The 72089-nt window shown below is 43.8% G+C and overlaps 2 protein-coding genes and 1 long non-coding RNA gene across 12 annotated transcripts in view; 1 reads left to right on the plus strand and 2 right to left on the minus strand.

The window, feature by feature from the left end:
• Positions 1-15154: 15154 nt before the first annotated feature.
• LOC143274148 (uncharacterized) lies at positions 15155-16886 on the plus strand. The gene is made up of 2 exons (XR_013052579.1): positions 15155-15465; positions 16121-16886. It is a non-coding gene; the product is annotated as an uncharacterized LOC143274148 (long non-coding RNA).
• Positions 16887-20499: 3613 nt separating this feature from the next.
• Il20rb (interleukin 20 receptor subunit beta) lies at positions 20500-47494 on the minus strand. Its single transcript, XM_006975134.4, has 7 exons — positions 46648-47494; positions 36104-36230; positions 34378-34568; positions 29542-29666; positions 27425-27575; positions 23383-23525; positions 20500-21933 (listed from the first exon to the last, which is right to left on the minus strand). Exons 1-7 carry the CDS (start codon positions 46685-46687, stop codon positions 21817-21819), a joined length of 894 nt encoding a protein of 297 aa, XP_006975196.1. The 5' UTR covers positions 46688-47494; the 3' UTR covers positions 20500-21816.
• Positions 47495-55005: 7511 nt separating this feature from the next.
• Nck1 (NCK adaptor protein 1) overlaps positions 55006-72089 on the minus strand; it is a 67101-nt gene continuing 50017 nt past the window's right edge. For 9 of the 10 annotated variants that reach the window (XM_015994047.3, XM_006975132.4, XM_076576911.1 and 6 more), the window contains 2 exons: positions 59071-59783; positions 55006-56527 (listed from right to left, as the gene is read on the minus strand). In XM_015994047.3, the coding sequence (XP_015849533.1) occupies positions 56333-56527; positions 59071-59783 (908 nt within the window). In that variant the 3' untranslated portion in view covers positions 55006-56332. Of the gene's footprint in view, positions 56528-59070; positions 59784-71923 lie in introns of all 10 variants that reach the window. The other variant, XM_006975133.4, reaches the window with a different exon arrangement.

Below are 72089 nucleotides of genomic sequence, written 5' to 3' on the forward strand. Positions count from 1 at the left end.
ACTTCCAGGCTGTCCTGAATGTGCTGCTTATGTAGCCTAGTAAGCCTCTGGCCACCAGAAAGGAACAGACTAGGTGGCATCCCATCAGCCTCACCCTGATTTCCCATCACTATTTAGCCCTATAAGAGAGAAAAGAATGGGGGCTGGAGAGATGGCTCAGAGGTTAAGAGCACTGCTTGTTCTTCCAAAGGTCCTGAGTTCAATTCCCAGCACCCACATGGTGGCTCACAACCACCTGTAATGAGATCTGGTGCCCTCTTCTGGCCTGCAGTCACATATGCTGTATAAATAAATAAATAAATAAATAAATCTTTAAAATTTAAAAAAAAAAGAGAGAGAGAGAGAGAGAGAGAGAGAGAAAAGAGTGGTCTTATGAAAGATATTTTGGCCGGGCAGCGGTGTCTCAGCACTTGGGAGGCAGGGGCAGGCAGATCTCTATGAGTTCGAGGCCAGCCTGGTCTATAGAGCGAGTTCCAGGACAGGCTCCAAAGCTACACAGAGAAACTCTGTCAAAAAAAAAAGAAAAAAAAAAAAAGCTATTTTGACTGGCTAAACCTAAGCGTGTATCTCCTTTTGCAAATGCATGTATCTATCCAGACTTGTCAATGGACACCAGCACAAAGCATGCTTCTCCCCTAAAGGAAACAAAGACATCACTGAAATTATCTTGGGTCTCATAGGTGAAATTTGTACAGCCAGACTGCTAAGTATCAGGTTCCAATTTGCAGTTAGGTTCTGTTGTGCTAAATAGAAAGCATCCCCTTGTCGTATCAATTAGGTAGGTGAGAGGTTCCCTGCCACAGGGCTGGCGCTAGACCTCCTGTGGGCCCAGGGCCACTTATTTACTTGTGTAGGCAAATTCTTTGCTTCCTTGGCTCTAGAGGAAAATGCATCTTACATAAGGTGCGGCTCTGCAGATAAGTCTGTTGTTAATGTGCTTCTGACTGCCTTTGCCACGGCCCTTGTCATGGCTACATGCAACATACATCGTTTTTATCGGGGTGCGTTGTACTTGTGGCAAAAAAAAAAAGTAGAAGAAAAAAGGGACCAGTGGATGCCGGTTGCTATTTACAGGGGGGCAAAAGAAAGCGAACTTGCTGCACTTTCAACCCATACCACGTATTTCTCCACTGTTTAAACTAAAACATCAGAACTGCAGTGCTCTGATGTGGGGGTGGGGTGGTTAGAATGGAGTTTTTCTATAGCTGAGTGTGACTCGGTGGTACCTCTAGGGTGCTGTACCTGAGCTGAATGAACTAGCTAAGTGTGTGGGTTGTGGCTGTGTCTGTCATCACTGTTTAAAATGTGTGAAGAAGGAGCGGAGCAGAGCGGGGAGGGGGGGAGGGAGTTGGGTAGGAGGGAATTGGTTGTGAGCTCTTTCAGCTGAGGTAACGGAAAAGTGAAGCTGATGTTCCTATCTCCTCTGGTCCATATTTTCTTTAATATCCAGGAACCAATGTTGAAACACTAAACAGACCAACCTAATATTTGCTCCAGTAGATGTCTACCATACAGTAGGGGAAGCCCCAAACCACACTGTTAGGGGAACAATCCTGTTCCTCTTCTGAGCATTTCTACATCTCTGGGAAGCTCGGAGTCACAGGAAATAGTTTTGGTGGTGCTTACCCTGCTCCATTTTGATGGACCCAGGAGCACTGAGACTTTAACAAACAGCATTGAATGCACCCAGGACAAGCAGGTCAGGCCCAGACAGTCTAAGGTGCAGATGCTGGGGTAAGGTCAGACTCCTTTCGGGGGCCTCAGTGTCCTTATCTGTGAGAGGTCTGATGTCGAATGACGGCTCGGCGGCCTCTCTCGTGCTCTGACCACCGTGTCCAGTCCCACAGAGGTGTCAAATCCACTCTAATCTTTCCTTTTAACACACTTCAGAGCTTCCCCTCATGGGGGCAGCCAAGGCACTGGCTAGGGACCACACTTCTCTGGATGAACCCTGAGACACGACAAGGGGTCTGACTAGCCTCCATACTGAGCAGGAGAGGTGTGATACCTGAAAGGGGCCAACTCAGGACGCTGGACATGCTAGTCTGAGTCCCTGGGAGATGCTGGAGACTAGAGATGTGACATGCACAGCAACCAACCCAAAGCCTCAATCAGGGAAGGCTTGTTTTAGCTCATTATCTGCCTCCTAGTTTCATTTCCAAACAATTGTAAAGGTGACAGTACACCGTGGGGACACTCTCTGGACTCAGCTCACATCCTCATGGGGCTCTCTCTCCCTATCTAGAGTCAGCAGGCTTTGGCCCCAATGGCCAGCATGTGCTCCACTTCTGCATGTTAAAGCTCTACAAGCAGAGGTCAGGTCGCCAGTCTTGGACCAGACTGGACACTAAGAAACAGTCTTGCTCACATTCCCAAGCTCCATCCAGGCCACCAAAACCCCCTTATCGTGCATTCCCAGCGCTCCTAAACCCTTCACCTCTACTGCCCCATTACCTGCCATATGTATGGTGTCTTCTACTTGACAAAAAGCATACAGTGGTTTATCAGATGTGCCCACATCACACTCTGTCCCTGATCCAAAATGCTCTGCCCTGTCCTCAGCCGGAGCTTGGGGGCATATTAAATGATGCTGCATAGTGCTGTGGTGCCCGTGTTAACTACAGATCTAAGAGAAGGACTCTTCCACCTTGGGGTTTTTAATCCCTTCCTGTTGTAGATTGCAGCAGCAATGATCACTAAGCAAACACAGCAAGGAACCCAACATGGAGACCCCAGGGACAGACCGGGTGAGCATGTTTAAAAAGGAGGAGGGGGGCTGCAGAGGTGGCTCAGTGGGAGACCCCAAGGACAGACTGGGTGAGCATGTTTAAAAGAAGGAACCAAGGAAGAAGAAGAAAAAAGAGGAATGGGGAGGACGAGGAGGGAAAGAAGAAAGAAAAGAGAAAGAGCTGTCACTTTCTGTTTCTGGGTGTGAAGGTTTTAAGATCAAGAGACCAGGTATAGCTCAGCTGATCCAGTGGTTTGCCTAGCATGCAAAAAAGCCATGGGTTCCATACTCAGTACTACATAAAATATAGCATGGTGGTTCACATCTGTAATCCCAAAACTTGGGAGATGGATGCAAGAAGATCATACATTCATGGTCATTCTTTGATACATAGCAAACTGGAGGCCAGTCTGAGCTACCTGAGTCTCTCTCTCTCTCTCTCTCTCTCTCTCTCTCTCTCTCTCTCTCTCTCTCTCTCTCTCTCTCTCTCTCTCTGGCATACACACACACACACACACACACACACACACACACACACACACACACGCATGCACACTGTGTTGTGTAAGATTTTTCTTGGGAAAACATCACACAAATATCTATTCACTCCAGACAGGAAACAGATGGCAGACCAAAATAATGATTCTAGCAGAAGTCCAACTTGGCGGACCAGTGAGTTTATTGAGGTTCCGTATAGGAGTGTAGGTGAGGAGTTATAGAGGGCCAGGGAGAGCTCCAAGGCAGCTGCACGGTGGAAAAGCCCGCTCCAGCGTGGGCGGCCCCTCACAAAGGCTGCACTCCTAGAGCAATCTGCACAGCCTGCCAGCACCGGCTCGCAAGCCGCCTTCTCCAGGCAACTGTTTACTGCGCTTACAACCTTGCGCTAGGGCTTCGTGGGTCTTATTTTCTGAGCTCCCTGACTCTTGTAAATGTTGCCAGCTTTCTAAGTCTTTTGAGTCTCCTTCCTCTCTCCAGGAGGGAATGTTTTTATTAGGAGGAAATAGCTAGTGACAGACACAAGCTGATGGTGCCATTTTAGCGTAACAGGAATTTTTAAGAAGCATAGCATTGCAGCCCAAACAGAGTGGAGAGAGGAAGAATTTGGGCAGAACTCTCTTTTAAAGAGATGAAAGATGCCTGGAGTCTGTCTGTAAACTCGGATGGCAACCCCTCTGCAGCCCCTGGAGGGCGCAGCCTTCTTCACGCAGCCTGGCTTTCGGGGAGGGGTGATGTTGAGCACACTCTGAGGGTGTCCCGCTCTCCCGTCCCACCCTGGTCCGGGCTGTACACTCGGCTCCCCCACTGGGTCCCCTCTCTGCAGCCCAAGCAGGACTCAGCCTGCTCAGAGAGCATCGCTTGGCCGTGTGCGTTACCTCTCCCTAATAATCTCATACATCAAAGCTGGAGAGCCTGGGCCTGCCTAGGAGCGACTGCGGTCAGCATTTGAATATCATTAGCAGGAGCCTCGCGCTCCTCGGTTTCATATGCAAACTCCTGGACTCCCTGGAGTACTTCCTGAAAAAAGTGCTCTGCATCGCAGACATTTGTTATTTTGCAGGAGAGGACGCAGAGGATCCGCAGAGACCCAACCAAATCAACATCAACTCTGAACCAACAACAACCAAGACCTCTATTGACACCTAGTGGCGGCATCTGGAATGACAGCTGGCTCTGGCTCACCCGCCAAAGCCACCTTGGAAACAGCCAAAAATAGCTAATCCAGGTGACTTGCAATTATCCAAAAAGAGGACAGGGAGAAGAAATTTTTTGTTCTCGCTATCTCTTTGAGGATCTATGAACCAGAGCGTCGTGGTTAAATATTTTAATTTGGCAAAGGGAAGGAGACTTGAAGTCTCTAACTATCTACCTCTGCACAAAGTTTGGTCACGAAGAAAAGGAAATGAGAAACAGAATCCAGAAGCAAATGAGAGCCAACTTTAAAATGCACATGCACCCATTCTATACATACATGTGTGGTCTTTGCAAGCCAAGCATAGTGACACATATCTGTAATCCCAGCACTTAGAAGACTGAGGCAGGAGGACTGCCATGAGTACCAGTCAAGGCTACAGAGAAAGTATCAATCTGGACTACAGAGAAAGACCTTGTCTCAAAGAAAAAAAAGTCAATAGAGGCCAGACACAGTGGTACACTCCTGTGATCCCAGTACCTGGAGAAACTGAAGTGGCAGGGTGATCATTTCAAAGCCAGCCTGGGCTACAGAAGAGGAAAGAGAGAGAAAGGTACAAAGAGAGATGGGAAGGGAGAAGAGTGGAGAAGAAGGAGAAGTTGAGAGAGAGAAGAGAAGAGCAGAGGGAAGAGGAGAGAAAGACAGAGACAGAGAATGTCATTGCAGCAGTATTTGGGATAGCAAAGCTTGGCATGCTGTATAAATCTAAATACACCTAAATAGAGACACACGTGTTTCAAGCAATAAGACTCGGGGCATACATGTTATTTCATGACTCGTATCCTCACAGGTTTACTTGGTGGGTTTTGCTCTTCTGTGTGTGTGTGTGCGTGTGTGTGCGTGTGTGTGTGTGTGTGTGTGTGTGTGTGTGTGCGCGCGCGCAAGCACAAGTTTACGTACATGCATATTCATGTCATTTCTCAGGAACTAGTCGTCTTTTTATTGAGAGAGGATCCCTTGCTGGCATGGAGTTCAGCAAGTAGACTAGGCTGGCTAGCTAGTGGGCTCCCCAGGACTCCACCTGACTCCACCACACCAGGCTTTTATTGTTGATGTTTAACTCGGGTTCTGGAGATCAAACTCAGGTCCTTGTGCTTGCTGATGGAGCTCTCCTCGGCTCTTGACTCATCATTCTTAGTACAAGGACTGTGAGTGTGTGTGAGGTGGACAGAGAGGAGAAAGGAAGGAGAGGGGAGGACAGGAGACGAGACAAGACTATCATTCACCCGAGTTTGGAGGTTGTTGCAGTGAGGAATTAGTGTGTGCTCACATCTTGGCCTTAATCAGATGGCTGCGGTCATTTCTCAGACACCACTGAGCTAGACAGGCAAGGCCTCTGGGCCAGACCCCAGCTATCACAGTCTTCCAACAGAATAGACAAGCCCATTTTCAGAAGGCATGGTTTTCAGGGTGGTAGGAGGAATGTGTGCTTGTGTGGTTTTAGCAGAAATCCATTTCTTCCTGTCCAGGCTGGCCTCTTTCCATGACACGATGCAGGGCAAATTGGTTCAGTGGCCTGAAAAACCTCACTACAGTGGGCCTCTCCATTCCCTCTTGTTGCAAAATACCTGAGAGTCTAGATGAAAGTTTCGGGTGCAAATAGTGAGGTCACACTGGCCAGTCTGTCCAAGGAGCTCAGAAACCCTTGCACCATGGGTGCGGCTCACCAACTCTTGTTCTCTCCTATAAGTGTCTTGTCAGCCCAGCCTGCTTAGCTGGCCAGTCTAAGCCTGAAGCCCCAATAGCCAAAGTGAAAGAAGTGAGGCTGTACAGATGGCTCAGTGGTTAAGACACTGGTTGCTCTTCCACAAGACCCAGGTTTAATTCATGGTGAACCTGGGTCCTGTGACTCACAAGCATCTGTAACATCACATGGTGGCTCACAACCATCTCTAACTACGGTTTCAGGGAATCTGATGCTATCTGACCTCCTCAGGCAGCATGCATACATGTAATACACAGACATATATGCAGCAAAGCACTCACATACATAAAATAAATGAAACGAATTCAAAATTAAAGGAGCAAGAAGGTGGCCTGGGCACTGCACCAGGAACTGTGCTGATTGGCAGAGGACCATGTCACCCTGACTGAAATCAGAACAGCTAGCCCATCTACAAAAGCTTCAACCAGCTAGGATCATTGAGTAGCGGCCATGCTCCGGCCACCACACACAATATCTCATTTACTTCTGCCATTCTGATATGGGAGCTATGATCAGTTCCATTCTTCAGATGAACCATTAAAGATAGGGGAGTTAAGTGAATTTCCCAAGGCCACAAAACTTTCAAATAGCTCAACCAGAACTCAGACTCAGGGAGCCTAACTGAGCCCAGATGCAGCACTGGTGCCTCTGCTCCACAGCCTCCGGCACCACGGCTCTCCAGGGTGCTGGGCTGCTCCACCCTAAGGGTGAGGCACGTGCGGTTCTGGCCCACACAATGGGCGATGGAGCAAGGTCTGCAGCATGGAAGGAAAAAGAGACCTCCATCCACCGAGTCAGAGCAGGAGGACCCTTCAAGGCAACTTATCCAATCTCCTTTGTCCCCAGGGCAGGACCTGAGCACAAGAAAGGGGGAAGTGATGTGTCCACAGTCACAGAGCAAAGAACTAGCTATTCTGGGACCTTGGCATTTGCCTTAAAACAGGAGCAGCCTCTTCTCTGCACAGCTCAGAGCTTGGTTCCCCCTAGTTCTTTTCCTTGTCTTTTGCTTCTGCTTCTTTCTTTCTTGTTTGTTTTTTGTGGGGGGGGGGGTGTTTTTGTTTTTGTTTTTGTTTTTTCTTTTTTGGTAGGTTACCGAATTCACCATCTTCAAGTGCTCTATGTGAGTCTGGAGAGTGTCCATTTTAGCACTTTTCCAGGTGACTCTGGCTACTCTATCCTTGATTTTCTTGCTCTACTTCTTTGCTTCCTGTGCCTATTTTGGGAAGAGCAAGCCACCACCCTCCACTCATCTCCACTCCAGCCTTTCCAAGCTCTGGGCAGTGAGACACTCTGCACCCACCATTGACATGACCCTAATAATCATCTCTGCCCCCCAGACACCTTACTCCTACTACCTGTGAGCCCAGCCCCTCAAAACCAATACATCCCCCACTCAGGCTCATCATCCCTGTCTCCAGGATGCCAGCCTCCATCTCCTTCACTGACTAGTACTTCAACCACAGACAGGACCAAACACACAACATGTAGAACCTCTTGAGCATAGCGGGGGGGGGGGGGGGGGGAATGCCACTACAGGCACACAGACAAGCTCTTTCATTTCTCTCATGACCTCTCTCTGGGATTCTCACCTTTAAGTAAAGATGATCCAAATGAGGGGGCAGTGGCCACGGAAAATTATCAGTACAAATTTTACTATTTGTCATTATATTGTATAATATTAATTTTAAATGCAAGTGTTAAAATATTTAGATTGTATGCAAAATCACCAAAATTATACATTTCAGTGTGTGTGTGTGTGTGTGTGTGTGTGTGTGTGTGTGTGTGTGTGACAGCACACTTGTAGAGATCAGAAGACAACTTGTGGAAGGTGATTCTCTCCTGCCATTTAGCTTCCAAGGATTGAACTCAGGTCATAGGGCTTGGTGATGTGCAGATAAACAGCTTGACCCACCGAGCCATTTTGCTGGCCCTACATCATACACTACTTCTGTCATGGTTTATCACAAAGGGAACTGGCTAGAAGAGACAAATACAAGCCAGAGTTAATAAATATGGAAGAGGAAAAGAGAATTCTCCCAGGCACAGAGGGGCTGGTGAGAGAGCTCTCCCACAGGCACCTGAGGGCCTGCCTTGTGACATAATGCATGTATGCCCTTCCTGGCTCCCAGCCACCTTACCTAACAAGGACAGTCTAAGAAAGTCAAGTCAGGCCGGGCGTTGGTGGCGCACGCCTTTAATCCCAGCACTCGGGAGGCGGAGGCAGGCGGATCTCTGTGAGTTCGAGGCCAGCCTGGGCTACCAAGTGAGCTCCAGGAAAGGCGCAAAGCTACACAGAGAAACCCTGTCTCGAAAAACCAAAAAAAAAAAAAAAAAAAAAAAAAAAAAAAAAAGAAAGTCAAGTCAGGCATTTTCCTGTCACATAGTCTACCACCTGCAACCCACAAAACATGGGTGATCCCCACAATCCCACAAACCTGCCTGTAGTGTGTACTCAGTACCTAGATACAAGACACAGACACGTCATGGTAATACAAGCCTGTGTTGGGGCCAATTACAGCCATGCTACGCTCTCACTGGGCCCCGCTGAGATGGTGAGCTGAGCTGCAAGGAGCCTGTGTGTCCCCACAGGGTGGGGAAGGGGACCCCATTTGGACGTGGGAGGTAGAGGACAGAGGAGTAGAGAGCTGAGAACTCAACCAGGAAGCACACAGTGAGGCGAAGGTAAAAGCCGGGTCTCCAGGCTCTGGCATGGGCTCTGTTGTGCCACCACACCTCACTTGGAACACACGGATTCAAAGGTGAAATTATTAGGGATTTTAGAACCGTAACCACAGAGCATCAAGCTCCAGCTAGAAGGAAGGCCCTCTGAATTCAATCACACTGGCCAGATACTTTGGAAGCTGGTCCTGACCAGATCTACCCACACTTCCTGTGGCTTCCCCTCACTCCCTCAGGCCACATCTCTAGTCTATGGTTCTATTGCCAGCTGCATCCTGAAAAAGCTCTGCTGCCGTGATCTGAGGCTTTATCTGACCAGGTCAGCCCAGTTCATCATCCCTAGGCTTCTGTCAGCCTCCTGTCTGGCTTGGGGGAGCCCCGAGAGAGAGCAACAGCAATACTCAAGATTTGGGGTGAAGCGATTGCAGAACATTCCCCTTAACACGGCCTTCACCTGAACCCAAAGGGTCTCAATGGACCCTGGATGAGGAACCTTGGCAATTCCACTCACCTGTGGACCCAGTCCCGTTGCCTGGGTTCCAGCACCGGGCTGTCTTCTGAGCCAAGTTACTTAACCCAGAACAGGCACCCAACTCAAGTGCTAGTTCAAGCAGATTCTCTTTTGACAGAATCTAAAACAGAGGACCCAAGCCGGGCGGTGGTGGCGCACGCCTTTAATCCCAGCACTCGGGAGGCAGAGCCAGGTGGATCTCTGTGAGTTCAAGGCCAGCCTGGTCTCCAAAGCGAGTTCCAGGAACGGCGCAAAACTGCACAGAGAAACTCTGTCTCGAAAAACCAAAAAAAAAAAAACAGAGGACCCAGCCCTAAGATGGTTACAAAGCTTGAGATCTAGAGTGGGCTAAAGTCAGTGAGGGCCTCACAAGCTGTGGAGAAAGAACAAAGAACCAATCCATTCAGGGAGAAAATGAGGTAGCCAAGGCGATCAAAGGCCACACAGGCAGAGAGAGGAACAGTGCTGTGCTGGGTACTGAAGACAAAGGTGGCCCAGCAAGGCCATCCAGGGCCTGGTCAGACCTGAGGCTTAAGCAAATGAGCACCAGCTTAGAAAAGAATCCAAACTCTGATTACAAAATTGGGACCAAAGTGAATATTTCGTTTGAAACCTGAAAGTGAATCACAATGGTACACGCTACTTGGTAAAGTGTGCATGTTGGTGACCTACAAGTCCTGTGTGCTTTTGGTTGCTTCGTGTGCTGACTCTGTAGTCATTATCTATGGTTTTTTTTTGTTTGTTTGTTTGTTTGTTTTTTGTTGTTGTTGTTGTTTTTTGAGACAGGGTTTCTCTGTGTAGTTTTGCGCCTTTCCTGGATCTCACTCTGTAGACCAGGCTGGCCTCGAACTCACAAAGATCCACCTGGCTCTGCCTCCCGAGTGCTGGGATTAAAGGCGTGTGCCACCACCGCCCGGCGTCATTATCTATGTTAAGATGTCACAAAAAGGCAATTAGTCCTTCTCCTAGCAGACGTGATCAAAATTCCCCTTCTTACTGATAGTTCCAAAGAGTCTCCACCATTCTCATAAATAGTGACCAATGTTATGTGCTCATATGGGACTGATGGTGAGTTTTTAACAAAATCTCTCTCACTGCTTTATTTGTCTATTTATCAAGTTGTGTGTGCATGTGTGCAAGTGTGGATGGGGGGTGCACATGCCTGCGGAGGTACAAGGTTGATGTTTAGAGTCTTCCTTGATCACTCCCCACTTTATTTATTGAGGCAAATATGGAGGGCCATCCCACCCCCACTTTCCCCCAGGATACTCTTGAGCAGGAGCAGCAGAAAATATTAGATAGAAATACAGCTAGAGAGAGAGACAGACAGAAACACAGGATAGCCTCAGGAGGGCCTGGATCCTTATCCGTCCGGCCTTGACTGTCTCGGCCAAAGGGCTTTTAAAGGAATGCCCAGGGGCGGAGCAAAAGACCTCCCCATTAGGCACTGCCAAATGCAGCCCCTTCCAACCACCTGGCGACCTTGCCCGTGGTCAAATCAACCCCTTATGCAGCCCCGCTGTGTCAGGCAAACTCGGATCTCACAAGGAAACTTCTGTGAGCTCCCACAGGCAAAGTCTCTCAGTCTGATCCAAAGCTCACCTATGCAGCTAGTCCAGCTAGCCAGCTAGCTTGATCCTCTGTCCCTGCCTCCTGAGGGATGGAATTGCAGGCAGGTGGGCGGGCCACCACACCCACTCAGCCTTTACACAAACTGGGGAGATCCCAACTCCAGTTCACACAACTGTGTGACAACTACTCTATCCACTGAGTCATCTCCCAGACAGGTTTGGAAAAAATCCAAGTTTGCAAGTTTTCAGAGCACTTCACAGTGTGTGTGTGTGTGTGTGTGTGTGTGTGTGTGTTCCATGACTAAAGCTGAACACTTCAGTATTCTTGAAACTGATGGCATTCACTAACCAGTTTGTCCCATTCAGGGCTTATTATGAGATATGCACTATTTCTTTGAGAATAACTTCTTTTGAATCAATATTGTGACAATGAGACAGAGATTCCAAACAATTTCATTTTCAACAGCACCTTTGCTGTGAACTTAAGAGCTGTGTGCAGAGAGAAAGAGGCCTTGCCACAAGCCAGAAGCCAGGGCCATCAAATCTCAGCTCCCATGCATCAGTTGTATGGCCCTGATCAAAGATATCCCAATACACTGAGGATCAAACCAAGGGCCTCACATACACCCATACATGGCCACTGAACTCCAGCCACATATTTCTATCGCAAAGTCACAACTGACAAAGTTGGTCCACTTGTGCTCTCCTTGAGTGACAAAGTTTCCTCCAGCTGACGTTGCCTCCTCTTCTGATTTGTCTACAGTCGAAGGGTGATAGCAGCGTGACCCCAACATGATAAACAGCTCCTTTCCTCCTTCTCTTCAGCAGTTGACACAGTCTCTATGCATGCACCATCTTAGACTCGTGACTTCCGTGTATATTGAACACTGACAGACACATCCCCTCAACACGGGCTGTCAGGACTCCTTTACAGTGACTCCTGCTTCCTTGGATTCCACTACTTCATGTGAGCCTCCACGATTTCCTGGCTTTTTTGTTCAGTGTACTTACATTTACTTTGAGCTTTTAGCTCAGGGTGGGTCTGCGGGGGGTGTTTGTTTGTTTGTTTGTTTGTCTCACAAGTAGGAAAGAATACACTGACCAAAAAGCAGTAGTCACATTGTGTTAAGGAACAAACAGGGCTGCTGGCCATTTCAGTAGACACAGAGACAAAAGGTGTTTGATGTTTGTTGTAAATAATATTTTAAGGTTTGTTACTTTTTAACAAGGTTGTTGCATTTGTTTAACTCTGTGAACCTGTGTTACTGTGCCTGGGTAAAACACCTGATTGTCTAATAGAGAACTGAACAGCCAGTAGTAAGGCAGGAGAAAGGATAGGCAGGGCTGGCAGGCAGAGCAAATCTATAGAAGGAGAAATGTGGGAGAAAAAGAAGAAGTAGCCAGAGAAGGAGGAGGACTCAGCAGGCAGCCACCCAGCTACACAGCAAGCCACAGAATTAGAAGTAAATGCATGGGAAAATCCCAGAGGCAAAAGGTAGACAAACTAATCTAAAGTTAAGGAAATCTGGCAAGAAACAAGCCAAGCTAAGACTGGACATTCATAATTAATACTAAGCCTCCATGTGTGATTTATTTGGGAGCTGGGTGGTGGGGTCCCCCAAAAAAGACTGAAACAACAACAGATGTTTGGTTGTAAGATGGAAGTTGTTTGCTTGGTGGGTTCTGATTGGTTCATTTTTTTGGTTGGGGTTTTTAAGGCGGGGTCTCATTGTAGCTCAGGCTGCCTCAAACTGGCTAGGTAACCAAGGATGGCTTTGATCTCCTGTTCCAACTACTTCTGTCTCCCAAGTTCTAGGGTTACAAGTGTAAGCCACCACACTCACCAAAAATATGCAATTTTAATTTACTGTTTTGTTCACTTAAAAGTATGAGTTTATATTGATGTTTCCTATCTGGTTCTAGGAATACATGCGCCTACTCAAATTCTTGATTTTCTAATTGGAGTTCTTCTTCTTACAACAATAAAATTAGATTCCCTACAAGTAAACATAATTCACTATCTCCATCATCTAATTATCTATCTAATAAACTATCCAGTTATCGAATAAAGCTCAATTTTTCTAATACTTTTGTTGCCTTGGCTTTAAACCACATTCCACTAAGGATTTGGAAATGTCTCTGCTCTAGAGTCACTCCTAGTCTCTCATTCTTTGGCTCCATGAATCTGCCTAGTATGGAAAGTTGGCTCACCTGTGTTACTTTATTTTCAGTTGGAGGGCCCTGACATCAGAACAGCGGGCCAACCAAAAGGCTTAGAAGGGGGAAGTTCTAACACAAGCGTACCTGCATGCAATCACAGAGAGAGAAAGAGAGACTGAAAGAGGGAGGAGGAGGAGAAGGAGGAGGAGGAGGAGGGGGAGGAGGAGGAGGAGGAGGAGGAGGAGGAGAAAGGCTGTCAGTCATCAAGAGAGAGAGCGGTTTTTCCTCTGTAAGAAAGTGAAGAAACCTCCATCAGCAAAGTGACCAACAAGTTACCCTACGATGGGAGCAGGACAATATCCCAACCGCATTCTAACCAACAAAAACCCCAATACAGTAATGGGTTATCTCTTTTTCAGTCATTAATCAGTGCTATTACTAAACATTGCTATTACTATTGCCCTGAGTTACCTTCTACAACTTCACAGTAAGACCCTATAGCTGTAGACACTACACACTCATAGAACATGGAGAAATCAAGCTGGTTCTGACCTGGAAGCTTCATACCTGCTGACTAGCTCTTATAGTGCTGGAAGATGCTATGCACGCTACTAGATGAGAAATCATCAGTCTCATCCAATAATGAATCCTGTAAGCTACAATAATGTCTGGTGTGGCAAGATATGCCCACTGGTGTGATAGTGTCACAAATGTTGCAGAGTAATCAACCACTTTCTGATTGGCTCTAAGGCTTGTCCCATGAGATGGAACCCATATATGTTAACAGAGCCAAGAACCTATGGAATAGAGGTCATAGGTCCTAAGGGAGAACCTAATACTATTATTCTGCTAAATGTATTTGAAGTGACTCCTGGTGACTTACTGCTACACTCACAGACTGTTTGGGGAGGACTGGGCTCATTTGGGGAGGAGACTCCAAAGTGGGTGGGTAAGGAAGTGAGGATGGAGAGGTGATGGTAGGAGTTAGAGGAGAGAGGGTAAATATGATCAAAGCACAGTCTCAAAGAAGTAATATAAATACTGCCTTTTTAAAAGTGGAAATTTCTTCACAGAACCCTACAGTTTCTGATCATGTGGCTCCTCATGAAAGATGATAGTATTTCTTCTAATCACAGTGGCATCAGATAGAGGCTCTGGCTGTATGCTGTTCCTAGAGAACCCCAAATCCTCCCCCTGAAATCAATTACAAAGAGCCCCAAAGCGCTGAGTCAGCATTCTCTCAGGCTTCCTCTATGATTTCAGAGCAAACATAAAATGTTGAACTTCAGGCAAATCGATGCATCATCTGGTTTTAGTCATCAAACTGTAATGCTCTCTCAAACATTTTAAATGGCACTTAGTTCAACAATCCCAACTTGAGAATAAACATTTGAGGTGTAAAAATAAGGCGTTGGACAAAGGGTCCCACTTCCTGCAGCACTGGCCAAAGGAGCTTTTTCGGCAACATGCTTAGAGCCACGCCTCACACCCAAGCTCTCGATTAACACTTCGGCTTGAGGCTTTCCTTGGCCTTCAGAGTTTAAAACTTTGATGAGTGGAAAATGAAGGAAGGGAGTGAGAGAGGAAAGGGAGAGGGAGGAAGGAAAGAAAGGGAGCCAGGAGGAGAAAGGAGTAACATGGAAGACGAGGGGAAGGGAAGGAGATGGTGGGGGGAGGGGGAGAGAGAAAAAGCAGAAAGGTAGTTGGAAAGGATGCTACTGACAAACCATTCCACAGAGTCTGTGTGTGTAAAGACCAACAGAGCATATTCAATAAAGACCAACAGAACAGATCCCGCGCATCTCTGACTCCTCACCCTTTACAGCCCCACTGTTTGTCCAGGGGCGCCCATCCAGCAGCTGACAGCCTAATGCCTCTGCATATTACTACTTGAAATTGGACAAATTTCAAACGTTTAGAGCCTTCCAATTTTTTTGTAAGTGGGAAAATCCTTTTATCTGAAAAAGAGTACCTCGTAAATTACTGACACTTCAGCGTCTTCTTGCTGTCGTCTACCAGAGGAAAACTCCTTAGTGAAGACACAGCAGTCTCCCATAATCTAGGCGGCGGCGTCCAAGAGGGGAACTGTTGAACGTTGTCTGGCTCCAAAGGCCCGACAGTTGAGACAGGGGAATCCAGTGAATGAAGCGGCTTCCCCCGGCTAAGGGCCGCAGGAGGGTGTCAACAGGCCTGACCTCTGCCCCTTCCGCCAGCCTACCCCAAGCCTTGTGCGTGCTCTGCAGTCTCGACCTTATAACGAGCTGAATGTGCGGTGGTGTCTGGAGCCAGGAACACCATGGTGGTGGAGAAATAGGCCTTGGGACTTACTTTTGCTGGCATTTTTCCTTAATAAAATGAGTGAGCCGACTGGTGCACGCCTTGCCGGCCATCCCTAGGCGATCTGGAAGCCTACAGCACGTGGTAGGTGAGCAGTTCAGGAGCAAGGTTGGAGCTACTTTGTGCTTTTTCAGGTCCCTGGAGGGCCCCTGCTTGGGTTCTCCTGGGTGTAGAAGGAGATTTCACAGCCTCTCCCAGAACTGGCCACTGCTCACTAAGGGATATAAGGAGCGGACGCTGGACGCTTTGTGAACCTCCAATTCTGGCAAGGGAACATGAGGGTCCCAGGAGCCAGAAAAATAAAACAAGATCTACAGTTTTAGTCAACTCTGATGTTGTTCCCAACTTCAGAGTGTACACATTGCTTTAGCATGATGGGACGGCAGTGGGATTCTCCATTACTGCTGACCCTTGACCTGAGGAGTACCTCTAGAAAGTCAGTCCGGTCCAGGGACAGGCTAAAAATAGAGTGTACAACAAAAAGAAGAGGGATAACTTGGTTTGGCTTAGGTTTTGTTCTTGCAGCCTCCTTCCTCCTTGAAGTCATCATCATCTCCATTGTCTTCCCCCCACCCTCCCTCCCTCCCTCCCTCCCTTCCTTCCTTCCTTCCTTCCTTCCTTCCTGCCTGCCTTCCTTCCTTCCTTCCTTCCTTCCTTCCTTCCTGCCTGCCTGCCTTCCTTCCTTCCTTCCTTCCTTCCTTCCTTCCTTCCTTCCTTCCTTCCTTCCTTTTTTCCAAAGGTTCTCTGTGCTGCACAGACTGACCTCGAACTCGAGTCCTCCTAGGGCTGAGATCCTTCAGAGTGCCTTCAGAGTCAGACAGAGGCAGAGAACCTAGAAAAGAGAGCCAGCCGCGGGGCACTCTCTCTGGTGCCAGAGATGGAGAGTGAGGACATGGTGGCTGCTAAACTCTGCAAGCGACAATGGAGCTGTGTTCCGGTCTAGGCCTGGAGACTTTCTCCAATTGACTCCTGGTTCCCGGAAAACCAGCCTGAGCTTTTCCCTTTCTCTGAGCGGGAAGCTCAGGGAACTTCATCTCCAGTGGGAACAGAATATTGCAGAATTCACCACAAGGTGGCACCAGACACCGGTGCACGCAACGAAGTCGCTCCCTCCGGGTGGGCGGTGAAATTGGGCTACCGGATCAGGTCAGGCCAGATTCAAAGGAAACGGATCGCATCCGCAGAAAAGTCACACCCGCCAAAAAAGAAAACAGGCCCACGGAAAACAAGAAAGGCGCCTATTTTAAAGATATATGGAGGCGTAGCACGGAGACCAGATATCATCTGCAATTCCTGTGTAAAAACGAAAAGTTTTTGACATTGCTAGGAGATAGCTAAGTGTGGGAGACAGGCGGTGGCGGCGAGCCCAGGGAGGCTGCTAGCGGCCTGCAGGTGGGCGCCCTTGGTGTCTGGAGCCAGGAACACCATGGTGGTGGAGAAATTGGCCTTGTGACTGACCTCCTTACCTTTGCTGGCATTTTTCCTTAATAAAATGAGTGAGCCGACGGGCAGTGGTGGCGCACACCTTTAATCCCAGCACTCAGGAGGCAGAGCCAGGCGAATCTCTCTGAGTTTGAGACCAACCTGGTCTAGAGAGCGAGATCCAGGACAGGAACCAAAACTACACAGAGAAACCCTGTCTCGGAAAACCTTAAAGTAAAAATAAAATAAAATGAGTGAGCCAAAGAGCCCAACACAAATGAATACCGTGAGGACACAGTTAAGGAAGCCACCGAAATGGCCGCCCCATGATTAGGGGAAGTTTGTTGTTGTGGATAGGGGAGAGAGAGAGAGAGAAGGAGGGAGAGGGAGAGGGAGAGGGAGAGAGAGAGACAGAGACAGAGACAGAGAGACAGAGAAAACATCCAGGGGTACCTGGAAGGGTCCAGAGCGGAGGGAACAAGAAGCAGCAGACTGGACATGGCCAGGGCTATCTCTTGGGAGCAGAGAGGAGCAGGGAAATGGCATAGAGAAGTACAGAGAATGGCCAGAATAGCACGGGTGGGCTGAGGTGGAGGCATTACGTAGAGAGCTAACCCGTGCCTGAAGGGAGAGCCTGGGAACTGCAGCAGCCTGGGGGCCAGCACAGGAGAGCAGGAGCGGGAAGGGCCTGGGCTTTGAGATGTAGGTAGGGACTGAGGGAGCCTGGAGGCCAGCATGGGCTTTGCTATGTAACCATGGGTATGTATCAATGGCGCGCCATATGTCCCCTCTGCCCGAGGCAAGGGAAATTATTCCTTTTGGCAAAGGGGAACCCATAACCCATTTCACAAGTTCCTAAGGAACGCTGGCTTTTATCTAACCACCGGAAATCTTTCTATAGCCCAGCTTGAGCTGAGCCAAGACTGTCATTTCTGGACATAGGCCCTTCCTGAGACCTCATAAGTTCCCAGTAGAAATACACACTGTTGCCTCTTTTCCATTTTGTGCTTATCGTGTATAGGTTGGAGTGTTTATGTATGCCACTTTGTGCATGTCAGGGGACAGCTGTGTGGTATCTGTTCTCTCCTCGTCCCTCTCTGTCCTCCCAGGGGTGGGTGGAACCCAGGTCTCCAGGTCTGCTCTGCCAGTGCCTTTAGCCTTTATCTGCTGAGCGGTCTCACTGGACTCAATTCATCCTGAGAATTAGGATGTCAGAACTTCTTTTTGGGTATCATTATAGATTGATGATTTCTGATAGATTGTATCAATTGATACTGATCTTTTCTCCTTTAGGTGCTCAACACTGTCCCACCTTTGGTCAGTAGGGACTCTTTAAACTGGTTATGTCAAGTTTTGACTGATCAAAGCTTTGTTTATCAAAAAGATAAACAACATTGGAAACCAAGATGTGGTCATCAGTGTGCATTGTGAAGGGTGGAAATTCTACCCTGCCATTTCAGCAGAAAAAAGCCAAGTACTTTTTTTTTTAAACACCAAATTATCTGCCTATGAGTTTCAAATAGTGTGACTTTCAATGTCGGGTGGCTCAAAATACTTAATGCATTTTATACATGCATGGCTTTATATTATTTTGTTTAATTTTGTCTTAGTTGAGATGTCTATTACTGTTATAAAACACCGTGACCAAAAGTAACTTGGGAAAGGGATTATTTGGCTTACACTTCCAGTCCGTCACAGAGGGAAGTCAGGGCAGGAACCTAGAGACAGTTACTGACACAGGGGCCATGGAGGCCAGGAGCCTGCTCCTCGTGGCTTGCTCAGCTAGCTTTTTTTATAGAACCCACGATGACCATCTGCCCAGGGATGACGCTGGCCATAGTGAGCTGGGCCCTCCTACATCCATCACTAATTAGTGAAATGCCTACAGCCCGATCTTTTTTTTTTTTTTTTTTTATATTTTCAAAAATTTTAATATACAAAGCAAGAGAAACTTGACCATATAATGGACAAATGATAGTCAAAATTCCATAAAACTTAGAAGTTTAAAGTAAAAACAGTGGACAAAGTTCAAAGGTGTGATGGGAGAGGGATGTGTGATTACATTTGAAATTCAGGAATTGAACACAGATAGCCTACAGCCCGATCTTATGAAGGCGTTTTCTCAATTGAGACTCCCTCCACTCAGGTGTCCCTAGCTCATGTTAAGCTGACATACCACTAGCCATCAAAGATTTGTTTATAACGACCCACTGTTCTTATGCAAATGTTGAGGTCTGCAATTAGCCCTCAAGTTCACTGATCCCAAAAGCCAGGCACCTATCAGAATAAACACTATGTGTTTGCTTTATCTGACAGCTCGGGGAAATAAGTTTTTAAGGAACTATCAATAGAAACGGTACAAACACTGAATACATTTTGTTTTAGACAGCACACCCCCGAGGATTTGTTGCCAAGTTACTGTGCTCTCGAGTCACACATAATCTCTCACACCATGTGGCTGCACAGGGACACATCTAACAGAAGTGTTTGCACTCATTTTCGTCTTGAGATGGCTGCAACCTGCCCTGGGCCTGTTTTGTCCTCTCCACCTTTTCATTTCCCCTAAGGTCTATCAGCTCTCAGTACACCAACAATTCACTTAATAATAATACTTTATCATTGTTTAACCATTTTCCCATTGCCCACTGAAATCTAAGCTCCACAGAGCAGGATTTTGTTTTTGGATGGTAATAAGTGTTCCCTGAAGGCAGGACTAGAAAACCTGGGTCTGTAGGAAGCTTCAAGGTGACCAAGGGTCACAAATATGACAGAAGCCACCGTGGGCTGCTCCCAGATGACTCACCCCAGTGACTCTGTGTCACTGTGTCCAGGGACTCTGACAGGCTCTGGAGAGGCGGCATTCATGCTGAGCTCGTCCCTAGGCTTGTAACTGAGTTTCCGGTCTGCCCATAAGAGTGCCAGCTACACTTACCGCCTTGTGATAATTGCTAAATACACTCCTGTCCCCATGTGAGGAGCTCTAGCTTAAAGGACCAGGGACAGGTTGTCCTGGTTTGGTTTCTGTCGCAGTGATGAACTGCTCTGATGAAAAGCAACTCAGGGGATAAAGGGTTCATTTTAGCTCACAGTTCATAGTAGGGAAGTCAAGGAGTCAGAAAGCGCCAGTGCACAGTCAAGAGTAGATAAGAATTAATGCATGCATGCTTCTAGTGCTTTCTCCACTCTCACACAGGCCAGGAATGAAGCCCAGGAATGGCACCACCTACAAGTGGGCTGGGCCTTCTCACACCAATTAACATAATTAAGACACCCCCGCCCCCCAGACATGACCACAGGCCAACCTGATCCAGACAGTCCTTCACTGAGACTTTTCCTAGTCTAGAAAGTGTCAAGTTGACTATTAAAACTGTTCATAGATAGAGGGGAGAAGGGGGCTTCCAGGAGAGACTGATAGGCTTGGAGGAGGCAGCTCCTCCCCCATCAGGAGCAAGCTTGATTTCTGACGCTCAGACGGGGTCCAATAAACACATGGTGGGGACATGGAAAGACAATAGAAAAATTGAGAGGGGTTTCTGTGTAGCTAAAGAGGCCAGCAAAGATGGACAGAATCCCATGAGAAACTAATAGAGGAGGGTCAAGGTTATTTCTTGATTCTAAGCCTAGACAGGAAACAGAGGGACAAGGCCCCTGGGGTGAAGGGGCAGGAAAAAGAGGGAGCAAAGACAAAGACCAATGTTGGGGTGCATTGTTTAATTTTGCACACAGCACATGTGTTTCCAGATCACTTGAAACATAAAATTAACACAGTTCCCAAAAGAGCCAAAGCAGAAGTATACAACACAGTTGAAAGGCAGAGAGAGTCTCAGTCCACATCCCTGCAGACAGCTGCCTGCCCTTTCTCCTGGAGACCCCTAGGTGGAGATAGGGCCGTTGACCTCTGCGTTGAAGACGGGAAACACCTGGTTGAAACGGTTAGCCTCTCTCCACCCCTGTCTGGCTGGAGAGGCCCAGGAAGTCGGGGCGGAGACAAGTCAGCTCCAGGTTCCAGAGCCGGGAGGGGGTGGTAAGCCTGACTCTGCAGGGCCTCTTCCCTCAAGAAGCTTCCTCTTTTCATCCATCTCCAATGCAGCTCTTTTCTTAGCCTATAGGTAGTAAGGAGTGGTACCACCTCAAGTCGGAGGCTCCTGATGAGCATCTGGGAGGGGCTGAGAACATAGTGAACTGTCCCTTAGGAAGAGGACTCATGGGATTTCCTGTGGACAAGGCCCTAGGATCTGACGGCATTTCATGAACCCACAGCAGCATCCACACGAGTCCCATCATGGATGGGGCTATGGCCTCTCTCCACATCACTCTCAGGGAGCCTGCTGACCTATCACTTCAGCCAGGATTTGGCTTGAAGTGAAATGGCCCTCCGAGTCTTCCTTCCCTCAAGGTTTCCTCTGGGGAAGTGGGAAGTCCAAACCAACAGTGGTTTGCTTTTGGTTTTGAGACAGGAGTTTTATTACTCTTTGATGTTTGGTGTTTATTTGGGACAGGGTTTCACTACGTAGTCCAGGCTGCCTCCAACTTGTGATTTTTCTTGTCCCCTCCTCCCAAGTACAGCGATCACAGGCATGCATCCAGATCCATGTATTCTTTTGACATCCTTAGTACACATGTATATCGCACAGTTCACAAGATCTGAATTCCCCATAGTGCACAGCGCCACTGGCCTTCCTGCCACACTGCAAGTGCTGGTGTGTACACACACAGAGACAGGGAGAGGGGTGTTTACATCGTGCCGTTAATCCCCACCACAGGTGACAGAGCTGGGGTCCAGCGGGATGAAGCCATTTTCCCCAGTGTCACTCAGCGAGTCGTGGTAACTGCAGGTCTGGGGTCACCTCTCCTCACCACTCGCTGGCCCCACCGCTTTGCCTCTGCTGGCTGTCACTGGACATGCACACAGCAGTCTCTCTGTACTTCTCTTGTCTTTTGTCCACAGAGGAAACCAGAAACACAACCCTCCCATCCTGGGTTCTGGGTCCTGCAGATCACATTGTGAATCCATCAAGTCTGTGAGATCCAGACCCCAAAAAGATGCTCCGAGGACAGCACAGCCACGGCACAGATGTCCACCTCTTCCTTTCTGCTGCTGATCAGCTTCTGGGATGAACTGGTTATTTTCTAAAAAATTCATTTTCACAAAAATCATCCATTAGGAATGTAGCAACAAAGAAGATCACAGAAATCCCATCTATTTAACTGTCTTGGGTGTGTGTGTGTGTGTGTGTTCTCATATGTGTAGGTGGGTTTATGTGCTCCTATGTGCAGGCCCTAGGTTGGCACTGGGAGTGACCCTTGACCCCTCACTCGGCATTTATGCAGCCTCTGGGGATTTGAACTCTGATCCTCATACTGGGTGCTTGTGCGGCGAGCACTTTAACCACTGAGCCATCTCCCCAGCTCTAGCTAACTTTCAAGCAACAACCTCCCACGACAACGCAACCCCCTCGGTCAGTGGCTCCCGGTCAGTGGCTCCCGGCATCTGCAGAGATCCTCTCCTAACCCTTTGTCTAGCAATTCCCACACGACCCTGCTGTGAGAACCAGTCCCACAAAACCTCAGCTTTGTGTGGTTGAGATCCAGGGGTGCCTCTGAAGAGTCACGGGTGGAACATGGGTGAGCTGCCGAGGCCTGCCCTCGCTCTTCCCCATCGACAGCACAGGCACACAGGGCCTATCCCCTCCCAGAGGCTCAGAGCCATGGTCCATTGTTTTCAAGAGTAAGATAAGCATCCTGGGCCTGGGGGGCACTGGAAGAAGAGCTTCCTGAGCAGTCACTGTGAAGGTCCATACTATTGCCCTTGCCTACTCCACGCCTATCCAAGGCAAAGCATATTCCACACCACGTGATCTTAAACCTGAGAGGCATGAGACTCTTGGCACAGACTGAGTATGTTGACTCAGAACCTGGTACTGGCTGTAGCTGCTGTTAGAACTGGGGGAGACGAGAGAACTCAGAAGGCACTTTGGAAGACTAAGCTGCATGACTTACCACTAAACCACCCTGAGCTGAGCAACACAGCCACCCTCTTGATAATGCCAGGTCCTGTGGGAAAGCAGAATGGCCCTGCCAGGGCCTCAGGGAGGTCACTCTACCCTGGAAAAGGGAGGACTCACCCAGACCTTCTGATCAGGGGTTACTGTGACCTGAGCATACCCCCCAAAACCACGTGTTAGAAACAAATCCCCAGTGTAAGGCCCCAGCTTTATGAATGTGGGCTATAAGGCCTTAAGGCTGGGTGTTTGATAACTCCGTCATCACTTAGGTGACACCTTTAGCCATGTTGTAAGAGCAAGAAGACCTTCACCCATAAGGCCCTTCAACCTCCATTCCACCACCACCACCACCACCCCAGCCTGCAGAAGCCAATGATCTTCTATTCTCTATAAATTGCCTAGTCTGTGATATTCTATTACAGCAGCACAAACAGACTAAGACAAGGAAAATCCCATTCGCACTTTCTCCTCTCTCTGCATATCTTCATAAACCATGAAAAATGTGTCCATGCCCAGCTAAGGCCCATGATGCATCTGGTCAGTGTCACAGTGAGAGGTAAAAGAATGCCCTTACCAAGGTGTCTGGAAGGACTACCGTGGGGCAGCAAGAGTACCGGAGCAGTTGGCCCATCTTCCAGATGGAGAGGAGTACGACCATGAGAACCAGCATGAAGCCAACAAATGTGAACAGAGCCAGCGCCAGCGGGAGAGCCTCTCCTGTGAAGAGAGCAGAGCAGAAGGCTTGGGAACACCAGGGAAGGGGAATCGCACCTCTGGGGGCTTCTTAGAGCTGCACTCAGGCCAAGACAGCAGGTGCCAGCACCGAGAGATCTGGGGTGTCCTCCAAATGGCTGCAGAGATAACCACCATTCTCCTAGAATCTCAATTAAAGTACGGTTTTTTCAGAAAGCCACAGAGAAGATTACCATCTCTACCTTGTGAAGGGGAGGGAGGGATGTAAGGCATTGCCCATGGTAGCATGTACCTGGCACTACTGCCAGAGGAAGGCAGGCTGCCAGGCCCCAGGCAGGATGAGGGGGAGGTGTTGGAGCAGAACAGTCCAGAACAGGGCTGGGCGGAAACCAAAAACAAAGTGTTTCACAATTTGCTCTTGGCATTGACTCCTAAGATGGAGGAAAATATTAAGTCCCAAAACATTCACATTAAACTGACAGAACAAGCCCCTGTTACATGTTAGGTCTACTTCCGTCTCGCAGCATTCTGCTAAGGTCTAGGCCTCTGCTCCTCACAGTGAGCATTTCACAGAAGAGGATGTTTCTTATGCTCAAGATGGGTTAATGACCTACCCTAGGACAAACAGCTAGAGCTGGTTCCAAAGCCCATGACGAGTTTGCTAGCAAGCACAGCAAGAAGCACCCAGTCTGAGCATGGAGAGATGCAGAGGAGGGGACAAGCTAGTGTCCCAGCTCTCTGTTCTGTCAACCTCAAGCAACCATTTATCACCTCCTGCCTAAACTGTTGGCTCATAATGGTAGGAGTGGCTCGGCCCATGTGGCTGTGGCATGTGGGGTGGGGCGTGTGCATTGTCTTACTTTTGGAAAGTATTTTGGCAGTAGACATCGAGAGATGAACAATGTTAATACCCTTACAATCCCTCCTGTGATGTCCGTTCCAGAAAATCAGGCCAAGGAAGGAAGGAAGCGTGTGCATCAGTCAGTCACTTCACAGGAATGTCCAGACAAGAGCCACAGGCTGTCGCCAATCACCTGCCCAGGGGTCCCCTGCCACTTGTGCATCTCTGTGTGCTGTGACTCTCCTCACAGCACACCCCACACACACTGGAAAGCACCTCATGAGCTCACTAGCTTGCTGTTTGTCTCCACAACTAGAAGTCAGGGCCTCCCTTCTCTGCCCCAGTGGAAAGGCCAGGACTTGGCATGTAGTCAGTGCTCGCAAATACTTATTTACTAGAAGAACAGCATCTTCGAGTGCAAACAGTCATGATTTAAATGCCAAACAAAAGGCATTAATGTGAGACATTATGGAACATTGACATGGTAGGTTAGCAACTCATCTGTTAAAAGGAGAAACAGAATAGACATATTACAGTTTGACCAATAATGGAGAAAGTACATAGTATTGCCATCAATAAGGATGTATTTACATACATTGGCTTACTGTGTGTCTTTAAAAAGTAAGACAAGCCAGGCATAGTGGCTCATGCCTTTAATCCCAGCACTTGGGAGGCAAAGGCAGGTGAGTCTCTGAGTTCAAGGCCAGCCTGCTCTATATAGTGAGTTTCAGGACAGCCAGGACTATATATTAAGACCATGCCTCAAAGGGAAAAAAAAAGTAAGGAAGACCCACACTGACACTAGGAGCTAGCTACAATGTGCTACAAAGTGTAGCTGAGCCAGGTAGAGACAGGGAACACTTGGGTCCCTGTGTTGAGGAAGCATTGGAAGCTACAGACAACGGTGGAAGAATAAATGAAGGATTTGCCGGCAGAAACGTATATGTGACTTTCCTTGGTGTTGTGATCAAATACCTGATGAGAAGCAACCAGAGGACAAGTTTATTTTCACTCATGCTCCAGGGATTCATTCTGTCCTGGCAGGGAAGTTGTGGCTGCAGGGACAGTTCTCAGTTGTGGCCACAGGAACAGGAAGCTGCAGTTTACATTCCCCATGGCTCAGGAAACAGGACAGGAAGTGGGGTTGAGACTTAAACCTCAAGGTCCACCTCCCTGAGACCCACTTTCTCCAGCTAGATCAAAGGTTCAACAACCTTCCAAACAGTGCCACGAGCCAGGGACCAACATTGTTCAAACACATGAGCCCATGGGAGACATTCTACATCCAAAGTGTAACAGCAACTCTCTTGAGCAGCATGGAGTAGGATAGAATATTTAACTCCTACTTTTTATAGTTCTGTATTATTTGGATTTTTCATAAGCTTGACATTTTTTACATACCAAGAAACATTACTCAGAAAGTGTGCATGGAAAAATGTTATGAATGTATTTGTGAAGAAAAAAAAGCAAATAAAACATGTATAACATGTATGTCATATAGGGCTACTATGTGTCTTCACATGAGTGACAGCTGAAGGGTCTTTGGAGGGCAACAATATCAAAGTTAAACGTGTGTCTTTTGACCAAGCTATTTTACTTCCAGGAATTTATCATTCAAACACACACACACACACACACACACACACACACACACACACATACACATACACACATACACATACAGACACACACACACACACACACACACACACACACACAGACACATACACATACACACACACACACACACACACACACACACATACTTGCTGATAAATGTGATCTATGCACAAGGAAATGAATGCACTGATTACAATAGCAAAGCATTTTGGTGGGGGGGGGGGGAGGGAATCTAACCCCATTAATCACAGATCAGTTAAATTAGCCAGCACACACTCACAAATGGAATAGTATTTGATAATAAAGAAGAAATGATGGAATTTCTTTGTCATTTGGAAACATCTACAAGATACATAAAAGCAAGATTCAGAACAGTGCATATGGTATCACTTTTATTTAAAAGATGATACATATGTACCTACTTCCATACACATGTCCTCATTTACATGTATATGAGTTTAAAAGTCTCCAGAAGAATGTATAAGAAACCCATACCAAAGGGAAAAGATGCAGGAACTATGTGGATGAAGAAGAGACATAGAGAAGATAATTTACATGTATATTATGTATTCTGGACCATATAAATAGACTATATGTTCAAAATAGTAATGTTTTTTAAATCTAAGAAGTTATGCTGAAAAGTGTTAACTAGTGGTGTTTGTATGGTGGGATCATGGAATGTAAGTAAGGTTTTGGTCCTTTTCAAAGAGTTTTTAATCACTGTAGGTTTCTTTAGACCATACAAAAATAAAGGGTCTAGGGAGATGTCCCTATCAGCAAAGTGCCTGGTATATAAGCATGAGGACCTGATTGGGACCATGGCACCCACATAAAAGCCAGGAGTGGCTGTGTACATCTCTAACCCTGGTGCTTGGGAGTCACGGGGGCTTGCTGGTCTGCCAGTCTGGCCAATCAGTAAGCTCTGGGTTCAGTGAGAGAGGCTATCTCATAAAATAACATGATAGAAATAGAGAAGATGCCTAATATCAGTCTCTGTCCTTGATACCCACATGTGCACATATACATACCTATACATATGTACACACACACACATTTTTAATTGTTTTAATTCAAATGAAGAGTTTTAGTGGAAAAAAAAAGAGGATTCTATAGACTATAAGAGCCCATCCAGACAAAGGAAGCTGTGATTTTGTTATACAGTGTGGTGCCTCCTTCCAAGGTCTAACTCTCTCCTATAGCCATCTCTGCCCACAGGCAATAGCCTTCTGGCAAGCTAGGCCTGTAACATGTGCTCAGGAGGAGGCTTTGGGGGAAAGTACTCCAGGCAACTGCTTAAGAAATCCAACCCAGCCCCCAAGGTGGGCTCCTTACCTGGGGAGAACTAGAGTTTACCTCAGAACCCACCAAACCTGGAAGCAAATATGTAAAGCCAGGGGAAGCCCTGGAACCATGGGTAGGGCTGCCAAGTGCGGGGACCCAGGGACAGGCCGGTTATCCTTACCTTGCATCTCCACACACTGAGTCTGGCTGAAGGCACTGTGTCTCCCAATGGCTTTCACCAGCGCCTGCGCCTTCACACAGTACACGGCCCCTGGTTCCATGGTCTCTAGGTGAACTGGACTGTCCCCACTCTTCACCACCTTAACATGTTCCTTTAAGAAATCAAACCACACTCACTGCCTAAGGGCAATGGAGCTAAGTACAGCGGGGAGAGCTGGGCAGGAGAAAGTGCGGATAGCCCTTCTCCAGAGCACAGAGAGCATTCCCTCTCCTTTGTACATGGAGGCATCCATTTCCTCCTGCATCCACTCACTCGTATTCATTAACCTTGTACTATGCACACATAGGCACACAGCATGGGAGCTTGCATGTGGGAGAGAAATATTACTAAATACATTCCATGTAATAATGAGGAGGAGAAAGCAGGGCAAGGCGAAGAGAGTGGCGAGGAGGCATGAGGGTCAACAGGTGTTTAGAAACAGCCTCTCTAGCAGGATAACACTTGAGCAGAGCCCGTCCACCTGTCCGTCCACCCTTCAACTCCCACTCTAAGCCCGAGGCCTGTGGAGGAGCCTGTAGAAGCTTGTGGGACCCAGCCCAGATGACTCAGGGTATACACACTCAGCAATGAGCCTCCAGTCACAAGGGTGGGGAACAGGCTCCGCCCCCAGAGAATATGAAGTTGATGCACGCTCCCCCCTGCCACGCCTCAGTCTTTCTCCCACCCCGTTCCATCGGCCTGGCTGGCAATCCAGTGTCCTACGAGTGTGCTCTGACCCAGCAGGGTAAAATACTGGCCAACAGCCTGCCCCACCTGCCCACACCATGTTCCAAGGGTCCCTATCCCACTCAACTGAGGGTGCCCAGGAGCGTGTGCACAGCCCCCAGACATTGCTATGTGACACTGAGCACTCCAGCCTGAGAAGGGTAGCCACAGAGCTCAACTGGCTGCCTGAAACCCACACAGCTCAGACTGATGAGCACAAGCAATGGGATTCATCCCTGAAGGATGTGGTCTTGGGAAACTGAATACCTCGAACTGAAAAGGAGGACAAAGGGAGAAGACTGGGTGGGAGGGTCAGTCTGAGATGCCTTGAGGGGTCACGGAGGCACAGTCATAGGCATGTATAGGACTGGGAAGTGAAGGGGAGAAGCCACAAGAAGACCTTCCGTGAGAGAACAGCAAGGCTTCCACAGGCCAGGGTCCCTGAGTAGTTAAGACTGTACCTCTGCCTGGTCCTGTACTGGTTCTGCTCACAGACTTGGTGAGAGTCTCTGCTGCCCATACTGATCCTTCTGAGGAAGCTAGCTTTCTTTATGTCCACGGAGTGGGTCACCAGACCTTGTCATTATAGCAGCTTAAACAGGGCTCCCAGGGAGTGGTGTCCCCTTGTGTCTCTTAGAGTTTCACCCTGCTGCTGCTGCTGCTGCTGCTGCTGCTGCTGCGGCTCTGACCATCCTTCCATGAGTGCTGGCCTCCCACTCACCCCAGACTACAGCAACCTTCCCACGGAGAAGGGCAGCTCCCTTCCAGGGTTTCTGCACGACCCACCCGATCATAATTAGATAGGCTTATTCATAAGCCTGCTCCTGGCTTGCTGCCCCACTTCTGCGCTCTGCCAAGACACACACCCTCAAGAGGTTTGTGCCCACCTTCTGTGATTTTGAAATCATCCGGAACACCCTGAGCTGGAACATCCTGGCCTGCTGCCCCTAAGAGTCTGAGACTAGCTGATGAAGAAGAAGGAGAAGAAGAAGAAGAAGAAGAAGAGGAGGAGGAGGAGGAGGAGGAGGAGGAGGAAGAAGAGGAGGAGAAAGCATTCAAAAGGCATTAGGGGGTCCAGTGAGGTGGGGCATCAGAGAAAGGGAAGTAGTTCCCCAGACTTCAGTAGACCTGGCCTGAAAAGAGCCCAGGTGTCCTGACCAAGGCCTAGGTTGAACAAAGGAAGGAGTTGAGGGGTAGTTAGTTCTCTCATCTCTCCCTTCTCACACTTCACCCAAATCAGGCCACTTACACCATGAGCACTAACTACAAAGCTGGACTTAACTCCTTCACCCCCAGAAAGCTGTGCTCCTCTGAGGCCTGAATCAAAGGCCAAGGCCAGTGGGAAGCCTCACCTTGGCGCCAGGCTCCTGACTCCAGTAGACCACAGGGAACTCAAACTGGGGCCCGAGGTCTTCCAGCTTAATAACCAGATGTAACCCATGTTCAGTGACCTCCATCCGGGGCGGAATGAGGACAGCTGTTGACAAGAAAAAGGAAAGAATCAAAGCCAGCTCCGGACAGAACGGATTTTTCTTGGGATAAAATGACCAGGTCGTCAGTAGAAACATAGCAGTCCTATGGGCAAGAGAGGGGGTCTGTTGAGGGGTTCTAGTGTGTGGAATCACGTATACAAGCACTCTCCTGCACTCCATGGATGCTCATAAAATTCTTTTTAAATTCTATTTTTATTAAAATAGGTTTTCAAAAATTGTGTGTGTGTGTGTGTGTGTGTGTGTGCATGCACATGCTTGCACTTGCATGTAAAACATAGAGGCCATTTCTGTCCTCCCACCAGGTAGGTCCTGGGAATCAAACTCAGGTTATCATGCTTGGCAGCAAGTGCCTTTGCTTGCTGGGCCATCTTGGTGGCCCTCATAAAATGCCTTTCGAAGGATGACTACTGAGTGGAACCAAACGGCAAAGACTTACTACAATTCATTTTTTTACTCCAAAGTTGTCTGTCCCTTCTCCAGGAGCCTAGGCCACAGAGAAGGGATGAAGGCCTCAAGTAAACATCACTTCCCCTTTTAAAGCGCATGCTCTGCCTCCTCTCTCCACCGCCTTATCTCGTTCCTCTTCACCTTGTCTCAGCTAGTGACCAGATGCTGTTCCTTAACGCTTGCTGAACACCTGCCTGGCTCTGAACTCCGCTGCGCACAGCTGGCCTGGTCTTTGCCTTGGGAATGAATACACCCGACAGGGTCGGCCCCATCACTCACACAGAGCACTGGCACATACTGGTGTCTGGTGCCTTGCAGACATCCGAAAATCAGCAGCCTGGGTGGCTTGGCCCTTCTGTTCGTGGCCCTAGGACTCCTCATCTCACACAAAGACTGTCAGCAAGTCAGAAGCTTCTTACAGATTCAGACAATCGGTTCTGGAAATACAGCCCAAGCACAAACACCATCTTTCCTTGTCCCCAAGGGCCCACACAGGCTGCATGCCCTCCCTCGACACCAGTCTAGAAACTGCAGGACCAGAAGGACCAGAGTGATGGTTGGTATTGGCTTGGGAAGTAGGATAGGATGTGTCCTGGGCTAAATCCCTCTGCACTGGGGCCAAGGGACATGGAGAAGAAAGGCAGTTCCTAGATGGGATAGTCAGAGGGCAAAGTATTTTTCCCTTGCCATCCTCGCTGGAGAAAATATCCCAGGGTTTGGTGAGCTGTCCCTCAAAGGGGCAAGAGAACTTGGGAAGTCAGGCCACCTGTGCAAAAGGAGCCAGTCCAGACACAGCACCGCTGCCTCTCTAATATCTACAGACAGAAAAGGTCCACCTCCTGCATTTATAAGTCACCTATTATTGGAATCTGGGCCTCTGGTTGCCATCATTCTGACAGACAAAATGACCTGAAATTTTAGTTTCAAGAATTTTTTCTTTCTTTCTTTCTTTCTTTCTTTCTTTCTTTCTTTCTTTCTTTCTTTCTTTCTTTCTTTCTTTCTTTCTTTCTTTTTTCAGTACTGGGGCAGAAACCTCTGCCCTACATACTTTATACTTCTCTCATTTGATCCACCCAGAAACTTCAGAAGGCAAATCTTATTCCCCTGGAACAGAGAGGTTAAGGGAGCTGCCCAGAGTCACACAGCTAACAGCCAGAATTAAAGCAATGTCAGTCTATATTTCTAGCCTTCCCTGTGTGAGGTGTTCATCCTCTGCAGTAGAGAATCACACTTCTGTCTGCATATGACAACAACCTGGGTAGAATTTTAAGTTCCAAGTAAATGGACGCTCACACCTCATTTAAATCGGACACCCCTGGAATGGCCCCAGACTGGTGGCCTTGAAGTTCCATATGTCTGTAACATGAAATTGAGGTTAAGAACATCTGCCTTCAGTAAGGTTAAGACTAGAAGAGCTCTGTGAGAAAACATTAAGATACAATTTTTCAAGTGGCAGAATGTCAGAGTGGCCCTCTCAAATGGAAAGCAGGTGGAGTGCTTGTAAGAGATTCAGTGCTAATCAGGTGGTGGTGATGTATAACTTTAACTCAGCACTCAGGAGACAGAGGCAGGCAGATCTCTGTGAGTTCAAGGCCAGGCTGGTCTGTCTACAGATTGAGTTCCAGAAAAGCCAGGGCTACACAGAGAAACCCTGTCTGAAAAAACCACCCCAGCTAGGTCACTGACTCTACTACACATGAAGCCCATAGGATTCTTGAGAAAGATTCTGCTCTCTTCAGCACCTGCAGACTCCTATCCCTCGGGTTCCCCTGCATCGAGACCTTTTCCTGTTTATGCACAAGTTTCACTGTTCAGCCCCTCCCAAATAACTGTTGGCACTCCCTGATCTCCATCTGACCTGGCCTTCCTTCCAGCAAGAGCTGCCAGACCCCGGTGGAGTTCTTGGCTGGAGCTCCAGGCTCCCAGGTGCCAGAGGAAGTAGTGCTGGGTGCTGCCTGAACTCTGGGCAGAGGGAGAGCTGCAATGTCATCCAGTGCCCATAAGCTTCCAGGTGCCTGCACTGGGGTCCTACCAATTCAGGCAAGTCGTCTCAGTGCCTGGGAAAGATGCCCAGCAGAGAAATCCACATTTTGCAGCAAAATCCTCCCTGGCATCCCATTCCAACAGTCCTGTGCTCCTCCTCTGCTCACTGGCACTCAGCACCAGCATCCCCAAGGCAACAACACTAATATTAACTAAAGTTGAGTGCTGCGATAAGACTGGACTGTGTTGAGCATCGACACATTTCGTTCCATGTGGTCCCCTCAACTATCCCATGAGGCAAAATATTGCACGCACACAGCTCTCAAGTTCCAAGTTGGATTTGAACCAGCCCTCGTAATTCCTCAGGGCCAATTTGGGATCCCTCACCATCTAAACCCTCCTGACTTCTACTCAACATCCTTGGTCCTCAGTGACTTTACTTGTCTAATTACTAGATACTGGGACCTAATTTCCTGAGCCCCCACTTCAAGCAGATCTTCTGTCACATGAAGAAAATGGGCCATTGAGGGCCCTGCCCTTCCCAGCACCAAACTCCTAGCATCCCCCCACTTCCACCTTAGACAGGGGCTGCCCCTTTCTACCTCCACTCTGTCCTCTATGTATGCCAGCTGCAACCATGGTCACTTCCTCAAGCACCACCCCAGGACCTCCTTAAGTCTCTCAGGAGCTTTCTGTTTCTTCTAGCTACCCAGCCACCTCCTTGTATCTTTCCACCTACATTTTAAACGTTGAGGTTTCTAGGAGCTGTCCTGGATTCTCTTATCCTCCCTACCTTGTTCCTGGACATTCACATCTATTTCCAGGCCTAGAGCTAGTAACTTGGTGTTGTATGTCTGGCTTTCACCTCTAAGGGTCCCAAGGCCTGATCTCCAGCTGCCAAGCAAGTGTCCACAGCATGCCATGCTGCAGAAACCTGAGCTCCAAAAACACATAGACAGAGTGTCTCCTACTCTTCAAGATCTGTTTCTCCTGTTGAGTTCTCTGCCTTGGACAGTGTTCTCACCAACCCAGGTAAGAAGTTAGATTCTGTCTTCCCACTCCATCCCCAATAACTGGTCCCAAGCTCTGTTCATTTTAAACGCAGCCATGTCTCCTGAATTCATCCACTCCCCTGTCTTAGTTAGGGTTTCTATTACTACAACGAAACACCATGACCAAAAAGCAAGTTGGGGAGGAAAGGGTTTATTCAGCTTATACTTCCACATCGCTGTTCATCACCAAAGGAAGTCAGGACAGGATCTCAAGCAGGACTGGAACCTGGAGGCAGGAGCTGATGCAGAGGCCATGGAAGGTGATGCTTCCTGATTTGCTCCCCCTGGTTTGCTCAGCCTGCTTTCTTACAGAACCCAGGACCAACGGCCCAGGGATGGCACCACCCACAATGGGCTGGGGCCTTTCCACATAAAGCACCAATTAAGAAAATGCCTTACAGCTGAATCTTATGGGGTCATTTTCTCAATTGAGGTTCCCTCCTTTCAGATAACTCTAGCTTGTGTCAAGTTGACATAAGACTAGCCAGCACACACACACACCCCATCTCCTCTGCTACTCTACAGGCCAGAACCCATCTTGGCTTAGCTGGAAGGTAGCAATTCCCCTCTCATTCTCCCTCTGCCCTGCAGGCTTACCCTACTCCAGGTCCCTTTCCTCCTGGTGGCCATAGTGTTTGCTGTGTAAGACATGGTTCAGATCCTCTCTTCTCCCATTGCTCCCATTGACTTGATCAAGCTCTATATAGGGCCAGCTGTTTCTCTACCCCACTGCCCGTTAGCTCTCACCTCATCCCAAACACACACATCCTTTCACAGTCTAGCCACGGCTTGCACTCAGCCATATTTGTCCACTTACCTGGATTCTTCTCTTCCCTTTCAATCATTTTCCAATTATAATTGCAATGGAAAAGTTATTTGCCAGCAACCACAGAGAGGAAATGTTTCTAGTCTGTTAAATGTACAGATGTTTTTAAAACAACCAAGCTGCTCTCAGCAGTATGGGGTTAACGAGGCTCCAGATGGGAGAGATTTATGGAGCCATGATCCGAGTAAGAATCCTAGTGCCAATGCTAGAACTTCAGTACCTGTAGACCCTAATAAGGACCGTCAGGACTGACTTCCAGAGTGGGGAAGGAGAAAGGCAGCACGTGAAACAGTCAGCAGTTTTATAAACATGTTTGTACATGTAAATTTGATGCTGAACATCTAAGCAAAGGTAGTTTCTGCAAGGGTGGGAAGGGGTGTGCCTTACTTGAGTTTCGATTAAAGGGGCGCTCCAGAGTGCTCCAGGCTGAAGTCTGTGAGCCCAGCATGGCCCTGACCCTGAAGTTATATGGTACTGTGGCAGTGATGTCATCAGTGATATCACACTCCAGACCTTTGGTGGGTGAGCACTGGCTGCTGGGGATCCAGATGTGGCTCATGTACAGGCTCTCGTACTCCCTGGCCAAGGAGAAGAAGGCACAGAGTCATACCGCACCCTTTGAGGCAGACTCCAAGAGGGTTGTAACTGCCTTTGTTCTACTTTGTGGGTCAGCAGAACAGGCATCCTCTCCCCAACTCCAGATCCTCTACTTGCTTCCCACCCCAGCCATCACTCGTGTTTATTCCTTGGGAATCTTAGCATAAGCCTCAGTCTGTCCACTTCTTTCAGTGTCCACAGTCACCTCCCTCATCTCAGGCACCATCATGCCTTGCTGGCTGTGCTTTCGCATTCTCCAGACTCTGCTGTGGAGATGCCACCTTTCAAACACTCCACACAGCGGACCACGATGTTTCTGTACCTAACGGCTCTGTGTGAGACTCTAGCCTTCTCTCATCCTGCCCCCTAAGGATGCTGCTTCTACCCAACTGACCTGTGGCTCTCTCCTTCAAAATGCTGATCTCTTTTTGCCTTGGGCCTCTGACTAGCCAGTCACTGTCTCAAATGTTCTGACCCTGCTATCTAGACAGGTAGGGTATAAATATCACCTCCTCCAGAGGCCACCACCTAAGACAAAGGAGCTGCAAACTCAACTCTTTTGCATCAGCCTTCACAGCTTCCTATTAGAACTCAGAACTCTGCATGTGGCTCAGAGCCCTGCTGCCCATCACTCTTTCTGATGATGGAAAGGTTTTGCATCCTGTTGCTCCGTGGGGGCAGTCACTGGCCATTTGTGGCTATAGACCATGTGAAAAAGGAAGAATGGGACTCAGTTTAATTTAAACTTAAATAGCTACTAATAGCTGCTAGTGGCTGTAAAACTGAAGAGAGCACACTTTAGTATCTCTTCCTCTAGAGCAGTGGTTCTCAACCTTCCTAGTGCTGCGACCCTTTAATACCTCGTGTTGTGGTGACCCCCCACCATAAAATTATTTTGTTGCTAATTCATAACTGTAAATTTGCTACTGTTATCAACTGTAATGTAAATATCTGCTATGCGAGCCCAGGGGTTGAGACCCACAGACTGAGAAACGATGCTCTAGAAGCTAGCTCTGTATCGAGAAATGGGAACCTCTGTATCCTCGAGCCTAGAAGCATGTCTACACGTGTAGGACTCTGCTTGTGCTTATTGCTGATGAAATACGTTGGGCAGCAACTCTACCAGTCACTTCTCAGCAACTGCTAGTACCTGGACAGCTGAAGAAAACTAGAACAGGTTCACCCCTGGGCCAGCTGAACTTTAGAGTCAAGACTTGTTTGGGCTTCCGGATATATACTCAGAGTCAAGAAAACTGTGGCCTCCTATACCCTAAAGGGAGTGGCTCTCCAGATTTGTCCATTCCAAGTCAGGCCCAGACTCACCAGACAGTTGGCTTACTGTTGAAAACAGGCACAACTTAATGTATTTGGTCCCCACATGCATGTCCATTCACACCAAGGGCTGGGCTGGGAAGAGCATCTACTCTTGGGCCTCAGAGTCTCCTGGAGCAGAGAAGGGCTATCCCTCTCGGATACGCTGTCTAAGAAGAAAAATGATTACACAAGGCAGACTCACCCCTGGTACTCCACAGAATAGAGCACTGTCTCTCTGAGCTGGGCCACTGCGTTCCACATCAAGAGATGCTTCATGTTGATTGACAGAACAGTTAAGTTCTGTGGGGCAGGCAGAACGGCCACTCCACCTGGGATGAAATTTAGAGAGAAGCTGACCTCTGAGTGACAGTTAGAGCTGGCATGGCTTCCGAGTCATCACACTTGTGCAAGTGCTTTTACTCTTCTTGGTTTAGCTCTGCTTTTGTGACAGCAGAGCATATTTGTAGTAATAATGGCTAAGCTTTAGGGAACATTGCTCATATTCTATATAGGTCATTGCTACATTGTTACAGAATTATCCCATTTAATTTTCTTTTCTTCTCTTTCCCCTTTCTTTCTTTTTTTTTCTTTTTTTGGTTTTGTTGTTGTTGTTTTTGTTAGTTAGTTTGTTTTTCAGGCAGGATTTCTCTGTGTAGTCCTGGCTGTCCTGGAATTCCCTCTGTAAATCAGGCTGGCCTTGAACTCAGAGATCCATCTGTTTCTGCCTCCCAAGTGCTGGGATTAAAGGCATTCATCACTATCCTGGCTTTTTGTGACCCTACTGAGTATAAGGATCATTTTTCCCATTATATAAACAAAGCAGAGGCATGTTATTATTTGTTCATGGATATGTTTTTATTTTATAGTTTTACTTTAGTGTGTATGTATGTATATGAATGTGGATTTATATATGCCGTGGTGTATCTATGCATGTCAGAGGACAACTCCAGGGTCCTCTTCTTCCACCAATGGGAATCAGGTTCAAACTTGGGTCATCAGGTTTTCATGAAAGCATTTTTATTTGGTGAGCCATCTCACTGGCCCTATTTACGTTAATGAACATATTAAAAAATGTACCCATTGGCCGGACGATGGTGGTGCACACCTTAAATCAGGACTCGGGAGGCAGAGGCAATTGGATCTTAGTGAGTTTGAGGCCAGCCTAGTCTACAGATCGAGTTCTAAGACAGCCAGGACTGTTACACAGAAAAACCCTGTCTTGAAAAACACACCCACGAAAAAGGTACTCACTAGTGTATGCAATGTAATTAACACATGTATGCAATGTGTTACTTGAAACAAAAGCAAGTTTATCTATCTCAAACATTTATCATTTCGTTTTAGTTCAAAGCCTTCAAACATCCTATGTTCTGGGCCTTGGAAATACAATTTTTTTCCTCTATAATTAGTCTTCTGTGCAACAGGACAGTGGAATAAGCTCTGCTATCTTACTGTAACTTAGTAGCTGTTAACCAATCTTTACCCCGTCCTCTCTCTGTACCCACATCTCTCTCCATTCTCTGGTTACCACTGTCATTCCGTGCTAAACTTCTAAACATACACAAGGTCAACTCTTTGATAGTCCACCTAAGAGTGAGATTCTGTGATATTTGTCTTCCTGTGCCTTGTTCATTTTATTTAACATAGTATCTTCCACATCACCCGTGTCTGCCTTTTATGGCTGAACAATATCCGACTGTGTATAGGTACTTTTATCTATTTGTCCGCTGATGGACATTTAGGTTATTTCCACATCTTGGCTTCTATAAACAGTGCAGCAGATGTCTTCACATAGTTATTTAATTTTCCTTTGGATGTATTATATAACCAGTAGTGGGATAGCCAAGTCATATGATGCTTGCACTTTGGACTTTTTGAGGAAGCTCCACTCTGCTTTCCATAAGGATTATAATAGCTTACATTCTCAATAATAGTTTGTATCAGCATTTGGCTTGTTATTTTTAACTTTTTAATGAAAACCACTTTTACTGTGGTCCTGGGTATGAAACCCCAGGGGTTTACACATCTGAGGTAAGTATTCTCCTACTGAGCTACATCCCCAGCCTGGGGTGAGGTGATAATCTTATTTTGGTTTTATTTTGCTGGGATGGTGTTACACATTGCTTCACATACTTGCTGGTCATTGGTATCATGTACTTTTGAGAAATGTCTATTTAATTTTACTTTCCATTTCAATCGGTTTATTTATTGACTTACTATTGAGTTCCTCCTAGAGTCTAGATGATAGCCTTGCTGCCAGACTGACCTGGATTCACGCCTTGACTCAGGCCTGGACTAGGTTATCTTATGCAACCCAAATAACCTGAGCCTCCCACTTCTTCATGGCAAATCCACTCAGGCTCTTGCCAGTTTCTCATCATGTCTCTCTCCAGCTTCTGCCATCCTTGGGCACCAGAGCACATTAATTTGTGGCCACCAAGGCCAAATGGGGCATCAGAGGCCAGGTGGGAAGCTCTGACTCAGGTCTACTGTAGAGATAACCCAGCAAAGAAGAGGTATCAAAACAACTCAGAGACTCCACCCCGGGAAGACTACAAGCCCAAAAACCCATGTGAGGCACAGGAAACGACTCATATGGGTAAAGGCAATGTGTCCAGAGTATCCACACAGTGGCACTACAGTCTGCATAGAACAAAAATGGCCAGCAAAGCTGCACCTGCACTGATAAGGACTTCCGGCAGCCCAAAGCTCAGCCTTGTGTGTAGCCCTTGGGTGCAGTCTGGACCCTCTGCAACTATTCTTCTCCCTTCCACGTGCTCTTCTTTCAGTGCCCAGCACCTGCTCCTTTGCTGTTACTGGCACAGTGATGGTATCAATGTCATGACAGAGTGACAGCTGGGACCTTTACCTAGGACCCTTCTGTTTCTGCCTCTAGATTGGCATCAAGCCTTGTGAACACGAGGGAGAAGGATTGCTCCTGAAACCCCTGTCTGGCTGGTCTCTGCCTCTTTTCTAACATAGGACCCTGGTGATGAACCTTCATGTCATCCTTAATGAACTCACTCTGCCTGGGAAGGAAGACCTGGGACACCCACAGCGGGGCTTCTTGCCTTTCCAGCCCTAACATCTTTATTTTTGTTTTCTTTTTCCAGTTCATAATTTTGTTATTAGGTTATATCCACTGTACAAAAGAACAGGCTTCACAAAACTCTCAAATATTTGCTGGGTGGTGGTAGTACAAGCCTTTAATCCCAGACAAGAGGATCTCTGAGTTGGAGGCCAGCCTGGTCTACAAAACAAGTTCCAGGACAGTCAGGACTGTTACACAGAGAAACCCTGTCTTGAAAAACAAAACAACAACAACAAAATCCTCTCAAATGTGCACAGCACATTCTTGATCACACCTGCACCACCCTATTCTGTTTCCCTCCTTGTTTCCAGTGGTCCACTTTTTCTTGACAAAAAGCCACCCTTCTACCTTCATGTTTTATTACTTAAACAAACTTAGATTCTGCATATGAGGGAAAATAATATGTGTCTGAGTCTCCATTATCTTGCTCAACATAATGATTTCAAGTTTCATCCATTTTTCTTCAAATGACATGATTTTATTCTTTTGAGACAGGATCTCACTATGAAGCCACAGCTGGCCTGGAACTCATTACGTAGCTTGGCCTGGTCTCAAACTCCCAGCAACACTCTCCCCTAGCCCCAGGCTATGGAATAGTCAGGCTTGGTCACTCACAACCATAAACTCAGCAGTCGGGCAGCTGAGGCAGAAGATTAAGTTAGAAATAAGCCTGGACTATGTAATGAGTTCCAGGCTGCTACAGAGTTAGATCCTATCTCATTGTTTAAAAGAAAAAGAAAAAAAAAGATTATGAACTAGAATAACTAAAACTCTGTCTGTCTGTGTATGTGTGTGTATCTGTGTGGTGTGTGTCTATGTATGTGTGTGTATTTGTGTGTCTGTCTATCTGTCTGTGTCTGTACATGTATTTGTGTGTGTCTGTATTTGTCTATACGTGTCTATGTGGTATGTGTATTTGTGTGTGTGTGTGTGTGTGTGTGTCTATGAGTATGTTTGTCTCTATGTGTGTCTATGTGATCTGTGTATTTGTGTATGTGTGCGCATCTCTCTTTGTGTGTGTGTGTGTACACATATGGTGGTGCTGGGATTTGAACCCAGGACCTTGTGAATGTCATAAACATGTATCGTATCACTGAGCAAAACCCACGACCCCAACTAAAACAAGTTTGAAAGAAAGCAGGTCACGAGATGACTCAGGCAGTAAAACGCCTGCTGCTCAAGCTGATGAGAGCCCCGGAACCCATGTAGAGGAGAGGAGAAAATCAACTCTACAAAGCTGTCCTCAGACCCCCACATGGGTGCCACAGCATTCGTTACCCCCAATAATAAATAGTATTTTTTAAAGAGTAAGAGCAGAGGAACCAATCCACACATTCCAAGACTTATAGTAATTAAGACTGCAAAGTGTGGTATCAGCAAAGATAAAGATACACATATCAAAAGGCAAAAATAAAGACCTCAGGGACAGATCCACTCAAACATGCTCAAGTTTGATTTGATAAAGATACAAAGCAATTCAGTGAGAAAAGGGTATCCTTTAAAATAAATAATAGTGGAACATTTTGGTATGTGCAGGGGAAATAAACCTCACATATTATATAACAATGAACTTAAACTGGATCTTAACCATTACCTCACCAGGGATGACTGTCTTGGATACATAAAGAACACCCAAAACTTAATATCAGGAAATCAACATAAAGATAAAATGAAAAGGCATGAAGAGATATTTCACCAACAGAAATTCAGAGAGTGCAATAAACACATGAAAAGATGTTTAAATTGGAGTTGGTGTCATGGCTCAGTGGTTAAGAGCATGGGGTGCTCTTCAAGAGGACCCAGGTTCAATTCCCAGGACCCACATGGCAGCTCACAACCATTGCAACTCAGTTCCAGGCGATCCAATATGTACTTCTAGCCTCTAAGGGCGCTAGGAACACATGCCGCCCAAACACCCAGACACATAAGTACATTTTGTTTATAAAGACGTTTAAATCATTTGCTAAGGAGGAAATGCAAATTAACACCACCATGAGACAGCACTACTGTGGAGTTAACGTTACAAAACTAAATCCTGGCAACAGGACAGAGACGATAGATCCCCCAGACACGGCCGGTAGACTTGTAAATTGGCACACTGGTTCTGGAAAATTATTTAGCAGGTTTTTTTAAAACTAAATATGCAATTACCATCTGACTTAGCAGTTGTGATCTTGGGCATTTATCCTAGAGAAATGGAAACTTCTGCCACGTAAGATCCAAATATGAATATTTAAAATTGAACTTGAATTGGCCCAAGTGTCTTTCAATAGGTGAATGCTCAAACAAGCAGGTAATGAAAGGGGGCCACGATGGCCTCCAAAGGGTGCTGCTAACATGATCCGAGCCTTTCACTCAGCAGACAAGTTAGTTCCACTGGAAATTATCTCAGACTTTCAGAGATGCACAACAGCACAGGGAGCTTCTGGATTCCCTCGCCGGTCCGTCCTTGCATCCACAGACACGGGTGACTAAAATAAGACAGCTCGTCGCTGCCATGTCACTCAGCTCCAGGCTTTCTCACTTACACCAGTTTCCCCTCTCATGCTTTATTTTCTGTCTTCCAGGAACCAGTCCAGGACTCCCCGTGCAGCTGTCACACCTAGTTAGTCTCTTCCAGTCTGTTCTCAATCTGTCTTGGTCTTTTATGACCTTGACATTTCTGAAGAGCACTGGTGGGCTGTTTTATAGCTTTGTTCTCAGTTTGGGTCTGTCTGTTTTCACATGATTGAAGTTCCACGTGTTTTAAGGGTAGCTTGCTTTATTGGATGTCTTTGTCATTACAGCACCATCTTACACTTGGGAAACTTCCCTCAGACACATGCCTGAGAGTTCCTTCAGCATCCTTCATGAATCTCTCAAAGGCTGATGAAGCCCCCCCCCCCCCAACCCCTGCATCCTAGTTTCCAAGGGGAGATCAGTCTTAGGTTGTCCCTTTCTTCATGTTAGCTGGAGAAAGGTCTCAGCTATGTGATAGAATCCTGAGAGAGGTGCTCAGGACAGCAATTGGTCAGCAGTTGGTTCCTGACAGGCTGCAACATCTTTGGCCTTGGTCCCGATAGTAAGACTCATGGCTCCCCACACTCCAAATCACATCCTTCAACTACTGCTTTGCCCTATGAAGTCCAACCACAGTGACTGGAGTCTGGTCTGAGGCTGTGAATATTCCATCTGAGTGAGGTTGTTGCTGTGTACCTCAATGTAGCAAAGCCATGTGTCCCCAAAGCCAAATATGCTCCTCTTGGCCCTCTTCCGTGAGGTACAGCAGTGGGGCATCAGCATTCTCCAGCAAGGTCTACCATGCATTTTTGCTGAGGACATTCATTTCCATCTGTGTACTCCTTCTACGTGCATTGGAAGAGGTAAGCCCAAGCAACTGGTTACAAAATACACGTTTTGCCTTGGACTCTCTGTAATTACCAGTGACGTTAATCGTGATCTGCAAAGCTACAATTTACTTGTTAGAGCTAATAAACATACTGGGAGAGATATGTGAGTATGTAAATCCTTCTCACCCTTTCACACATTCGTTGACAGGTGTTGGTAGGTGGTTCTCTCAGTGATCACTGCAGTTAGGCTCTGAGTCTCTTCATTGAGTTGGGATTCTCCTGGAAGGAAGGGCCATTCCTCCTCCACTGTTTGTTATGTTTTCAGTGAGTTACTTATTGGGATAGACGCATAGGTACTGGTTTCATTTTATGGTTAAAATCCAATGCTACTATTACTTGTTATTCAGTTGTTCCTGCTTTGGCCTATTAAAACTCTTTCAGGTTGATTCTTGTATCCATTTGACTGGTTGTCTCCATCTCCCACTCTTTTTCCATTCTATTTTGTCAATCGACTTGGTTCTGTATTGTTTTTTGTTGTTGTTTTGCTTGTTTTTCTTTTGTTTTGTTTTTTGTGTTTTTGATTCTGTTTGTTTTTCTTGCTTTTTGAGTCAGGGTTTCTCTGTGTAGCCCTGGCTATCTTGAAACTCACTCTGTAGATCAGGCCGGCCACTCAGAGACCTGCCTGCCTCTGCCTCCCAAGTGCTGAAATTAAAGCATGTGCCACCACTGCCCAGCTTGTATTCCTTTTTATGTTTGTTTGTTTGTTTTTGAGACAGGGTCTATGTAGTCTTGGCTGGTCTCAAAATCAAAGTGACCCACCTGTCTCTGCTTCTGAGTGCTGAGATTAAATGCATGGATCACCACACTCAGCCTTGTCAATAGGCTTTAAAATAATAACTTTAGATCCACAAATTTCAAAGATAATATAAGCTCCAACCAATGCTAACATCTTATGTAACCACGATACAGTTATCAAAACTGTGGGACCAATGTGGGTCAATTACCCTAACAAAATTGCAGACTTGATTTGGATTCTGCCAGTTCTTTCACTAACAACTTTTTCCATTCCAAGATCCAACCCAAGATCCTGTGCTACATTTAGGCCCTCGTCCTATTTTAAGCACTTCATTGCTTACCACATGATGCTCCTGTCTCATCTTGCACTTCCCTGCCCAGTCCTGTAAGCATCCACTTCTCTAAAGAGCCCCACCCAGGGAGTTTCAAAAATCCCAGTGCCTCCGCAGCACCCCTGATGAATTTAGAATCTCTGGCCTTAGTAGTTACATATATAAAAGCTCCCCCAGTGACTCCAATGTTCATTTGAGACTGGGACACTGACCTAGAATTTACTTCTGGTGGATACAGAATAGTTTGAAATGTGTTAAATCCCCAAATGTTGGTGGTTTCAGTGTATTTTCTGGTAGACTTTACGTTTACTGTAAACAGGGGCCAGTTCTGTTCATCTTGAATCAGCACCCAGCCCAGCAGACACAAAAGAAACTTAGAAACACTGAGTGAAACTGAGCAAGTGAGCCACATACAGCTTGACTCCCGTAAGATTAGCCTAGACCTGGTGGTTTTCCTAATCTCTCAGCCATTTTAGTCCTTTTAGCTGCTCTAAGATTCATGTCTCCTAAACACTCATCTCCTAAGATCTTAGTTCGAGGGAGGCAGCCGGAAGACTGCCCTCCATAAAGCCACTGGGCAGACTTCCTGGCAGAAACTGCTGCAGCTCTTCCTGCCCCAACCCTCCTGGTCCCCTCTGCTTGTTTGGCTCTTCTTCACATCTTTCCCCAACAGTCTTTAAGGTAAATATACTGGAAAAGGCATGCCCTAAGTCCTTCACCTTATCACTCCTCCCTTTTATCAGCCTGCATCCACATCTCCCCTTCTGTGTAGAAACACAGAAGGACGAAACACACTCGGGAGCTGGCTGAATCAGAGTCAAACCCCAACTCTCCCATTTGTCAGCTATCTGGACAAAGAACTGAACCTTTCTGAGTCTTGATTCCTAGTGTAAAACGGGGAGCATCAGACCTGCCTTGCAGATGAATGTGATATGTCTGAAGAACATTTGTTGCTAATCCAGAGCATACCACATACTCAGAAATGTGAGCTATGTCTAATGGCACAGGCTTTCAATCCCAGCTGCCTGGGAGGGTGAAGCAAGAGAACTTTAAGTTCAAGGCCTGCCTGAGTTACAGAGCAAGCTCAAGGCAGCTAAGAAAATTAGGGAGACCCCATCTGAAACATGAACAGTTAAAAAAGAAAAAAAAAAAAGGCAGGGGACAATGGCTCTGAGAATACACCCAGCAGTTGAGCAACTACCCCAGCATGCTAAGGTCCTAGGTTCAATCTCAGGAAAGAAAGGAAAAAAGGTGGTGGGGGGGCAGTTGTGGCTGTCAGTCATTGTTTTTAATTAGTAAGAATCAATTTCCTGCCGGGCGGTGGTGGCGCACGCCTTTAATCCTAGCACTCGGGAGGCAGAGGCAGGCGGATCTCTGTGAGTTCGAGGCCAGCCTGGGCTACCAAGTGAGTTCCAGGAAAGGCACAAAGCTACATAGAGAAACCCTGCCTCAAAAAAAAAAAAACAAAAAACAAAAAACAAAAAACAAAAAAAAGAATCAATTTCCTGAGTCACTCACTAGGATTTGGAAGGGACAAAGCAAGACACCTTTACTCACTTGCCCAGTGACTGAGTAAGCAATAGAAGCCCATTCTGCACTTGCAAAGTTCACCTACACAGTCCTGAGCAAATGCTCAACATTGCATGAATCCACCTTAGCTAAAGCAATTGTTTTCTGACACCACCATCTGCATTACCAAAAGATCAGAATAATCAACATTTGAGGCAGGGATGTTGAAGTCTTTAAAAGTTTGTTATTTGTATTGTCTTGTTTTAACCCCTCAAGACTTCAAGGTGGCTGTTACAAACATTTCACAGATGAAGTTATATGACCAGTCACTAAACTAGTTAATCACACACACACACACACACACACACACAGAAGAGAGACAGATACTCGGCGTGGGAGCAGGGGTGGGCACAATACACTTGTCACGGGAAGTTTGCGGAGGTCAGAGGACAACTTGAGGAAGTTGGTTCTCTCCTTCTATCATATGTGTTCTGAGGATTGAACTCAATTCATCAGACTTGGTAACAAGTACCTTTACTACCGAACCATCTCACCAGCCCTACTGGAGAATTATAAGAATAAAGGCTAAGGCAAGAAAGTAAGGATGAATTCACAAACTGTGAAGACAGCAAGTGACTTGCGATCTACACTTATTTTCTAAAAGTAATGAGAAATGGGATCAAATAAATATAGGGTGAGACCTGAACATACAGATGAGACGTGAGCAAAATTTGGACATCATTTGCTGAACCTTTGGAACTATGAAGGTTTGGGGGTCAGGAATACCATCCATTTCCATGTAGGCTGAACATTTCCAAATTGCCTTAGTACTGATTTGTTGCTTAAGTATTTAAGGCTCCCACTGACACCACAAAGTAACCAATACCCTGGAATATTAAAACTAGAAATTTCTCTTGAATGCCGCTTGACTTGAAGAAGCATTAGCAGGCAAGGAACTGCAGCTTGGGAACAAAGAGGTAATTACACGGAGCCACGAGCGGACCAGAAAATTATGTCATCTTACTGGCAGAGAAAATGCCCCAAACCAAGTCTTTTTTAAATGGTATGAAGTAACTTTTTCCTGTGATGATCAAGAGAAATCTAATTTTTATAACTTTTACGCCCAAAATGAAGTTTATAAATTATGTCTTTTGTGTTTGTCAGAATTTATCATTTTAAGTGCCACACGGAAAATGACTACAATAACTACATTTTAACCCTTCAAATACCAAATGAAATAAATAGCAAAGTGCACAGAGCTCTGTAAACTATACTGATGACATCTTTTTAGACTGGTCTGTGGATATTGGGGGGAAATTTTTCCAAATAGAATGCAGGCATTTGAAATGTGGAAGATGGAGATAAAAAGGTTTAGAAAAAAAAAATTTACACTGGGCGGTAGTGGTATACTCCTTTAGTCCCAGCACTGCAGAGGCAGAGGCAGATGGATCTCTGTGGGTTCAAAGCCACCCTGGTCTACAAAGAAGAGTTCCAGGACAGCCAGGATTGTTATACAGAGAAACCTTGCCTCAAACAAACAAAACACCAAAAACCAAACCAAAACAAACAAATTTAAAAAAAAAAAACAACAAAAACATTTTATAGCTCAACTCCAAACCCAGGAAAGTACTGTCACCTTCTTAACCTATATTCAAGGCTCAAACTCAGATGTGTGTAAGTTCTTTCTTACCTGTGAGAAAACATGAGATCAAGCCACAGAAAAGCCACATGATAAGACTTGTCCAGACTCCTTGTGGAACCACTGTGCCGGCTTGAGTTTGGTTGTGAGGGTCTCTGGCATACTTAGTTTGCCCTGAAACACTGTTTCCTTCCAGAATGAAGCTTTCTGTCCATCCTAGCCATCTTGCTTCAGGAAGCAGATGTTGGTGCTGAGGTCAGAGTTGCAATGAAGCTTGAATTGTTCTGCAAAGAGGAGCTGGCCCAAATGCTCAGAATGGGCGTACTCTGCAGCACCTTCCTTTCTGTCCAAACCCAGATATTGCATCAAGGGGAGCGGCCTGTCACAGAGAGAGCGTTCCAGAGAAATGATAACCAGGGAACTTGAGGCATGTGCCTGAGGGAGACATCTGAGTGTATACAAGATCAGTTGTGGACAGCCTGGGCTCTTCCCAGAAGTCATTGAACATCCAGGATTATTTTCCCTACTCATCAAGTAGCATCTTCTGCCAAGTACCTTTCTGCCCATTCATTCTAACTGGGTACTAAGTAGCTCTGTTTGCTAATACATGCTTCTGGAAAAGTGGAGAAGTTAAATGATTATTATCACTACTGTATTCTCCAGTACTAGGGATTGAACCCAGGGCTTTGGGCAAGCTACACAAGCACTCTGCCACTTAAGCTACATCCCAGGCCTGTTGCCCCATTGTTTTTCAAGGCAAGTTGAAAAAAATGCCTGGTTCTGTTGCCTCAATTTTAAATACCATTTTAAAAGTCAAGGGTTGGGGATTTAACTCAGAGGTAGAGTGCTTGCCTAGCAAGTGCAAGGCCCTGGGTTCAATCCTCAGAGCTGGGCGGGGGGGGGGGGGGGGGGGGGGGGGGAGTTAAAAAAAAAAGCACTCGGGAGGCAGAGGCAGTGGATCACTGTGAGTTCGAGGCCAGCCTGGTCTACAGAGCAAGATTCAGAACAGGCACCAAAGCTACACAGAGAAACCCTGTCTCAAAAAAACCAAAAAAAAAAAAAAAAAAAAAAAAAAAAAAAAAAAGTCAAAAGGTAAAGAATAATAGTTTTATATTTGCAAGTCTGCAAAAAAGAAAATCTAGGATATAATATGCTAACGAGATCGGCACCTTGAGGTAGAAGGAATAGAAAATAGAGATTAAACAAGAGTTTTTTTAATTGATTATTGAAATGAAATCCTGTAATAGAAATTGGCCTTTTAAACTTCAACTCCTTGAGGACTTTAGAAACTCCAATGCACAAAATATAATGGTAAATAAAATGAAACTGGTTTGAGAATGAACATTGATTTTTGAATTGAACATTTTTTGGTTCCAGTTTCTTATTTTGGTGATAATTTGGGGTCATTCACTGATTCATTCAACAAACATTCCCTAGGAGTTTACTATGAGTGAAATCTGGGAATTCAACAAGTTCTTATCCTTTCCCAACTAATGAAGATGCATACAGAAATAACCATGGGGCAATATTGAATACAGTGAAAGAACCATTGGGATGGCTCCCACCCTATGGGACCCTAGAAGGCTTTCTGAGGAGGAGACTGACCCAGGACAAAGACTTAGCCACACATTGTGTTTAGAAAAATCCTAAGTTGGAATAAGATGTGGTGAGACAGACAGAAACAAGGATCTGGAGAGCTTTTAGTGTTTTCTAAGCGCCTTCCAGTTTAGCCTGAGAGCATAAATACCAAGGGCAGGGTTTCAAGCTCCAATCTAATGGTGGCATTCTCTGCATTTGAGCCTTAAAAGGTTTCTGAGAAAGCAAAGGGACAGACTGGGGGGCTCTAGCAGGCATAACTGTAAGAGATACTGTCAGCCTATGCTAGGTTTCCCATGTCTGTGGAAGAAACAAAACCTCAAGATACAGGACTTAGAATAGCAGCTCCTACATACTCTGTGGATTGGGAAGGGCTGGAATGCCAAACTTGACTTTCTGGTTCTGGTTTGGGTAACTGGATAGACAGTAAGACCTCAAAGGAAAGAACTGAAAGGAACAGAGTAGGGTGGGGTCAGGGCAGACAGGGTCAGAGGTCTACAGAAAGAGGCTGCATGTGCTCAGCCTCATACACTTTGATTTGAAGTATTTATGTGAGCACTCACAATCCCCACTATGTAAATACTATCTCAAATTGATGTCAAGGAAATGATACCTCTCCCCTGCCCAAGGGGTTTTATAGGTAGTGGATGAGTTTGTGCAAACAGAACACATCCACTAAGGAGGATGTGCAGACCTATATACGGGGCAAGAACACAAACTAGGAAGACAGGGGAGGGATTGGTAGCTGAGAGAAGTGGTTCTAAAAACAATGAGGCATGATGTGATTGTTGAGGCAGAGTGCAGAAGAGTCCCCAGTGAGTTAATCATTGAAGAATGTCCCCTGGATGTAACAACTAGAGAGTCATTGTAATCCCAGCAAGAGGAGTTCCTGTGGAAGCCTTTAATCAGAACCTAGATCATTGTGGGCTGAAGAGTAAACGGAAAAAGTAATGGCCATTTTATGCAAAGAGGAAGAAAACAGCTCCATCAGCCTTACATTTCTTTTTCATTTACAAAGAAAATACAGTAATGCATTGCAAAATAGTTGTGGGAATCAAGATTGGGGACAGGAATCCAGTGGAATTATGCCCGACTTCTTTTCACTTAACTCAGCTGCTTCCCAGTTAACACTAAAAGGGGTGTGACTCATGAAATTAACAAAGGTTTAGGGAATAAGCAGGAAGTGGGTCTCAGAATGGAATTCCAAGAATATACCCATCTGTTTGAATAGAAGGGGTTAGATGAGTTCATGATTCATCAATCCAGATAGAACAACTTGAGCAAAGCCCAAAGATGGGAAGTTTGAGAATTTGAGAATAGTGAATCAGCAGATAGGTAAACAAAAAATACAATCAAGAGTAAGCCACACACAGCTTGAGCTGTGGGGCAGTCCACCACTGAGCCATGGGGTCTTAAAATGGTTAGTTCTGCCTGGCATGAATCTATACCAAGACAACACAGCCCAACTACAAGGAAAGTAGGTTCTGGGTTCAGCACAGACCCACGGGGCAGTGAGAGGTAATGTCAGTAGCCTAACCTAGCTTTTGAATTACTCTTTCTTGAGCCTGGGTCACCACTCTGTAAGAAACTCAATGATCTGCCTCTGTCTGGGCCATTACACTAGTGGAGGGCTTTTGGATGCCTATACCTCATTGGCTCAACCCTACCTTCTGACACTCCTGGCTCTGCTCTTGCTGCTTCTCTTCTGCTTTGACAATTCTCTCCCTATACTATCTCATCAACCAGTTGGGATTTCTTGTCTATGCAACATGCCCAAACCAAACTATCCTTTATCTCGTTGCCTGCAGGTTTTTGTTGACCATAGGTCTAGGTCTCAAGGAGCCAAGACTGGCCTCGAATTCACTATGTAGCCAATTTACAGATGATCTTTAACTTCCTGATCTTCTTGCCTCTGTCCACAAGTGCTGGGATTGGTATACATCAACATGCATGGTTTATATGGCGCTGGAAATCAAACCCAGAGGCTTATGAATCTTAAGCACTACTCTTATCAACTGAGCTACATCCCAGTCATGTTGTCAGAATTTCTGGGATTAATTTTCCTGCAGAATTGGAGAACCATTCAGGTCTGAAGATGAACAGTTGAAAGGATGAACAAGTGAGTAGTCTAAGAATAGCATGTCTCCCCATTTGCTACTTAAATCTTTGGTATTTAATTTTGTTAGGAAACCCAAGAACTTTATATATATAGGTAAAGAGAAGAAGCGAGGCAGAAGGAAAAATTTGCTGGTCATTCTTTTCACCCCCAATCTGAGGCTCACTCATCAGACTGAAAGAATCCAGGAATAGGCCAAATGGTCAATTACTTTACTCTGTTCTTGTAATCTTCAGTTACCCTGCTTGCACAAAGATTCCCATATATTTATGTCTGTGTTTAAGCACATCTGACATTTAGCTCTCATTTCTTTTTCCTGGAAGTCACACAGAGAATTTAAACAGTGGAATTCCTTTTAGACTCTTGTTTCCACCAACTCTCCTCCAGCTGTAATTTCCAAACTCCAGTTTTCAGAGCTCTTGTCTGACTTTTAAACTTCTGAAAAGCTGGAGAAATAGTTCAGTGGTTAACAGCACCAGCTGCTCTTCCAGAGGATCTGGGTTCAATTTCTAGTCCCCCCCTCCTCCAATGGTGGCTTACAATCTTCTCCAGTCTTCAGGGGATCCAATGGCCTGAGCCTCCCTCCAAGAGCACTGACATACATGCAGGAAAATACCCATCCATACCTGTTTTAAAAAAAACAGTAAAAAGTTAAAAAAAAAAATCTCCCTTTGAACATAGTCATTTAAATTTACTGATGGTCTTCAAGAATTAACCTCTTGAAATTAATGGGTTAAAACCTTTAAGTCTGTAACACCGTCATCTTCCTGTAGTTATAGTTGGTTTCTAAGTAATATTACCCAAGAACTCCTATTATGACAGAAAATCGGATTTTATTCTGAACAATCCTTTGTAGTTAAAAATTCCGTATCTGAATAAAAAAAAAATACCACTTTAAAATTCTGGAAATCAGAAACATGCTTTGTAAGTGAACATCTACATGGTATTCTAATGATTTTGGCTATTGTTTTTCAATCACTGCTTGGCCCTGAGTAGAGCCCACAACATTTAAGTCAGTTTGGTTACCTTCCACCCTGTTCACTACCGCAACCATGTGCTACAGCTTCATCCACTTGTCTTTCAATGCACATCTCTTCTCCATTTAGGTATTGCATCACTAGAATACAAATTTCACCAAAGCCTTGTTCATTTTTTTTTTTTTCACTGTAATGCAGGGTAAGAGCAGCCTCATGCTTGAGCAACAAAAGAATCAACTTAAAAGGTAGGATTGTTTTAGGGTAAGATGAGAAATGGAAGAAAGACAGGGGGAGGCCCCATCTCCTTAAGGTTTCACCACCTTCTGAGAAAGCGCTCTAGATGGGAACCAAGAATTTAACACGTGGCTTTGAGGAACATGCAAGATCAAACTATATCAACAGTCCAAAACTAAAATTTTCATCTTGAAACTGAATGATTATGTCTCAATGAAATCAGTTATCTGTTCTCTAAATACCCGCTTTGTCTGTCTTCAGTTCAGAAAGCATAGAACACTTGTTTTGACATGATTTGCTCTAGAGAAGCCATGCTTACTCAGGAGTCCCTAATTTCTTCTGTAAATCAAAAATATCCCAACTATTCTTTTGTTTAGCCTATATTTAGACAACACTTAGTTTCTTTCTGGAATCCATCTTTTGTCTCAACAATTTACCAAACAAAAACAGATACTTGCAGGTTCATTAAAATATATCTGAGCCAAAAGTCAGTTTAAAACAATCTTTTTCCTATATGTCTTAGATAAGAACTTCAAAATGTTATGTTTTCCTGTTTGTCAATGAGGTACAAACAGGAGAGAGAAAAATATTTGTAGTATAATAAATAAAACTTGCTACAGTGAGACCAGTTTTCCCTGTGCTGTAAGCTTATGTAATCTGAGTGGAAACATTTAAAATCACAGTTGGTTGAGAACTTTCCTAGCATGCATGAGGCAGCTGTTCCTTTGTCCAGCACTACAAAAATAAATACATCAGCCAGCTTGTCCCCACTAAGCTACCAGAGACATCAAACCAGTTCTGAAATTGATACAACCAAAGTGTTCTAGCCAGAAAAACATTCTTAATTTGGTTTAAAACCCTTCTGTATATATAGCCAATAATAATCGAAACTCTTCCTCTTTACCTCAGCAAGCAGTCAATTTCCTATTTTATTCAACAAGTCTCAGCAAACCCCATGCACTTTCAGGTCAAGAGAGAGACTCCTGTAAGTAAACTAGAAATGCACATGTAACAGCAAGAAACTAGGGTGTGAAGTGTGTGCTGTTTGTTTTGCTGTCTGCAATGTTTAGAATATAGCAGAGCTGAGTCACATAAACTTGCTGAACACCACAGAACGAGTATATCTACCTTGCAACAGAATCAGAATCAGGATAAATCAGATAAATATCTTTTCAAACCCCTGGATGTGATTCAGAAAATGATAGTCTTATCTTGAACAAAACTCAAGAAGTGACCACAACTGGGTGGTGGTGGCAGTGACGGCAGCGCACGCCTTTAATCCTAGCACTCAGGAGGCAGAGCCAGGTGGATCTCTGTGAGTTCAAGGCCAGCCTGGTCTACAGAGTGAGATCCAGGACAGGCACCAAAACTACATAGAGAAACTTTGTCAAAAAAAAAAAAAAAAAAAAAAAAAAAAAAAAAACAACCCCACAAAACCAAAAACACCCGGCACCACCCAACAAACACAAAAAGAAGTGACCACAGTTGTGAAGATTTATAAAACAGTTCAGAGAGCTATACAAAGGTTTCTTTTTGTTGTAATAAAGTATTAAAATGGAAAAGCAAAAGCTGTAATGCTATACTCCTAATTCATTGATTTGGACATAAAAGTTTCTGAAAAATGGCCATTTCATATTCAAAGCCAAAAACTTTCCAAGCCAACAGAAAAAATAGGGAAAAACAATAAATCAATTTGGCTATAAATTATGGGTTAAGAGTTGGGAGAGACTTTATTATTCTGTTGGGACCATCCACATCAGGTTCCAGCTGATTATTAACTTGGGAATTCAACTCACATTTTTTGTCAGCTTATTTTGAAAGGAAGCCATAAATAACAATGCTATCTGAAAGCTCCCATTTTAAGTGCTGTCAAGTTGAATACTACACAAGTTGAACTATACTTCTATATTCAGCTGCATCATGAATAAAATACTACCAGCAGGTAAAATTCTACACTTTTTGACAAGTAAAGGAATGGGGGTATATCAGGAGAAGCCACCTTTTCTAATTCCCAGAAAGGCGCCTGCCTCACAGACCCTATTTTTGCAACCTCTAGATTACACAGCAGAGCATTAGCGCTGGGTATGATTTAGAAGCAATGTATTTACAAGCATGTCCTAATAGCCTCATTGCTGGGCCTTTTTATTCTGGCAATACACTCAGTTTTCCTTGTTTGTTTGGTGGTGCCGGGGACAGCATCTGGGGTTCATGTGCATGCTCCACTACAGAACTACAGTCCCACTTCTACTTTTTTCAGACAGTGTCATGATAAATTACTCAGGCATGCCTTAAACTCACAATCCTCCTGCCTCAGCCTCTTGAGCAGCCAGAATTATAGGCATATACCACTGGAGAGGGTATTTTCTATTTTACTTAGTGATATTTGTGAAACAGTTTTAATAGTCTTAGGTGTCTGTGTTAATATGGATAGTGATTGTATGTAATACACATTATAAGAATATTCAACTCACCCCTAAGATTTATGACCAAGGAAATATTTATACCTTTTTTTGATGCTAAGCTTTCACACATACATAAAGCTGTTTAAGAACAAATGAAAACAAAGAACAAAGCACTCCTTCCAAGACTTCAGAGTTTTTGTAGATACGAGTCAGGCAGGATTATAGGTATGACATGTATTTAAATTGGGGAACTAATCAACTCTCCATATACAGATGAAAACTTCTCTACATGTGCTTTCCCCAGGACCCACATCCTAGTCTAAAACACAGACAACAATAGGTTGGAACCGTTTCTAATACAAGTCTGTCACTACCTAGCTATGTAGCTATTTTCTAAGGTTGTTCTAATTCTAAGAAAGTTGCTTCAGGTAAAACTCATGCTTACAATATAAATAACCATTGGCTGAAGAGATGGCTTAAGACGTTTTTGAAAATTGACCAAATGTTGAAGTACAAAGTAAAATAGTGTGCAGTTAGGTTTTGTTCCACAGTTAGAATGCACAGGAGGTATTACTTGAGCATCTCCATTTTCTACGAACTCTAGCTACAGCAGGATGCGTGCTTTCCACCTCAGTACTACTCCAGTGATGCCTTCACAAAGTGTTTCCTGAAACAGCTATGTCCATGAGAGTCCAATTACTCCTTTTTATAAAGGCCCATTTTGTTTCATAGGAGGGAGGGGGACACACAAAGAGAAAGCAAAAATGAAGTGTCATCAAATGCAAACACCACTTTTAAACTGTTTCTTAGTATTCATAGCATTTTACAAACCTGTAGGTAAGCATATATAACATTTATTTACACTAATCTACTACCATTTACTTTGAACAAAAGAGCACTCACAGACAAATGTAAATTAAAAAGCTTTGAAAGCAGGTGTTATAAAGATGGGAATTCATACATCATACATTGTATTTGTTGACTTCTAGTTAGTGGGAGAGGCCAGGGCTGCCACCCAGTGGCAACATCAGCCTTCAAGTGATTTTTAAGATTTAATTTTTAACTACTACAATGAAGAAAAAAGTGAAATTACACAACTTTAATTTTTACCAGCTATAATTTTGGTACATTAGTGCTTAAAACAGCAAAGAACAGCAATGTTCTTGTGTTTCTGTGGCATCAGGGGCTTTTGTTACTTTGCTTAAACTTAAATTCACAGGATGAGGAGGAAAAGTATGACCAACAGAAGATTTAATACTTTGGTCTCTCATTCACACACACAAAGTACTAGATGAAAAATAAAAATTTTAAATAATACAGTTGACTGAACTATAGCACATTTCCCCACAGCACATCATTTCAGTGTCCCAGTTAAAGAAACTAAAAGATAAGGAGGGGCTAGGGGTATTATGCAGTGGCAGAACACCTGTTTATCATGTGTGAAACCCTGGGTTCAATATGCAACAGTGTCAAAAAATGATTTTTCAGTAAATCTGATCAAATATTGAGAGGAGAGGTTAGGATGCTGAAAGGAGAAAACTTTAAATTACTCCCATGTAGAATTCTGATATTTAGAGAGAAAAAAAACATTTTCACATCTCATTGTTTACTATTTTTCCCAAACTTGGCTATGACTTACTTCACAGTGGTTTAAATATGGCATCATCTAATACAACATACTTTGGTCAAGGAACACTAGAAACATCCATTTCATTTCAACATCTGTCAGGGACTTCTTTGTTCCTTTGAACAACCAAGTGAGGCAAAAAGACACTCACTAAATTCTTAACATTTTTGTTTAAATAGCTATAAATTACATTTTCTAACCTATATCCAGGGCCTTTTGAATATAATGAATGGATTTTAAAATGAAGGCACAAACAACATACTTTATATTTACAATGGCTTATGACAGATACAATATCTGAAAATAATTTCTGGTTTTCTGTTTATTATTGCTATTTAGTCACAGAAAAGATTAACACTTTACAAGAAATGTACTTTAGCATATGTCATATAGATATAATTTTATATGAAGAACTATGGGAGAACAGAATGTCTTTACAAGGAAATAAAGAAACATCAATAAAAGAATTTTTCCATATAAAGATTTTTGAACCAAATTATTCTTTTTCAGAATACAAAACCTTAATTGTTGGAAGGAAAGAGAAAAATAGCAAAGAAGACAGTAAGACAGAAGACCAAGAATAAAGAGCTCTTCTATAGAGATGCACTGCACATGTAGATATATGTGTATGGGTTGAGTTATAACAAAAATACTCATGTATTACAGTCAGTTCTCATACAGTTACAAACAGCACTTTCCAAGCAAGCACAATTGGCCCAACACGCGCTCAGTCTTCAATTAACATGACGAGTTAAAGCTGTGTAGCAGTCACTGCTGATGAGTATCAAGACAAATGTTTGACTAGATACAGTTTTTCTCCTTGTTCACTTGTAAAGATCGGTGCCTTTTTGTAATGTTCTACAAGTTCCTCCATGGTGCTGAATTTCCGCTGCCCAATGCAGTACACAGTCTCTTTCAGTTGGACTTTAAAATGCTTGTTTTTCCCTTGTGCTTTTAGTGATACTGAGAAATCATTTGGCTGAAAGAGAAAGGAGGCAAACATTGTGAAGGCCATGTATCAGAATTTAAAAAAAAAAAACCATAACTGCTAAAATCTGAACACTCAATAACTGCAAGACACTATGCTAAATTATTTACATAATCTTTATTCCTCAAAAGAAACCCTTTTTATGAATGAGGAAAATGAGGCTCAGAGGGCATGGCTAGAATCACATATCTGGTTAGACAGACAGGATTCTAGAGTCTCCTAACACCCACAGTGCCCATAGAGTAGCACACACAGAAAATCAGTTAGGAGAAAAAACACGAGAAAATTTCAGACTTTCACTCCATCCCCTATCAATTCAGAGCTGACAATACCTGACTTACACAATACTCTGAATTTTCAAAAATAAAGGACAAATTATAATTCAACTAAATTTTAATGAACCATGACAAACACAAATTCCTACAGAGCCAAAGAGAAATGTAAGCAAGATAGAGAGAGGAAAGAGGGTGTGGCCAGCCTAAAGATGACGTATTACTCATCTGTGATTGCTGCTTTGCAGGAACAGATTCCACGTGGACTGGTTTTTGTCTTTTTTTTTTTCTTCATCTTTATTTAAGTGTATGGGTGTTTTGCTTGCATGCTCGTCTGTGTATCACGTGTGAGCAGTGCCTGTGGAGGCCAGAATGGGGTTTTAAATCCCCTAGAACTGGAGTTATAGATGGTTTGCGTTGCCATGTGGGCACTGGGAATGAAACTGGGTCCTTTGAATGAGAACCAGTGCTCCTAATCACTGAGCCACCTCTCCAGCATGGTCTTTAAATTTTAAAGGGAAATCTGAAGCCTACATTTTCAAAAGATGTTTTTATTACTTTTTAAATTTTGTGGACGTTTGTATGTTTGCACGGGTAGTATGTATAGTTATGCGGATGTCCAAGGAGGCATCAGATTCTCCCTAAGTGTAGGAGCTGCAGGCGGCTGTAAGCTACCTGACATGATGCTGAGTATTGAACCTGGGTCCTCTAAAAAGATAGCAAGCACTTTTAATTGCTGAGCCATTTATTCAGCCCCAAAGTTGGGATTTTTATAAATCCTTTGCTATTTAAATATTGGCAATGAATTAGAAAGATTTAATTGTATAGGCCAAACAGAAACACATATTTAAGGTCTACAGCTGAAAAATAACAGTACTAAAAATAATCATATATTTTGGCTAGTATTTATACTCGACCCACAAGAAAAATAGCATCCTGTATTTAAGCTTCTTTCTTTATTAGGTGATAATAGTCACAGTTGTTGTTTTAAACCTAATACTTCTGAACAATCTGTGTCAAGACAAGAACAGTGACTTTTAAATGGTGTGCCACATATTGGGATTTTAACAGAAAAAAGACTCCACTATTCTTCTCTATTAAAAACGATCTGTTTCCTCCAACTTCGTATCAGGAAGTTTAATTCATTTTAGTCTCATACACATACTATTTCCTTCTTTCTTTCAATCTTTTATATAATACATTCACAGAAAGTATTAACCATGATTTGGTAAGTAGAAAAGTAGTGATATCATTTATCAGGAAATAAAGTTTTTAAGAAAAATAATAACCATCAAACTTTAACATATAAAGCAACACTTAAAAGAGACTAATAGCTAGCTATGTCATTTTTCAATTTGTATGTTTTATTGTCTAGCTAGAAATGCAACATAATTTACCTTAATTGCAAATATATTTCAAATTGAGTTAAATATGCTATTGAGGCCGGGCAGTGGTGGCGAATGCCTTTAATCTCAGCACTTGGGAGGCAGAGGCAGGTGGATCTCTGAGTTCAAGGCCAGTCCAGTATATAGATCAAGTCTTCAGAACAGCCAGGGCTACACAATACCACTCTGTCTTGAAAAACCAAAAAAAAATGGTTTCTGAGGTGAATAAAAAGCCAAAATAGTCAGGTATGGTGCCATACACCTTTGACTCCTGCACTGGCAAGGGCAGAGGCAGGTGGATCTCTGAGTTCAAGGCCAGCCTGGTCTACAGTGAGTTCCAGGGCAGCCAGAGCTACATAGTGAACCAGTGTGGGAAGGAAGGGAGGAAGGGAGGAAGGGAGGGAGGGAGGGAGTGAGATAGGGAGGGAGGGAGGGAGGGAGGGAGGGAGGGGAGGGGGGAGGGAGGGGTGAATTTTAATCTAACAACTAATTTATGAAGACATATAATTTTTTTATAGTTAGAGAATTCCTGTAAGGACTACAATGATTACATTCTTAGATATTACATCTAATAGCAGTTTAATTTGCATTATTCTACTATCAATGAAGAAACCAATGCTCAGTTTTCCCCATTTTTCAGTTTAACGGAACAGAAAATATTCTGGAAATGCAAAATCAATACAAATGAAGAAAGCCCATTAATACAACATATTCACTGCTCCAGCTAGCTTGTTCATAATAGGTTCCCTGGAGAGAACACTGTGATCACGTCCCGGCTTACTTACAACTTTAGATTTAAGGAAGCCATTCAACCTCTCTGACCTTATTTTTAAATGCCCGGAGCTCGATTTCCATTTACCTTTGAAAATCAACTTACCGAAGATTCACTATCACGAATGAGGAAATCTCCTTCATGCCCCCTTTCATTTAATGCCATTTCTGCCTGGTGCCTGGTGACTTTGCCATAATACCAAGGATTGCCAGCAAACTTTCCAGTGAGTGAAGGCCTAATGTAATCACACTGTGGAGGCGATGGTTCCAAACCTGAGGTTAATGGATTATTCTGCATGATGGTAACATAGTTTTTTGGCACCAGGCCAACCATGCCATTGATTTTCCTGCATTTCCACCATTCTGGGTCATTTTCCGGCTTTTCAATAACATCCATTACATCACCTTTCTCAAAATTGAGTTCTTCATCATTAGATGAGCTGAACGGGTAAAGAGCCTGTACCACATGCAATACTTGACCCGTATTTAGGTTATTGACAACTGCTGCCAATTTCTCTGACAGAGAACCTACATGGTCACCCAAAGGACTGTCACCTTCTTCAGTCACATAGTTTGAAGGAAACCATCCAATCTGTCCATTGTAGCTGCCACGCCACCACCCATCACTGCACTTCTCCATGACGATCACCTTTGTCCCTTTTATTAATGACAGTTCATCCTCTCTCTCAGCCATGTAGTTAAATTTCACAAAAGCAGGCATGTTGAGGTCATAGAGACGTTCCCCTGGATCAACAAAGCTATCATCAGCAGGAGATGCGGTATCTGGAACACTAGGTTTTCTTTTCACTTTTCCAATGCCTGTTTAAATAAAGAGGAGGCAGTAAGACTACAGCTTCAACTAGGTATACTCACCCCAAGCCTCTAGATGTAGGAAACAAACTGACATGATGCAATTTTTTTTTGGGAAATGAAATACAAGTTCTTTTCTCAAAGCCAATGAACTTAACTTCAGTCATGTGAGAGTTTATCTCCTCTTTTCTCCTGCCAAACCCATGAAATAACTACACAATAATAGAGTTGCCATGCTGAAATTTCTCTTAAGTGTTAATATAGTTTATTTCTCTCATAGCTACAATTAAGAACACAAACACTCCAGTAATCCTACACTTGACATCTTAGTTTATTAACCTAGATTTTGCAATTAGCTATATAAAAATAAAACAATTATTTAAATTATTACCTGATACACAATATAAAATTGTATCTGGGTAATCTCATTTGGTAATTTCTTAGTTTCCAAAACCAGATGACTCTATGTATCTGTTTATTTTAAAATAATATTTACTCATTTGTTTTCCTTTATCCCAATTCACATAAAGCCTCCCAAAAGACAAGGATTGTTCACTTTGCTCATAGATAAAATCCCAAGGAGCTTGAAGGGTACTTAGTACATACAGAATGTTGAATGTATTTTTATTGGAAGAACTGAGAAAATGAACCTATCATCAGAAATGCATACTTCAAGAGCAACCAGGCATTTCCAGGGCTGCTCATTTCTCAGCATATTATCTGACGTTTTGCTTTTTACTTTGAAAAACTGGGACTTTCTATGTAAAACTATTCAAATTTCTTTCTATACTCTTTGTTTTCTTTGTTTTTCGAGACAAGGTTTTGTGTAGCCCTGGACATCCTGCAACTCAGAGATCTACCTGCCTCTGCCTCCAGAGTGCTGGATTAAAGGTGTGCACCACCACCACCACCACCACCACCACCACCACCACCACCACCACCACCACCACCACCACCACCACCACCACCACCTGGCTTCTTTCTACACTCTAAACAAACAAACAAAACAACAACAACAAAAACACATTATTATTCTCACTCTTCAGCCAAGGCCCCAAAATCTGATCCTTCAGGGTTCTTAATAATCATTTTTTCTCTTTAGAGACTCCACACTACCCTTGTTTCTTTCTTACATAGACTTGTCAATTCTCTAAAAACATACTCAAATCTCTTCAGTACCAAAATAAAATTATGTTACTTTGTATTCCTTTTGTAATTTTTACCTTTATTTCTGCATATATTTACTTAGCCTAGCACATACAGTCAGAAACAACTGAAACCTCATTCTCTCCTACTGTACAGGTTTCAGGGACTAAACTCAGGTTCAGAATATTATCTTTCTACTTTTTAACTTCTTCAACTCTTGCCTGTGCCTCCCTTTTAAAAATATACTCTTATTATCTATTTTGGAGGGCTAGTGTTGTACACAACACAAAGCATGTGTGGAGTTCAGAGGGAAACTTCCAGGATTAGGTTTTCTCATTCTATGTGAGTGCATAGGACTAAATTTAGGTCATCAGGATCAGCAGCAAATGCTTTTACACGATGAGCCTTCTTGTCAGCCCCACACTTGTACTTACAATCTTTTTCTCTCTCTACCGTGATAACCTAAATCTACTTGATTACAACTGTAACTGGAGTTTCAAGCAAGAAGCTTGATTTGGGGGTGAAATGCAACAATTATATTGGACCAGCAGCCCCAGATATCAAATAGAAAACAAATAATGGAAAAGCAGGTAAGAATTTCAAATAGACTAGCTATGCTGGGAAGACAGACATCATACATCTCAGTCTAGAGAACTGATAGAAGCTTTAAGTATGACTAAAAAAATAATTAGGGCAAGGGATGGGAGGTACACAAAATGACTGGTCAAATTGAAGTTTGGATGGTCATTATCCCGGTGTTGGATCTGCAATAGAACCTCTTTATTTCCTGAAAAAACAATCTGGTTCTCATGAGATTACTTCTGCTGGTGAGAGGTAAAGTTTACTAAGGAGAGGACTGATTATTTGACTTCACTGTACTTAGAAAAAGTGACAGCAGGTTTAGAACAATGGCTAAATGCAGTGATATATTGTTTGTAATAAAGCTTGCCTGAAGATCAAAGGACAGAACTAGCCACAGAGTTAGCCATAGAGGTCAGGCATTGGCGGCACACACCTTTAATCCTAGCACTCAGGAGGCAGAGACAAAGATTGGCCAGCTGGGCTACACGAGATTAATCCAGTCTAAAAGAAACAGCCAAGCAGTGGTGGCACACACCTTTAATTCTAGCACTTGGGATCACACACCTTCAATTCCAGCCCTGGGAAAGTTGAGACAGGAAGTGATATGGCTGGGCAGAGAAAGGAATGTAAAGCGGGAGGAGACAGGAATTTGCTCTCTTGCAGAGGCTCTGTCAGGCTGAGGGGTTGGTGAGGTAAGAGGTAGTAGCTGTGGCATGTACTGCTTCTCTGATCTTTCAGCTTTCACCCTGATATCTGGCTCTGGGTTTTTTGCTTGTTTGGTTGGTTTTTTTTGTTTGTTGGTTTTGGTTTTGGTTTTTTTGAGACAGGGTTTCTCTGTGTAGTTTTGGTTCCTGTCCTGGATCCTGCTCTGCAGACCAGGTTGGCCTGGAACTCACACAGATCCTCCTGGCTCTGCCTCCCGGGTGCTGGGATTAAAGGCCTGTGCCACCACCGCCCAGCCTGGCTCTGGGTTTTTATTATAAGACCATTTAGAATTCGTGCAACAGCTAAAGACTTTCAGTCACCTTTTAGGAGATCTGGAACGGGATATTGTATAAGCTAACACCAAAGAACTTTTTAGTTCTTATCTTTGTGCCTTAAGCCTTAAAAGGGAATGAAACTGATTAGGTAGTAAGTTTTCAGATAGACACTCCTTGATTAACATGCTTACATGCAGTACAACCCATAGTAAAGGAGGCAGATAGAAAATGAAGGAAGAGATCCAGGTTTCATCTTGCTTTTAGTTACTTGTGGGTACAAGGAGCCAGTGCGTTTTTAGCAAAAGCAGCGTTACTTTCCTATTACTGTGGTAAGAAACCATGACCAAAGCAACTTATAGAAGAGTTGAGGCTTACAGTTTCAGAGAGTTAGAGTCTATGATCACCATGAGGGTGGGAGGTGGGGGGCAGAGAGAGAGGCAGGCAGGGAGGCAGGGGGGCAGGCAGGGCTCTGGAACAGTAGCTCAGAGCTCACATCTTGAGACAAGACCACGAGGCAGAGAGAGATAACTGGGAATGGCACAGGCTTCTGAAACCTCACATCCTTCCACCAGTGGCACACCCTCTCCAACAAGGCCACATTTCTAAATCCTCCCCAAGTAGTTCCACCTGATAGGGACTAAGTATTCAAACAAATGAGCCTTTGGGGCCATTCTCATTCAGACCACCACAAGCACTTGCTAAGTATGTATTATATACTTAACATCAAATTATTAGCATCCTTAGCCTTTTCATATATATATTTGGTTTTTTGAGACAGGGTTTCTCTGTGTAGCTTTGCACCTTTCCTGGATCTCGCTCTGTAGCCCACGCTGGCCTCGAAGTCACAAAGATCTGCCTGGCTCTGCCTCCCAAGTGCTGGGATTAAAGGTGTGTGCCACCACCACCCCGGCTCCTTTTCATATTTTCATGTGACAAATAAGATCACAGGCAATGCCCTTCATGTTTGTTCATGACGCCCCTGAAAATCTTGTTTCCCCGCCCCCCTTACCTATTTACATATTCTTATATGTCTCTGGTCCCCTGTAAGCCTTGTTTTAACAGTGCCTTGTATTTGTTTACTTCTATTTCCTTAATATGAATCAGCTCCCTAAGGACAGAAAACTAGAATTTTTCCCCTTGTATCTCCAGTGCTTATAAACAGGACAGAGTAATTGCTAAATAAATTAGTAAGTCCTTAGTTGAAAGTATTTTTCCAAGATGGCAGAGTTGGCCTTCTCTACTTCAAAGAAACCATGTTCTCACTTTAACTTCTGTGTAGATTTTTCAGATTTATTTGAAGATTTAAACTCTTGTTCTATCTGGAACCCAAGCACTACAGTTCTGTCAGTAGATACCTATAGACGTAATCAACTCCTCAAACCTACACTCATGTCCAAATAAAAATGATCCTTCCTTAAAAAAATATTCCTCCTATATCTATAAATCAACCGTGTCCTTAATGTCCTTACTTCTGGCTAATGAGATCATTATGAAAAATCTTTACAATGGGATGACATCGCTTAAAAAAAAAAAGGCAGAGTAGAACTCCGGGACCTTCGCTAAAAAACAGTTAATGAGCTGACAAAATGGTCAGTATTTGTAAATCCTGGAATTTGGAAAACCAAGCCAAGCACTAGGGCAATGCTGGGTGAAGAAAGCTGCTCTTTTGTTAAGTAGAGAATGCTGAGGCATTTTAAGTTGCCTTCCTTCCAGTCTCCACCCCCAGGTCAGAATGGCTTTGAGAATAGCTACCTATAAACCTCATTAAAAATTGTGACTGCTAGGCTTTAGTTTGTCAGATCCCTGAGGATCCAACACAATGGTTTGTTTTGGGTTCACTAGACCTAGAACATTCCAGAGTTAGGCTGTCTTCTTAAGTAGATGTCACTTAAAATCATTGTTTGATACAGTAGCTTGGGACAAGGAAGAAAGATCAAAGAGCCTCAGAAGGGAGATAACAGGAAGGGCTATACATGGAAAAATAAGGTATTTAAAAGCGCCTGTATGTTTTAGGGAATCATCAAATATATATGGTCATGGGGGGACACATGCTGAGGAAAAGGCTAGGAAAAAATAAATAAATAAATAACCTTGCTCTTTACCTCTGGCTGATCTACAACTTCCAAGACAGAACTGTAATGGCCAAGTATTAAAAAAGTATACCAGCATACAGACAAAATATAAAAATGGAGATTTCCATCCCCCATTTTCTTTTGGCACTGTATGTTTAAGAAACAATGTCAAAATACTAGGTATGAAATAGATTTCAGTAGCCACATGATTAAGAATGCAGACTTTACAAAAAATGTCAAACAGTTCCTCAAAGATAAAGAAATTAAGACATTCTTAACTCATTACCAATAAACTTGTGCTTTTAGAAATGTGAAAGGTAATCCTTTTGACTGAAATCAAAAGACACCAGAAAGAAATCTAAAGCCATACAAAGAAAGAAAAATGGACACCACCAATAGACATGCAGCTGGGAAAGCTCAGGAGGCCTCAATCCTAGACAAAGAACTACATACAGGCAACTAAGGCATGGTAAGAGCAGGAGAAATGGTTTTCCCCAAGGAAGAGCACACCAGTTAATTATCCAATAGCAAATGGTCAGCCCTGGAAACATACATACAAGTAACATTACACAGACTGAGCTGATGTAGTCCATCTTTTTTGTTAGTCTTTTTTCCTATATGGTTTAAAAATACATAAAATTATAACTTCGATCTTAGTAAACAGACAAATAGTATATAAAGAGGTAATATATAAGGATATAAAGGAACAGTTATATATACCATCCAAACCAAGTTGGGATTAACTTAAACTTGCTAAAAACAAGATATTAATTGTAATATCCAGGGTAACTTTCAAGCAAAAACTAAAAAATATAAAAAAGAAGTAGAAGCGATAAGAAAACAGTACATCATAAAAAAGACAGCCAGGGATACACAAAGAAACCTCGCCCCGCCCCCCCAAAAAAAACACCCCAAAACAACAAAGAACCCCAAACAAACAAAATGAAACAAATAAAGAAGTAATAGAGGAATTAAGGTGGGGGAAAAAATGAAAGTCATAAAAGAAGAAATAGCAAAACAAGTTCTTTCTCATCGGTAATAGTACACACTGAAATGAATTTCCCACCCCACTTGAAGGATATATGAGCTCTTCTTGCTAAAATACCCTGGGATCTTGTACTTCTCAAGTAATTACATTATAGTTTTTTCTTTTTTTTTAAGACAAATATAGAGCATACTTTTCTTTTCTTTCTTTTTTTTGTTTTTGTTTTTGTTTTTGTTTTCAAGACAGGGTTTCTCTGTGTAGCTTTGCGCCTCTCCTGGAACTCACTTGGTAGCCCAGGCTGGCCTAAAACTCACAGAGATCCGCCTGGCTCTGCCTCCCGAGTGCTGGGATTAAAGGCGTGCGCCACCACCGCCCAGCTAGAGCATACTTTTCAATGAAGAGTGTTCAGTGTTTCATTAATCTTTCTCATGTGCTATACCATCCAAAACTGCATGGAGCAGATGCTCAGAGCAAATATTACAGTGAAATAAAGAAAAATTTTAAACTTTTAACTAAAAATAAATAGTTTCAAAATGATTTTTAATCCTAAAGAAAATGTTTAAAACTAGTTAATATAAATCAAAAAATAAAGAATAAAACATTTCTGGGAACCCAACAATTAATATCTCAAGTGAGAAAACATTAAAAACAACCTGCATTAATCTTAGAGACTAGAAATATTGAAAGGAAAACATAAGTGTGCATGGGGTACTTGTTTTCTATACAACAGAAGCCCTCCCTATCTCTGTAAGCATGTCTTCAATAACATGCCCGCTTCTCTCTGGCTGGCACACTGCTGCAATAACATACCACAGCCAGGGCAAGTTTCTTAGAACCACTAAAACCCTATGTTTTCAAGACTAAGGTTTGTACATATTCTTCTACCTAAAACACTCCCATCTCATTCTTCAAAACTTGGCAAGATAGCTATTTACTCACTGAAGATTTCCTTCCCTCCCCCACAAAGAGTTCATGTATTCCTCCTTGGTGCTATTACACATTTTTACTCTAACACTAAATACTCTGTGTGTCACCATTTGCTTATGGTCAAACATCATGTTTTTTTCTCCACTATCTCTGTATCTCTAGTGCCTAGTCCATATTAAATGTTCCATTAACTGTTGCTGTTGTTTTCTTACTCTTTTTTGGGGGGCCTGCCTTCCAGCTCCCAAATAAATCACATAAGAGGCTTTTTCTTACTTATGAATGTCCGGCCTTAGCTTGGGTTAGTTTCTATTCAGCTTTCCTTAACTTATCCCATCTATCTTTTGCCTGTGGGCTTTTCCTGTTCTCTTACTTCTGTATCTTACTCTTACTCCATGGCTTGCTGTGTAGCTGGGTGGCTGGCCCCTAAAGTCCTCCTTCTTCCCTGACTGCTCAATCTCTCCTCACAGTTTTCTTCTTCTGTATGTATCTCTCTGCCTGCCAGCCCCACCTATCCTTTTTCCTGCTTTGCTATAGGCCAGTTCCTTATTAAACCATCAGGTGTTTTATACAGCTTCACAGAGTTAAACAAATGCAACATAAACAAAAGTAACACACCTTAAAATATTCTACTACAATTTATCTTTATCAGGAGAATGAACAAATGTAGGCAAAATGGCCCTGTGAGTAAAAGTACTCACCACCAAGCCTAATGACCCAAGTTTGATCACATATGGTGGAGAGAGAAAACCAACATCCACAAGTTGTCCTCTAACATCAGTGGTGCTGTGGCATGCACATGACAAGTACTCATACATGCCTGAAAACACACAATAAATAACTGCAATAAAATTTTTTAAACATATGTATGTGTAACTGGTAGGCGGCTTTACAACTTTGTTCTAGTGCCAAAAAAATAGATATTTCAATCTTCTACCAATAAAAGTTGACACAAAAATACTTTACCATTTTTTAAAGTATTAAGTCATTTAGTCAATTATATGGTAACTATCAACAATTAGATACTTTCTTTCAGATGACCCTTGGAACCAATATTACTATTTCCCCCAAAATTCCTCTACCTTTGTCAGGCTGCTAATTACAACACAAAAAATGAGGACAAAAGCCAGATAATTTATATTTAACCAAAATTTATTTCTCATAGTTCTGAAAGTCCAAGCTAAATGAACTGACAGACTACATCTGGTGAAATCCTATTTCTTAAAGCTGAATACTCAAATGGTAGAAAAAACAAATAAGAGAGTTTGCAACTGTCTTACAATGGCACAAATCTCATTCATGAAGGGTTTGCCTTAATGAGCTGGTCTATGCTTAAAGATCCTCCACCTCTTTTTTTTTTTTTTTTTAATGGTTTTTCGAGATAGGGTTTCTCTGTGTACCTTTGGAGCCCATCCTAGAACTAACTCTGTAGACCAGGGTGGCCTCGAACTCACAGAGTTTGGATGCCTGCCTCTGCCTCCCGAGTGCTGGGATTAAAGGCGGGCGCCATCATGCTGGGTCCTCCACCTCTTAATACCTTTCTATTGATGATCAGATTTCAACATGTAAATTCTAGGAGACACAACTGATACATATTAGCTCATGTCTATAATCTCAGCTTTTAAGGAGGATTGCATGAACCAAGGATTTCAAAAACAGCCTTGGCAACATAGTGAGAGCCTATTTCTTTAAAAAAAAAAAATCATAAAAGTATAGGAGACACAAACAATACAATCATAGCACATCTTGCTTGACCTAGTATGCAGTTCACCATAATCATCCTAACTTCAATTAGTCTTTTTTCAAACAAATTCTTTTAATCTATTGCTACTCTTGCTCTGATCTTGACTCTTAGAGGGTCAAATTAAATGAACAAGGCTTAAATTTGTATTTTCCCCTTGTCATCTTAGACATATTACTTAATTTTTAAACTTCAGTTCCTTTGTGAAATGCTGATATGTAAATGCCTATATTACAAAGTTTTCCTAAAGCATTTTTAAAAGTGTATATATAAGTGCTTAGCATAATACACAGCACACAGTAGGCACTCAATAGGTAGTAGTTAACAGTTTTTCTGGTACTTTCCAGGATTACATAAACCTTTATTATTGCATTATACAGCTGGACCAACCTGGCCAGGGTTGGGAGCAAAATACATGTAAGCAGTCGTGGGTTGGTTATTTGATTACCTTAGAAAAAAATGTTTGTATAGCTTCTTGTCCCTCATTTCTATCTGTTTGGTCTTCTCTACTCCTCTAACAATTTTTTTGGGGGGAGGGGATGGATCTTGAGACAGGGTCTCACTATGTAATCCTGGCTGTCTTCACACTCTTCCGTAGACCTGGCTGGCCTTGAACTCAGAGATCCACCTGCCTCTGCCTCCCACGTGCTGGGATTAAAAGGTGTGTGCCACCATGTCCAGCTAAAGATCACTTATTTATTAAATGTTTATGAGTGTTTTGTCTATATGTATGTGTATCACAGGATTAGTTATAGATGGTTGTGAGCCACTATGTGGGTGCTAAGAATTGAATCCAGGACCTCTGAAGAAGAGTCAGTGCTCTCAACACTGAGCCATCTCTCCACTCCCCTATAGCAATGTTTTTAACTAGAACAATGCATTCTAAGTTCCTCAAAAGCTTTTAAGAACCAGCTGAGCATGGTGGTACACACTCCTTTAATCTCAGCACTTAAGAGGCAGACAGATCTCTGAGTTTGAGGCCAGCCTGGTCTATATACTGAGGCCTTATTTTAAAAAAAAAAAAAAAAAAAAGTTTTTTAAGAACCTGGGTAAGCACTGTGAACACAATCTCTGTATGACAGTGTTTTTCTTTCTCAAGCAAATCTTGTACCAATAACTCCTCCTTATATATACTGGTTTCAAATCCCTAGTAAACTTGATGCCAGAACCTGGAAGCATCAGTCCCAACTGCCATGTTTAACAGGTCAGAATACACAAAAGGAAGCCACCACATCTCCTCATGTGAGCACTAAGACTTACTTAGATCAAGGTTACCAAGGACTTTTGTACCTACACAACCACAGCAGCTCTTACTCAATTTCTTCTTCACGTCAGCCATTCCCAAGCTGATTCTTATCTTTTATTGCTTCCTCAGTGAACTATCATCTCACTTGGTTCTTACATTCTCACTTCTTCAAAACCAATTTCTCCCTTGTGGACTTCCCCCTGATTCCCATGACACACAGAAAACCATTTATTTGTTTGCCAAGACTGTAAGACTTCCAGAGTTTGAAGGTACTTTCCAGAATCATCTAAGTCTTGCCCAACTGTCTTCTTTACCCAAACAGGAAATAAAAAGTGTAGTTATATACTAGGCTACAGGGCTAGTACACAGTTTATTTTGGAGTAGAACTAAGTTATTATAAATACAAACATATGCTATTTTTCCCATTACAGATTTTTATTTTGTACTTCATCTGTTCATGTACATGAGGTTAATCACGGCTTACAATAGTTTTATCTGAAATGATAAACACTGTAATTTTGTCTTCAAAGTATCCTAGCTACCAAACAATGAACACATTATGCTGTTTTCTCTATTTTTCAAGTCCATTCAGAAATTAGGTAAATGACTAACCTGTCTCTACTCTGACAAGGTGCTAGCAAAATAAACATGAATGTTACAGGGATTCAGGAAAGGGATATTTTGTTTACAAAACTAAAATCTTAGCCCTTGGACTATAGATGCAGTTAAGGTTAACTATTAAATACCTAAGACCCAGTATAGAGAATAACTCTGTCACTCAATTTATAAGTTGATATACAGAATCACTGTTCAATAATATATGCTGTGTGTGTGATCTTTTAACACCATTTCTAGTTTATTAATAACTACTATTTATGACCATATCTAAATTTGAAGCCTCCATTATTAATAAACAATGACTATCATCTAACTCCCTACCAGATTCTGTGAGACTTAATATTTCATACAAATTTAAAAAAATGACTTTATTATTTGTTCATTTATTTTGGTATATGTGTTCAAGTGTGTGCTCATGATTATGTTGAGGTCCGAGAACAATTTGTAAGAATCAGTTCTTTCCTCCACTACATGGGTTCTAGGAATTGAATTTGAGTTGTCGGGCTTGGCAGCAAATGCTGAGCAATCTTGCCAGCCCATCAAGCTGATTTTTGTACAGCTTGCATTAGTTTCTCCATTAAAAATGTGTTCATAAATTAATGAATAAAGAGCTAAAGGGAAGCCTCAGTTGGTAATACATTTGCCTCACAAACACAAGAACCTCAGCTGGATCTCCAGAACTCATGTTAAAAAAAAAAAAAATGCCAAGTGTGGTAACTCAATCTTATAATCCCAGTGCTGAGGAACCAGAGATAAAAGTACCACTGGGGCTTGCTGGCCAGCCAATGTAGCCTAATTATGGAGCTCCAGACCAATGAGAGAACTTGTCTCCCTGGAAAGAGGTGGATGGCATCTCACGTTATCCTTTGGCCTCTATACACATGTACCCACATGCACATAGGTGTAAACACACACACACACACACACACACACACACACACACACACACACACACACACACACACACACACACACAGTTTAAAAGAAAATTAGCTTTAAAACTGGAACTTCAAAGATCTAAAAATATATTTGCTCTCTAAAAAGTAAGTGGGAGTTAGAAGAGATATTCCAGACAAATCACTTCAAACTGCCATCAAAGCTAACTAAGGAAACAAAGGAGCCCACGGATTACAGTGACCACACTGTTTTCCAACAAAGTGCTTACTCCTTTACTTTGCCCTTTCCCCTGGAATTTCTCATTAGGTTACTCTTTGTTTCCTTAGGCTTCTTATATATATAAGAGACTTCGAGAATAATTTCTCTCTTCATTTTTGTACAGACACTTAGCGAATATTCAAAGAGATCCAATCAAGCACACGATTATCATAAACATGCCACCAGCAGAGCCAAATTAGCATAGTATTTTACTTATAAATCAGTACTTGTAGTTTACTAGAGCTCTTATTAAATACTATCTTGATATTTCTCCAAAAAAGCTCAAGTAAAATCTAGTTCTTAAAACAACAACAACAAAAAAAAAAAAAAACCAACTTCTTACTTCCAAGGTCAAGAGTAGAAGAATTTGTTCACAACTGACTTGACTTCAAATGTCTATGCTAGGTTCTAGAGTTACTGAACTACAACACATCCAAATCATGTATATCCTCTCCCTATTTATTAAGCATTCATGATGAAACACTTTAAAATTATTTATCAAATCAAACTAAATAGCACTGAAAATACTCCCAGTCATTAACTTTATATTACATAAACAGCATAAAGTACCAGCTTATATAAACACACTGAGTTCTCCCCATATAGTTTCCCTCTTAATTCACAAACGGAAAAAAAAAAAAAAATCCAATTCAAAACCTGTAACAAGAAAACTATGGACTTAATTAACAGAATAACTTACTGAAAAAACCTTTAAAGATGTTTAACCAATCCATTTTGAATAAAAATTCTGTGTTCCCTTTTCCGAGTTTGTTGACACAGCTCCGGGATAATTTCAGTGAGCTTCCTGGTCTGCTCTGTAACCCTGAAACTTCCCACACCCAATCCATGTGACCTGGCCCACACCC

The sequence above is a fragment of the Peromyscus maniculatus genome, chromosome 7, assembly GCF_049852395.1.
Source record: "Peromyscus maniculatus bairdii isolate BWxNUB_F1_BW_parent chromosome 7, HU_Pman_BW_mat_3.1, whole genome shotgun sequence".
In the NCBI taxonomy this organism is placed as follows: Eukaryota; Metazoa; Chordata; class Mammalia; order Rodentia; family Cricetidae; genus Peromyscus; species Peromyscus maniculatus.

What these genes read in the sequence shown, in the direction of transcription:
- Il20rb (XM_006975134.4), bottom strand. Translation starts at nt 46,687, where the DNA reads ATGTGGCTTTTCTGTGGCTTGATCTCATGTTTTCTCACAG. An exon ending in GATCTCATGTTTTCTCACAG is followed by an intron (nt 36,231 to 46,647) that starts GTAAGAAAGAAC and finishes ATTTCATCCCAG; the next exon opens with GTGGAGTGGCCGTTCTGCCT. An exon ending in TATTCTGTGGAGTACCAGGG is followed by an intron (nt 34,569 to 36,103) that starts GTGAGTCTGCCT and finishes CTCCTTGGCCAG; the next exon opens with GGAGTACGAGAGCCTGTACA.